Source organism: Rattus norvegicus, chromosome 6, assembly GCF_036323735.1.
Source record: "Rattus norvegicus strain BN/NHsdMcwi chromosome 6, GRCr8, whole genome shotgun sequence".
Lineage (NCBI taxonomy): Eukaryota > Metazoa > Chordata > Mammalia > Rodentia > Muridae > Rattus > Rattus norvegicus.
The window spans coordinates 23324354-23396442 of NC_086024.1; the positions used below are offsets into that span (position 1 = coordinate 23324354).

At 37.9% G+C, this 72089-nt stretch overlaps 1 long non-coding RNA gene across 1 annotated transcript; it reads right to left on the reverse strand.

Moving 5' to 3' along the window:
* Positions 1 to 19365: 19365 nt before the first annotated feature.
* Positions 19366 to 24246, reverse strand: LOC102553200 (uncharacterized). The gene is made up of 4 exons (XR_354485.5): positions 23809 to 24246; positions 23472 to 23525; positions 21417 to 21483; positions 19366 to 20022 (listed from the first exon to the last, which is right to left on the reverse strand). It is a non-coding gene; the product is annotated as an uncharacterized LOC102553200 (long non-coding RNA).
* Between the last annotated feature and the right edge of the window lie 47843 nt (positions 24247 to 72089).

Below are 72089 nucleotides of genomic sequence, written 5' to 3' on the forward strand. Positions count from 1 at the left end.
TAATGAGCAGGAGCAGTAACAATACGTACCTTTGAAGGCAAGGAAAGGAAAGATAATCCTCTCATCATTTGATGCTTCAAAATGTATTGTGACAATGACAAAATAGAGCAAATAAAAGTACAAAGACAACACAGATTAATTGGTGTTAAATTACAGTCGAGTGAATATTGATATCTTTTAATTTATTAAAAAAGTAATCGTGAAGAAAAAAAATAGGAAAACAAAAGTAAATTAAAAAACCCAGAAAACTACTAAGTGGGAGCCTCAATGGCAGAGAATAATAAAGAAAAATTACAAAATTAATGAAATATATAGAATGAATAAAGTGTACAGTTGATTAAAATCATCATGAAATATGAGAAGCTATAACTTTCAATTTGCTCAAAGATAAAAATGGTGTTGTTTGTATTAATAATGGAAGATGAATTGTTCTCTGACTATCATGAGAGTATGGCATGAACAACTTTATTCTAAGGTCTTAATTATACAAAAATATGAATTTTCTTATATTGTAAATATTCCAAAAGCAGGAGTAAAGCTGAGAAGACGGGCTCATTCATAAAACACTTGGCCCGTAAGGACAACGGAAGAAGAGTTTGCATGTCTAGCAGCCATGTGCAAGCTGTAAGCCTGTTATTGCTGGTCTAGTTGTGGGAGACTGAGGCAGGAGGATCCAACCAGTCAGTGAGCACTAGGTTCCCTGAGAGACTTTGTCTATAGAATGATAAAGAGTGATTGACGAACATACGTGACAGTAATCTCTGACCTCAACGTGCATGCTTATACCTCTGTAGGTACAACCTCCACACACGCATTCACATACAGAAACACGCAAGGAGCGATAGTAGAAATAAAATCTGAAGGGAACTGCAACTACCGTAATTGACGTGAATTTACACTTCCTCTAAAATGCAAGTTTAAAAAGCATAAAGAACCAGCTGATTTCAACCTTAAACATGTCTTTTGGTAAACAGAACCGAAGAAATCCCTCTGACCTATTGTAATAGACATAATGTGGTTTTTAGGCAAAAATCCTTAAAGTTACAAGGAGGCTGCCACTGTAATAGTGTTAGGGAAGAGGTTCAGTTCCCTAGGCTTGACCAAGGGCTTGAAAGAAAGAAGAAAGAAAAGAAAAAGAAATAGAAAGTTGCATTAATAATAATAATAATGAGCCAATGTCACAGATATGGTTGGTAAGTCCGAAAACTGGACAAGCAATGTTGACGCCATTTCTGTTATAATGCGCATCATGATTAAGTTGCTTTCATTTTAGAAATGACACGATATTTTACCATTAGAAACTATTTCTGGGCATTTCCCTATAATGGGAACTTATGAAAAAATTATATGACTGTAGCAATGGTAAAGAAAAAGATCCTCTAATTATCAAGAAAGTGCAGTAAGAATGTCACAGCAAATGTAGTCTGAATTTATTCTTATATGTTATTAACACAGAGAGAACATTTAGTATTTAAAAAGTGTCTTTGTCGTATTAGTGACATATCAAGCAACATGTCATGCTTTGTAGAGAAAAGTGCTTTTTAAAAATCCATTTTAGCAGCCCTAAACACATGTAGAGTTTTATTAGAATGGTTAACAATTTATACTGTTATATGGTTAGACATTGTTCAAAGGCTCCATAATTCCGTTAAACTCATATATCTTTGACATGAATATAATCCTGATTTCATAGTAAGAAAACAGAAAACAAAAACTAAGAATTTAAATGGCTTCCCTTTTTGCCATGGTTGTTGATAGGAGTTCAAGGATGAAAGTGTGTATAATTTAAGATCCTCAGGGCACACAGGCTGTAACCTCGGCTTCTCCCTGGAAGAGTAGAATGAGGAAGGGGAAAGGGTATGATGTTGGAGATACTGGCATCAAGGTCTATCACATAACCTTAGGCAGCAACAGGTGGGAAGGGTTGGGGAAATCTTCAAAAAGCCTAAAGAAGCACAATGTGGTTGGGGATTTAGCTCAGTGGTAGAGCACTTGCCTAGCAAGCGCAAGGCCCTGGGTTCGGTCCTCAGCTCCAGAAAAAAAAAAAAAAAGAAGCACAATGTACCATTAGAAAAGTGCAGTTAGACCAGGCTGTCATCTGCAGGAGAAAAGTTGCACCTCTGTATTAGAAACGTGGGCAGACTCAAGAAACTTCATAGCAATAACATGTTTGCTTGTTGGGAATGTGCCACGTATATGACTTCTGGGAATTAAAAGTATAGTATATCATTAAAGAGGTCATTATTCCACCTATCTCTGTAGTATGTTCTAATTTGAGCCTGCCTTCCTAGGGGTGAATCCTCCTCTTTATGTGGCAACCTCTTGGCCAAATGATTGACACATGCAACAGGAATTGTAGGTCTCCATCTAGGCCAGATATTCTATTTTATTGACCAGGTCTTTGTCTTTTATTGCTACTCTTACAATACTTAATGTACAGATGTGACTGGCAGGTCAGTAAAGAGAGTAGATCATATTTGTAAAGTTGTGAAATAAACACCACCTTTCCATATAAACACCCAATGACCAACATGATTCTTACTACTTTTTATACATTGGATTCATATAAGCCATAAAGAGGTAAGGAAAGACCAGCTTTCAACATGTTGATAATTTAAACTGGAAGACAAATTGTAAATTAATATTTATCTTAGTACATATTAAAAATGAAAGAAAGAAATGCATGACCCTGGAAATAGTGTGCCAAGTAAAAATAAAAAGTTTTGTGTCACTCCATTATCATATGTTGGAAATATAAATTCAAAATTTATCAAAATAAGTGTATAATCAGCAGAATTATGTAAATTCTAAAACACATGAAATTTGTAGAAAGAAAGATGTTTTAAAAGTAGGAAGCATGGATTTCCTTGCAAAAATTATTGAAGCTCTAAGGTCATTTCTGAAGTATGCCTTGGCAGCTAAGGTGTGTATCTTAAAATTAGAGGTCTCATGAACTTATATTATTCTCATTGATTATATAAAGTCAAACGAGTCCTATAATAATTATTTTCGTTTAAGCATATTTATGTTACTCTTTATTATCTCATTAGTTAAAATGAGGAGGAATGCTCATTGGATAAAGGCACTGACATTCCAGTCAGATGAGCTGATTTGTTTCCCTGGAACCCACACAGGGGAAGGAGAAAGCTGAATTCCATAGATGGTCCTCTGGCATCCTTAGGAGCACTATGGCTTTGGTGCTCATACATATTCATACACACACACACACACACACACACACACACACACACACACACACATACACACACACACAAACACAGACACACACACACAGACACACACACACACAGACACACACACAGACACACACACACACACACACACACACACACACACACACACATTCGTAAGTATTGAAGCTCTGAAGGAAAAGCTATCCTAGCCATTAGGAGCCAAGAAACATTACAAAGTTAAACTGCACAACAAAACTCACTCACAGATGTAATGGGAGGGAAAAACCCAGAAGGTTGGCCATCTCTGCTCTGGTGAGAAGTGGCAGAGAAATGAGCAGAAAATTGAGATTACATAGGATTTATGGGGGAGCAGAGATTTCCAGGGTGGAATTTTCCAGAGTGAGGACTGGTAGGATTTCAAGTCCTGAGCTTGCGTATTTCAGAGATGGTGGGTTTTCATTTTCAGTGATTTGTGGCATTTCTTTTTCTGGTAGGGAGAGAGCTGGACACTCTCCCTCCTCAGGGCTGGCAATGACTATCACAGACATTAATGATTGACCATTAAGGCCCTAAGGGAAGTCTGAGAGGTGGGGCCTGGTTGCTGGAGCTCCTCAGGCAGGTGCATGGCCACTTTGCTGCACACGCGCGCACGCGCACGCACACATGCACGTGCACGTGTACACACACACACACACACACACACACACACACGTACTTAAGAAATTAGTAATTTAAATAGCATTTTAATTCTTCTAATTGTCAATAAATATTTCACTTATTAACAAATTGAAACCTGCGTTTTTCAAATATTTTATTTAAGATTTCTGTATGATTTATATCTAAAGAACCCCTTGACTGTCTGGTTCAGAAGCTTCCAGATTTCACCCCTTGCTACTTTTGCTTTCTTAGTGCAAATACCAACACACCAAGAACGTGTTATGATTTTTTTGTTTCCCTGGAAATTTTGACTCCATAAATTCAGCAGAACACATACCGACACTTTAAATCTAGTGTTACTCAGACAGCCACATCACTTAGAAGGCAGGAACTTCATCGCTTCAATTTTTGCAATATTGAGAAAGGGAAAGTTTTGTGGCTGGGGTGATGCCTGATACCCACTGATGAGATCCTTACCCAATTACAGAAGATGTCTAGTTGGGATGCTGTACCCCCTATTACTGGGAAGTTACCCCCTTCACTAGGATGACTCTGATAGATTCCAGGGAATTCCCATTTCACTGGGCTTCTACATTGCCCTGCTAAGCCTCCCTATTCCAAACATCTCTCTTAGCACTCTCTCCTTCCCTCACTCCCACCACACCAGACCTCTCCTCATCCCACCCTTTCCCCAGTGCACCTGCAAAATCTATTCTATTGCCCCTTCCCAATGAGATCTATACATCCTTCCTTGAGACCTCCTTGTTACTTTGCCTCTCTGAGTCTTGTAGAATGATTATCCTTTACTTAGCAGCTAATTCCTACTTATAAATGACTACATACCATGTTTGTTTTTCTGGGTTTCAGTTCTCTCACTCAAAATGTATGTTACTATTTTTTACCAGCTGAGTAATACTCCATTGTATGAATGTAGCACATTTTCTTTATCCAGTCTTTGGTTGAGATTTTGAGCTTCTGACTCTTATGAATAAAGTTACTATTCCCATAGTTGAGCAAATAGTATAATTTCCTTTAGAAATATGTCCAAGAGTGGTAAAGCTCATTTTGAGGTAGATTGAATCTCAGTTTTCTGAGGAATCAGCATATCGATTTCCATAGTGGTGTACAAGTTTGCATTCCCACCAACAGTGAAGGACTGTTCCACACCTGCCAGCACGAGCTGTCATTTGTGTTAATTATCTTGGTCATTCTGACAGGTGTATGGATTCTTCAAGTAGTTTTAATTTGCATTTCCCTGATGTGTACGGGCACTGAACATTTCTTTAAATATTTCTTAGGCATTTGAGATTCTTCTGTTGAGAATTCTCTGTTTAGATCGGAACTCTATTTTTAGATTAGATTATTTGGTTAGCCAATATCTAGTTTTTTGAGCTTTTATATATTGATATTAAATATCAATAATATGTGTGGAGCTAATAAAAATCTTTTCCCGTTCTGTAAGCTTCATTTGTTATTTTGACAGTATCCTCTGTCTAACAGAAGCTTTTCAGTATTATGAAGTCACATTTATTAATTGTTGATCTTAGTGCCAGTGTGACTGACGTTCTGTTCAGAAAATTGTCTCCTGTTCCAATGCATTCAAGGCTATTCTCCACTTTCTCTTCTATTAGGTTTAGTGTATCTTGTTTATTGTTGGGGTCTTAGATCCAGACCTTGAGTTTTGTACAGGGTGACAGATATGGATATATTTGCATTCTTTTACAAACCAAAGTCAATTTAGACCAACGCCTTTTATTGAATATACTTTCTTTGATTCATTGTATATTCTTGATTATTTTTTATTAAAAATAGGGTATATGGATTTGCATGTGGGTCTTCAGTTTAATCTAATTAATCAAGATGTTTGGTTTTTTTTTCTTTTTTCTTTTTTTCAGAGCTGGGAACCGAACCCAGGGCCTTGCGCTTGCTAGGCAAGCGCTCTACCACTGAGCTAAATCCCCAACCCCAAGATGTTTGTTTTTATTATAATATTGTAAAGTTTTTATTATGATAGCTATGTAGTATGGTTAAAATCAGTGACAGCAATAGGTTTGAATGTTCTTTCATTGTAGGGGATTGTTTTAGATAGTTTGGTTTGGGGGATTTTCTGTATGAATTTGAGTATTAGTCTTTCAATGTCTGTAAATATTTGTGTTAGAATTTTGATGGGGATTATGTTGATTCTGTAGATTACTTTTGGTTAGATGACTATTTTTACCATGTTACATGGATTGATCCATGAGCATTTCCATTTTTCTGATATCTTCTTCAACTTCTTTCTTCAGAGACTTGAAGTTTTATTATACAAGCCTTTCACATGCTTGGTTAGAGTTACCCAAAGACATTTTACATTATATATAACTATTGTGAATGGTGTTGGTTCCATGACTTCTTTCTCAGTCTATTTGTCATTTGTATATGGGAAAGTTACTGATTTTTTTAGTTAATTCTGTAAACTGCTTCAGCAAAGGGGTTTATCAGCTGTAGGAATTCCCTGGTTAAATTTTTAGAGTATACTATCATACATATACTATCATATCATCTGTAAATAATGGTACTTTGATTTATTCTTTTCTAATTTTTATCATCTTGATCTCCTTCCACGCCTAACACTACTTGAATGACCAGGAAACCGAGGCAGGACAGTCCAGAGTCTCAGGATAGAATCAAAAAGAATTCCTCCACACTACCAAAGCCAAAGCCGCAGCCGAAACCGAAGCCGAAGCCGAAGCCGAAGCCGAAGCCGAAGCCGAAGCCGAAGCCGAAGCCGAAGCCGAAGCCGAAGCCGAAGCCGAAGCCAAAGCCAAAGCCAAAACCAACCAACCAAACAAAAAAAACCCTTAATAAGGCCAAGATATTGATTCCTAATGGTATTTTGCTGTGCTCATAGGATGGGGTCTAGCCCAAAGTCATCAAAGAAGTGTTATGTAACAAGTGATGGGAAAAGATGTAGAGACCCATACCCAAACACAAGACAGAGCTAGGAGAACTCTGTAGAAGAGGGAAAGGAAAGATTGCAGAAGTCAGAATTCTGTGGACAATGGTCAAGGACAATGTGAATACATTGTACAGAATCAACTAAGCAGGGCTCATAGAAATTCACAGAGAGAGAAGCACAAACATGTATGAGTCTCTTTTAGGTCCTCTGCATAGACGCTATGGTTATATAACTTGGTGTTTCTGAGGGACTCCCAACAGTGAGAGTTGGTGGTGTCTGACTCTTTTGTATGTTCTGGGGACCCTTTTCCTCTTATAGGGTTGCCTTATACAGTTTTGATATGAGGGTTTGTGCCTAATCTTATTGTAACTTTTATTATATTATATTGATATCCCTGAGAGGCTTGCTCTGTTTTTTAAGGGAAATAGAGAAAGAGTGGATCTTGGAATGAGTGACTACGGGGAGGTGGGGGAGGAAAACCTGTGGCCAGGATGCAATGTATGACAGAAAAATAAATTGTAAAAGAGAAAATTGTTACAGATATAAAAAAGGATTAGATAAGAAAATTTTATGACAAAGGACACATAAACTATTGAGTTAGATTATACAAACCAGGTACTCTACATTGTAGTATGTTGTAATTAAAAACAGCTACTGCGGTTTTATTTAAGTTACATTGCATTCAAAACTGCGTGCTTGACTTAGAATAAAGAAGCTTGCTGGTTGAAATATTTGAATTTTCTCTACATTTTATGCCTTAACCATTATTCTTACCAGACAAGTTGTCAATGTTTTATATTAGATACTTTTAACTGTGCATTTGACTTGTCTTGTCTTTGTGTCTTGCTGCACAGAAGGTATAATCTGTATTCTTAATGCCAAGCCACAGATAAACTTAGACCTTGTCTATTGATCTGAAGCTAGATTTTGACCTATTTGAATCAATTCTTATCTGTTGGAAGAAAGGAACATTTGAGATAAATAGGACAAGTGGCTTAAAGGTTTTTAACATATCAGCTAGTCATTGCAATGTAAAAACCGTTAGAAAAAAATGAAGTCTAGAATTTTTCACTGATAACCCAAAACTTATTATAGGCAATTCATTAATGGATATAGGTGAATACACATATATATCTGTTACCAATCATTTCCAATAATGAAATCTTAATTTTTTCTGAGGCCAATCCAAGAATTAGGTATAGGATGGAAAATTATAATAACGATGTTTGTTGAAATACAATATTCTATATACAATATTAACAGACAGTATGAGTATGGCCAGTTGTTATGTGAATACTGTTTCACTGTAAGATGTGTAAGTTCAGCCTCTCAGAAAGCTGTTTGACATTCTCATATGTTATTGTTTGAATGGCGCGACACTGGATGCTTTAACTAAATGCACAATGACAAAAGCTGTGGATTGTTTTAATAGATGTGATTCCCTTCTCAAATATACTCCTAAATGCTCAAGGTTTCCTATAATCAGATCTTAGATAATTTAAAACTTTTAATATTTAACTTTGCCAAAGAAGATAAATAATTTGAGGACAAGTTTTTCTTTTAAGAATGTATAAAGGTTATCAATTAAATAGTGAGTCAAAAGGCACATGCAGAAACAAGAAACCTGTGTGTTTTCTGGCCTAAGTATAAATAAGGAAACAATTTAGAAAGCAATTTCAAAAACATAGAACATGTATTATTAAATTTTTCACAGTTAAATTTAGAGACATTTATCCTCCAGGCATACTCGTACAGGCATTAATAAATATAGACATCAAAATAGACAGAATAGAATATAATTGGTAACTTGTAGCAAAAAAGTAGAATTAATTTACTTGTACAATAGTAGTTGATAATCATGAACCATATACTGAAAATGCCTCTCTGTGTATAATCATTCACACATACAATTTACTTCATATTTTATTGGATAGTTTATGTATTTACATTTAAAATGCTATCCCCTTTCCTGGTTAGCCCCTCTCCCATAGCCCCTGCTCCTGCTTCTATGGAATGCTCCCTTTCTGACCCACACACTCCCATATCACCCTGGCATTCCCCTACATTGGTGAAATGATCCTTCACAGGACCAAGGGCTTCTCCTCCTATTGGTGCCAGACAGTGCCATTCTCTGCTACATATGGAGCTGAAGCCATGGGTTCCTCCATGTGTACTCTTTGGTTGGTGGTTTAGTATCCAGGATCTCTGGGGGGGGGGGTCTGGTTGGTTGATATTGTTCTTTTTCCAATGGGGTTGCAAACTGCTTCAGTTCCTCCAGTCCTTTCTCTAACTCCTCCATAGGAGTCCCTGTGCTCACTCTGCTGGTTAGCTACAAGCATCCTCATCTGTATAAATAAGGCTCTGGCAGAGCCTCTCAGGAGACATCCATAACAGGCTTTTGTCAGCAAGACTTCTTGGCATCAGCAATAGTGACTGGCTTTGGTGGCTGCATATGGGAGGATCCCAAGGTGGGGCAGTCTCTGGATGGCCTTTCCTTCAGTCTCTGCTTCACTGTTTGTCCCTGTATTTTCTCCCATGAGTATTTTGTTCAACCTTCTAAGAAGGACTGATGCATCCACATTTTGCTCTTCTTTCTTCCTGAGCTTCATATGCTCTGTGACTTGTATCTTACATTTTTCAAGTTTTTTGGGCTAATATTGACTTATCAGTGAGTGCATACCATGTGTGCTCTTTTGTGACTGGGTTACCTCACTTGGGATGACATTTTCCATTTCCATCCACTTGCCTAAGAGTTTCATGATGTCATTGATTTTAATAGCTGAGTAGTACTCTAGGTTCTTTCTAACTTCTAGTTATTACAAATAAGGCTGCTATGAACATAGTGGAGCATGCATTCTTGTTATGTGTTGGAGCATGTTTTGGGTATATGCTCAGAAGTGTTATAGCTGGGTCCTCAGGTAGCACTATGTCCAAATTTTTGAAGAACCGCCAGACTGCTTTCCAGATTGGTTGCACCAACTTGCAATCCCATCAATAATGGAGGAGTGTTCCTCTTTCTACAATCCTTGCCAGCATCTGCTGTCATCTGAGTTTTTGATCTTAGCCATTCAGACTGGTATGAAGTGGATTCTTAGGGTTGTTTTGATTTGCATCTCCCAATGACTAAGCATATTGATTTGGAGATTTTTAATGACTGCTTCTAATTCTTTAGGGATTATGGGACTGTTTAGATTATTTATCTGATCCTGATTCAACATTGGTACCTGGTATCTGTCTAGGAAATTGTCTATTTCCTTCAGATATTCCAGCTTTGTTGAGTATAGGTTTTTGTAGTAAGATTTGATAATTTTTTGAATTTCCTCAGTTTCTCTTATTAGGTCTCCCTTTTCATTTCTAATTGTGTTAATTTGTGTCCTCTATCTAGTCTGGCTAAGGGTTAATTTATCTTGCTGATTTTCTCAAAGAACCAGCCCCAGTTTTGTTGATTCTTTGTATAGTTCCTTTTGTTTCTACTTCGTTGCTCTCAGCCCTGAATTTGATTATTTCCTGCTGTCTACTCCTCTTCCTCTTCCCTGTAGTTCCTTCTTTTAGTTCTAGAGCTTTTAGGAATGCTGTCAAGCTGCTAGTGTATGCTGTCTATAATTTCTTTTTGGAGGTACCCAGAGCTATGAGTTTTCCTCTTAGCACTACTTTCATTGTGTCCCATAAGTTTGGGTACGTTGTTAATTTTAATTAAATTCTAAAACCTCTTTAATTTCTTTCTTTATTTCTTCCTTGACCAAGTTATCATTGAATAGAGTGTTGTTTAGTTTCCATATATGTGTGTGCTTTTTGTTGTTTTTGTTGTTATTGAAGACCAGCCTTAGTCCAAGGTGATCTGATAGGATGCATGGGTTTATTTCATTCTTCTTTCATCTCTTGAGGCCTGTTTTGTGACCAAGTATTTGATAAATTTTGGAGAAGGTACCATGAGGTGCTGAGAAAAAGTTATATTGTTTTGTTTTAGGATGAAATGTTCTATAGATATCTGTTAAATCCATTTGGTTCATAACTTCTGACAGTTTCTCTGTGTCTCTGTTTAATTTCTGTTTCTATGATCTGTCCATTGATCAGAGTGGGGTATTGTAGTCTCCCACTATGCTTCTACTTGTTTAACTGTGTTCTCCTGTATTTCTTTAAGGGTGTTATTTATGTCCTTCTTAAAGTCCTCTATTTTCATCATGAGATGTGATTTTAAATCCAAATCTTGCTTTTGTGGTGTGTTCTAGTATCCAGGACTTGCTTTGGTGAGAGAACTGGGGTCTGATGATGCCAACAACCTTAGTTTCTGTTGGTTAGGTTCTTGTTCTTGTCTCTTGCCATCTTGATATCTCTGGTGTTAGTTGGTCTTGCTGTCCCAGACTGGAGCTTATCCCTCCTGTAGACCTGTGAGCCTGTGTTTTAGGGATGAGAGCACTCTGGGAAACCACCTCTTTCCAGGCAGGATTTGTGTATGGAGGGCAGTAGGACAGCCTCATTATGGGTGCCAATGGAGAACAGAAAGATCCTGTCCCAAGCTGCTCTGTGGTTCTTGTGCCCTGTATGCTACTGGTGTTTCCCTCTTGGACAGTCACTGAAGCAAAAGTAGGGTCCCACCTGTGGGCCTTTGGTTTCAGGAGTGAGAGCTCTTCTGGGAAACCAGCTTTCTCTGGGAAGAATATGGACATGGAGGGCTGTGGGACAGCCCCAGCTCTGGGTGCAGATGAAGACTGGATCACTTTACGTTATTTTTACCTTTATCTCATAGAGAGACTCTTACGCTAAAGAGAAACTGAAAGCCATGCCCTGATAATGTACATGTATTTACTGAACATACATAAACATGTAAAAATGACAACATCAAAATACACAATGGGTTTTAGTAATCTACTGCCAAACTCCAAAATTCTCCAAAAAGCTACCTAGGTATGAAGATGGAGGCAGTAGATAAATCAGGTCATACATTCATGAAGAACCACAGAGAAGGTAGAATCAGACTAGTGGTTGTGAAGAGGCCCAGAAGAGGTAGAATCAGAGTCCTTTAAAATGCTGATGCAGTGGTTAGAGCTTGCTGAATATAAATAAATTCAAAGACTTGTTAAGAACTTAGAAGTAGTGATATTGGTTAGTGGAGAAGAATATGAAAAAATTCTGCATTCTTTATCATAGAACATAATATGTGGAAAATATGCACATTGAAAATATTTATTCATCAATAATTTAATGTAAACCATAGCATTAAAGTGGTAAGTTTCACTAACACATTTTCTTACATTTTAATGTGTATATAAAAGTAAATCATGTTAAAAGTCCTGTATTATGTTGGTTGGTTTTATGTCCACTAACACAAGCTGGAGTCCTCTGAGAGGAGTAAACCACAATTGAGAAAATGCATCCATAATGCTTCAGGTTTAGGCAACTTGTCCGACATTTCTGTGATCACATTTAGTGATTGATGGGAGAAGGTCCTACTCATTTTAGGTGGTATCACCTGAAGTTGATGATCCAGGGCTCTGTAAGAAAGCATGCTGAGCAGGCCATGAGAAATAAGTCGGGTACCCCTCTATGGACTTTGCATCAGTTCCTGCCTTCAGGTTCCTGTCCTGCATGAATCTGTGCTCTGACTGTCTTTGATGTTGAATTGGAGTAGCAAAGAGTAAGGGAAATAAACTCCTTTCTCCTCAAGTTGCCTTTGATTATGACATTTCTTCCAATAAAATTAATTTAATATAAGTATAAACTCATATTTCCACATGATAAAAGCTATACATTACACACATATGTACATATATATTAAAACATATACATACATCAGTTAGTGCCTTATAGTGCTTTACATTTGGTGAATCAAAAATAATGTCTCTTACCATAATAATGAGATATTTGATATGATACATAAAATATATAGTCATTTATATAGAATATAAAATATAAAAAGGCAGAACTCAGAACTAGAGAGAAAGCTCAATAGTTCAGAATGTTATCTGTATTTCTGAAAGATCCAAGTTTTTTTGAATGAAAATGAATTCTTTTCTCATACAATATATCCTGTTTATAGTTTCCCCTTCCTCCATGCCTTCCAGTTCCTCCATACCTCCTCTCCCCTCAGAATCCACTCTCATTCTGTCTCTCATTAGAAAAGAACAGGTTTCTAACATATAACAGCTAAACTTAACAAAATAATATATAAGATGAAGCAAAAGTTTTCATATAAATTTGGACAGGGAGGTTGGACATATGGCTACTCCTTCAGTGGTCCTGAGTTCAATTCCTAGCACCCACATGACCATCTATGAAAGGATCTGATACTCTCCTCTGGCATGCACATATACATACAGCAGCACAGCCATATACATAAAAAAAGTGGGACGTGGTAACCAATCACAAGGGATAGAATCTCAAAGAGCAGTCAAAGAGTCAGAGATTCACTTGCTTTCGCTCTCTGGAGCCCCATAAATTGCTAAGCTAAAAGCATTAATATGTACGCCAAGGACCCGTGCAGACCTTTAAAGGTCCAGTGCTTATTGCTTCAGTTTGTGTGAGCTCATGTGTGTCTTGCTTAGTTGATTTAAAGGACTGCGTTTTCCTGGTGTCCTCCATGACCTCTGCCTCTTACTTTCTTTCTTTATGCTCTTCTACTGGGTTCCCTGAAATCTGAGGGAAGGATTCAATAGAGACCTCTCTCCTTTTCATGGAATATTTGTGAATCTCTGCATCTGTCCCACTGGCTGCCATAAGAAGAAGGTTCTCTGATGCCGACTGAATAAAGCACTAATTTGTGAATATATCAGAATAACAAGAAGAGTCGTTTTATTGATACTTTTGCTTTAACCAGTCATGTTTGGTTTTACTGTGGGTCTCTGAGCTATCTAGTCTCTAGTTCTTGCTGATCGAAGCACTGTCAGGTGGAGTGGACTCTAAGTCAGATCAGATTGACTACTCCTACAAGTTCTGTGCCACCATTGCTCATATTTTGTATGCAGGGCAGACTGTAGGTCAGAGGTTTTATGGCTGGTTTGGTGTCCATGTTTTGGTAGACCAAAGAGTACCTATCCACAGTACAGCTCCATGTGGGTATCATCTTAATCTCTTCATGTCCAGTGAGTCCAGTGGGTGCTGTCCTCTGTACTGTAACCCTGTTGTCAGTTTGCAGAAAACAACCATTTGTCTTAGTAGCAACCTAGGTTGTTTTTGTATTTCCATGGAAGTCCCTTGGCCCCTCAGTTCTAGCTTTCTCCCCCCGCATTCTTTTTTCTGTATACCCACCTGACCCTCTTATTCCTACCCCTTTTCCAGTTGTCTGTAATTAAAATTACATTTCCTTCTTACAGGGAGATTCATAAGTACCCCTGGACCCTTCATTTTCTCCAATTCTCTTGAGTTTATGAACTGTAGGCTTAGGTATCATTTACTTAAAGGCAAGTTCTCTCTTATAAGTGAATGCATAACGTATTTACTATTCTGTCCCTGGGTTAGCTCCCTCACAGTGATGCTCTTTAGTTCCATCCATTGGCTTGCATATTTCAGGTCATTTTTTAAAGCATCCAAGTAATAATCTATTTTGTAGTTTTTCTTTAACTAGTCTTCTGTTGAGGGCCACCTAGATTGTTTCTAGTTTCTGGGTATTGTGAATAAAGCTTCAATAAACATCGCTGAGCAAGTGTTCTTTTGACATCATGGAGTATCCTTTGAGGATATTTCCAAAAAATACCAGCAATGGAGGAGTCTTCCCCTTTTTCCACATTCTTGTCAGAATAAGTTGGTACTTGTATTATTGATCTTACCATTCGAACAGGAATTAGAATCTCAAGTAGTTTTGACTTGCACTTCCCTGATGGCTAAGAATAATGAAGATTTCTTTAAGTATTTATCAGCTACCTATAACTCCAGGATTTGAGAATATGATATCCCTTTGTGTCCTCTGAAGGGGATTCATCATAGGTATATATACGTAAACACACACACACACACACACACACACACAGAGAGAGAGAGAGAGAGAAAATGATACATGCATGTAGTAACACAACATTTTTTAAAGAAAAGGTGCCCTTTGCCTGGGAATATAGCTTAGAATTTCATAAGCCTGGTGCGATAGTGTACAATCATAACTCCAGAACTCAGGAGGTGAAGGCAGAACAAAGTTTGAAGGTGTTTTTGTTTATGTAGTGAGTTCAAAAGCAGGCTATATGTTACCATGTTTAACAAAACAAGCAAACCTCAAATACATTAATCTCTTGAGATTATTTCTGTAACATATCATATTTCATGCCTATTCTTTCATTTGACCTTCAATCCTATGAAGAATATACTTCTGTAATATAACAGTAGTTGTTTTCTCAAAACAGAGCCACATTGTTAAATAGTTTTCTATGGCTAAGGTGCCAGGGAGCCTTGGATTGGGATTTACTGCCTTTTGCCTCTGTACTATTAGATAGGGGGATGGAATGAGTTTGGGAAGTCTTTGGGGAGAGAGAAGACTCTATTCAAAATATATTATTTACAAAAAATTTAAAATAAAATCTAAAACTAAAAATAACTTTTATTACTTCTTAAAATTACTTAAAACAAAACTAAATAGTTCACTTTAATTCTATAATTTTCAAAATTCTACATACATACCTGTGTACATATACATAATACAAATACATAATGTTATAAAAAATATTACACTCAGGGCTGGAGAGATGGCTCAGTGTTGAAGAGCATTTGCTGTTCTTCCAGAGGATCTGGGTTTGATTCACAGCACCCACTTACATGGCAAGTAACAACCATCTGTAACTCTAGTTTTAAAGGATCTTCTCTTCAGGCCTCCATAGGCGCTAGGCATGCATATCGTACATAGATATATGGAAGATAATCACTCATTTACATAAAATAAAAACAAAACTATGGACTACTGTTTATAGTGCCAGAAGTAACTCTGCACACTACCAAAGAGAAAAATAAACATCAACACAGCTACAAACTCTTTGCCTCAGAAGAGCGACCTGCCTGCCAAGCTATGCAATATTGGCATAAACCTGGTAATAGTAACCAATCAATATCCGGTTTAAGATAAGGCCCACTTCATGGGATGGAACTCTCGCCCAACCTTGCGTGGGTGACCAAGAACATGAGACTAGATAGGTAAGGGATCTACAAGGCAAGCAAATCTTACTGTTCTGCTAAAGGGATACGGCAATAAAATAACTCCCAACAACATCCTGCCATACTCAGGCCAGTGCCTTTCTCCGCCATCATCAGAGAAGCTTCCTTTGGCAGCAAGTGGGAGCAATCACAGAGACCCATAGTCAAAAACTGTGCAGCAGGAGAGAGCCCTTGGAGCAGTCAGCCGTGAGAAGGATATCTACATCAAATCCCTTTCCTCAGGGCCCAGGGAACCCTGCTAAAGAGGAGGCTCGAAAAATATAAGAAGCAGAGGGGATGGAGGACATTAAGGAAATGAGGTTTTCTAAACATGGAAGGGCTCGCGCAGTATGATTCAGTCTGCGGCAGTATGCACAGAGCCTGCATGGTGGACACCAGACAGTGTCCTAGAGCTGAGGGGAAAATTGAGTACAGGCACCCATCCTTAACCCAGGAACTATTTCTAATTTTTAGCCTTTAGCAAATGGAATTTTTCTTTAAGGGAGTTTCGTTGGGGAAATAAACTACTCTTTTTTTCATTTTTCCGGGTTCCCGTCCACAACCCCCCTAACCCATTACCCCTCCCCTAGCTTCTGTGAGAGTGTTCCCTCCCCCAACCACCCATTCCTTCTTCCCTTCCCGCCCTGACATTCTCCTACACTGGGCATCGAGCCTTGGCAGGATCAAGGGCTTCTCCTTCCATTGGTACCTTTGGCTATCCTCTGCTACATATGCAGCTGGAGCTTTGCATCTGTCCATGCGTACTCTTTGGATGGTGGTTTAGTCCCTGGGAGCTCTGGTTGGTTGGTATTGTTGTTCTTATGGGGTTGCAAACCCCTTCAGCTCCTTCAATCCTTTTTCTAACTTCTCCATTGAGGACCCAGTTCTCAGTTCAATGGTTGGCTGCTAGCATTCGCCTATGTATTTGTCACGCTCTGGCAGAGCCTCTCAGGAGACAGTTATATCAGGCTCCTTTCAGCACACACTTCTTGGCATCAGCAATATTGTCTGAGTTTGGTGGCTGTATGTATATGGATTGAATCCCCAGGTGGGGCAGTCTTTGGATGGCCTTTTCTTCGGTCTTTGCCCTAAACTTTGTCTCCATATTTCCTGCTATGAATATTTTTGTTCCCCCTTCTAAGAAGGACTGAAGCATCCACACTTTGGCCATTCATCTTACTGAGCTTCATGAGGTCTGTGGATTGTATCTTGAGTAATTTGAGCTTTTGGGCTAATATCCACCTATTAGTGAGTGCATACAATGTATGTTTTTTTTGTGATTGGGTTTCCTAGTAGTGAACAAAAAATTAACTCATCGGCATCTTTGGAAGTTCTTTGGCTCATAATATTAATACACTATTTTTTGAGAGAGGATTAACATTACAGGTTTACATATGTATTCTGGCTTCTAGTTTTGGGTTATCATGAGATTCCTATGTGTGCAAACATTTGTCTCTGTATCAATATACATTTTTAAGCTTCTTCTTAGACTCTCTTGTTTGTTTGCCTTGACACATTCCTATTTGTTTACTTTTACTTACATATTATATTGTATTGATATGTTTTAAATGCCTGTCTGTTTTTTACCAAGAAACAGGAAGGAAACAGATTCACTCGGTAGGGAGGAACAAGAAGGTTAAGAGGGTGAAAAAATGTATTGAGATTATAGTACAGGCAAAAGGCTATTTTCAAAAAAAAAGGAAGAAGAAAAAAATGGTGACACTAGATTGATTTTATTTTATCTATATGAATATATGTGTATGTATGTATGTTTGTGTGTGTACGTGCACATGAGCACACACCTGTATATGTGTGTATGTGCATGCCAGTGCAGGTTCCTTCAAACATCAGAAGAGTTGGATTATCTGGAGATGACCTTACAGCAGGTTGAGGCATACTCATTATAGACCCAATCCTTTGCAAAGTCAGTATGCTAACCACCGAATTATTTCTTAAATTACATTTATTTATCTATGTGTATGGGTATGTTCATGTAATAGAGTATGCATGTGGAAGTCAAAGGAAAGTTGTAGAGTCAGTTCTCTCCCTCAACCTTGTGGGTCCTCAGGAATTTAAACTCAATCACCAGGCTTGATGGTAGGCACCTTACCTGGCTAAACCATCCCACTGGCTCTCCATTCCTTATTAATCAATGAATATAAAAGATTTCAAAAGAACAATTATGGGTCATTACCTTATTTATCTTCTTTGCCCAGCTGTTGGAGTGATTTGATATAATTACTAAACATTCCGATTCTGCTTTTTATGATGCAATAACTCTGAAGTCCCTGACAATAGCTTTTTTCCCACCGGTACATGACAATATTCCATTAGGAGGTGAAATCTAATTTATTCTTTTCAAGCTGGTCTTTGAAGTACTTTTTTTCCTGGAAATTTCTGCATTTGTTCTCTTCAGAGCAGGCTCTATCCAGATATCAGATTTTATAAAAGATGAATCTATTGGGATAGGAAGCTTTTATATAAATCATAAACTCCTCGCCAAAGGGTGACAGCAAGGCCCTGCTAGACAACAGCAGGATGCTGTCTTGGGCATAACCATCATGAGGGAAGCCTCAATGAATGCCATCACCTGAATGACTGCATGCAAATCATTGATCAATAAACATGAGATATTTTAAAGCCTTCAGTTTCATAATTGTAGTTTTTCAGTTTTGCAATAGATTCGAGGACCAGATTAAAGATTCCTATACAACAAGTGTAACTGTTTCAGAATACTTTCAAATGCATATGTGCACAAACCCCTTCCTTTTACTCTGATGGGAAGTTGTGTTCTCCTAGAACTACAATTTTGCACCTCCTTTCAAGAAGGTGCACATTTAGTAAACATGCATAGAACAAATATGTGATGAAAAAATAAACTAGATGATGCTGGGTAGCTGGACAACTGTGAAAATATCATTTGATGTAATTTTGCTATTGATTTCTTAAGGCAACAGAACTTACCTTTTATAATTGTAGCAGAGATAATTGTTATTTGACCTTCATGTATCTCTTTTTAACTCATTGCTCCAGTCATAGTGTAGTTAAGTGAATAACAATAGGCCCTTTTTTATCCAGCTGAATAGAAGTAGATTCTAAGGGCAATTTACTGAATTATTTCATGTTCGTAGTTTCAATGTTATTTTCTGCATTGTTGGAAATGGATTGTATTATAGTTTTGATCTTATTTATTACTCAAGATTTATTTTCCTGGATTAGTATTGTTGAGTACATTTTATTTATGTTTTCTAAGTCTCTATTATGGACATGTCAGGTATAGAATAATTTAAATTTGGGAGATAATTAAGACTTGTATATGTGTGAGATAATTCAACTTGGTACATGGAAAGAATTTATTTTCATTTGTGAGTTTCGAAGAACTACTGATTATCATACACTCTTAGAATAATATATTTTATTAAGTATTTGAGTATTCCATATAAAATATTTTAATCATATTTAGCCATAGTCTTTTTTATTCTGAATTTATCTCTAAGTTAATTCAAATGGAATTGTCAGAAACAATTCAGCAACTATTACTTTACATTTGTTATGCTATCCTTTTACTGATAGTTAAACATAGTTAAATATGATAGTCTCTCTCTTTCTCTAACTCTATTTAGTTTTCAATGTCTCCCCTTTATATATCTCTGTCTCTCATTTTCCCTCTCCTTTTCTGTGTCCAGACAGGGAGAGAGTAGCTAAGGACTTACAGGAAAACAAACCAGCTCTTTCTCACTTGCTCTTTCTTTTCTCCATCACCTTCTCCTCTTCTTTCTCCCTCAGCCCCCTTCTCTCCCTCATTTTTCCTTCCTCTTTTCTTTCTGCCTTTTCCTGTCCCTCCTAATCTCCACCCCTTTAACTCCCCTCTATTCCTCCCTCCCCTTCCCTTCCTTTCCTTTTCCTTTTTCTTTCCTTTCCCTTCTCTTCCCTTCATTGTTCTCGTCATAGTTGTCGACTTCGTTGTTGTCATCATCTCCTCTTCTTTCTACTACTTCTTTTATTGCATTGATAAACTCTTGAGAATAGTATAAAGTGATTTCATAGTCCAGGAGGTCACTAATCTGTTATCCTTCTTCCTTGCTTCTCAAGGTGTGCCTTATAGTCGCTTTGTACAAACGAGACCTATGATAAGTAGTTTTAAAACACAGAAGTTAAATTAGGGTATGATAGAGAACAAATCTAAAAGACACATCTCCATATCTAAGAGCACAGTCACCATTGATATGCTTCTGGGAGGAAAGTGGGTAGTTTCTCCTTATGTACAGCAATTTTGTTATAAAGAAACACAAGTAATCTAGCTATCACTATACAAGTTAACAAACAAGGAAGACCATTACTAGGATTTTAGAAACTTGAAAATTAATAATTGAGAAAATATCTTTGGTACAATTTTAAAATATTTTCTCACTTGTTTTATGTACAGGAAGTAATTTAGAACAGTGAGTATTTTTAGTTTTGATATAATTAGCTTAACTATTTATTAGTGACCAAATGTATAGATATTCTCCATTGTCAACAACAAAATGCGATTACTCCAAGTGACAGCAATTTTGGTATTGTTTCATTCTTTCTTCCTACCTTTTTTATTTCCTTCTTTCTTCTTTAAACAAATTTTAAATTTAAATTTATTCTATCATCCTCTTTCCCTCCCCAAAGTCCTTTCAGATTCTCTCTCCCCTCCTCCACACATACAACTTTATGTTCTTGCTCCAAAAACAAAAACAAAAAACAAAACAAAACAAACAAACAAACAAAAAAAAATTACTTCCCTCCCCCAACAGCTATAACAACAAATCAAAATCAGTTTTCAATTCTGGGTATATTTCAGGAAGACATCCTGATCCAATAGAACAAAATGTCTATGAATCTGTGTTAAGACAGCTTTTTTCTTGTACATATAAATTTCTGTGCCATAGAGTATACCTATTATATCAGCCCTCCCTGCTTTCATAGTTCTCTTTGCCTTCTGTTTGTTTCTAATAGTGAATCTAGCAAAGAAAAACATCAGCATCCCAGAAAACCATGTGTTTATTGTACAGATTCACCAACACCTCAGTGTCTTTCATGTGACCAAGACAACTTAAACCTATCCTGTGCACCTAGCTTGCCCCTCTCCTGTGCAGTCCTGGTGTCTCGCTTTCCTCAGTGCGGTATGGAATGCATTGATCTGTTTTGCTCAGTCTGTTATTTGATAAGATCCATTTTGTCCAAGTGTAATCTCTTTTTCACACTCTTGATAAACAAGACTATATTGCAATAATGGATTTTATGTTCATCCTTGTTAATTAATTGGACATTTAAAGAGGCTTTCTGATGTTAGGAGAAAAAAGTATTTTAGCTTTCTTTCAAATTCTAAAAAGAAAAATTAGAAAATTTACTGTTTACCTGTATTACATGTCTACAGGTCATTTTGATAGTGTCTTATTTTTATTTATATTTCTACAGGATCATCTTAGTAATAAAAAATTAAAACAGGCAAAAGAGGCAGCAAGAGCTGGGCAATGAACAATACTTACCATCTCTGCAGTGGAATGGAGTTTAGATCTCAGCTCTGACATAATTCAGCTCTAGTTATTCTGGCATCTGGAGACAGCACCCCACACACACACACATGCACACATACACAATAGAAACAAACACATATAAAAACAAAATAAATCTTAAAATATTAAAAATAACGAATATTAGGCATATAGGATACTAATCAATATTCTTGGGATGATACAAATGGATGTAATGAAGAAAGGTATAGAGTCTCTGAGATTCAAGAATTCTGTATCTTCCTAATCTGGACTGTTATAATATGGATTCGGGGTTTAGATTGTAAATATCCCTGAAAGGCTCAGATTCAAAAGGCTTTATCACCAGCTTGTGACAATATTAGAATATTGTATCTTCTAGTGAAAGAAAGACTGAGCTTTGTTTACATATCCTTCATGAAAAAAGTGTTGGTTTCATAGATTCAGGGACTTAACTACCCAAAGCAATAGAGTCACCTGCCTATGGATTGATTGAAAGCTCTGAAATTGTGACCCAAGTCACCACACAAAATCCAAAACAAAACCTTTTCTCATTTTAGAATAAATCAATATCTCAAATATTTGGAGAGATGAATAGCACAATGAATATTTTCAGGTTGTCGTACATGCATAATATACCTCTGTAGACTTTCATACTTTCGAGTACTTGAAGTTTTGATATTTGTACATCAAACAAGTAGAGAACAGTTAAGACTTCATTATACTGTAAACAATGTGTTCTAAAGGGTCTAGTGTTTTAATTTCAGACAAATTTAGTGGATACTTCAGTGTTACTCAAATTCTTCTTAGAAGACAAGCTCAAGCTCTCTTCTGAAATACCATTAATTTTTCTATTCTATAATTGTCTATTCTATTTTATAATTGTCTATAATTTTATCATTGAAACAATGGCACCAAAACACTTCAGATTTTACCATGCACGTATGCATGTGTGTTTGTATATGTATGTATTATATCATGTATGCATGTATGAATGTATGTATGCTTATCTGCATGCATATATGCATGTAGATTATGGAAAAATAATTGTATACTTACAAGGCCTGTATGGATTACTGTATGATTAGTTTCATTGAGACAATTTCATGAGAAAATAACTGCAATGAGTAGATTTTTTTAAACATTTGTCATTGCTTTTTAAAAGTTTCATATAGTCTTTTTCTCTACAAATGCTTCTATTTACTCCTTACTTCCTCTCAAATTTATGACCTTTCTTTATTTCTTATTGGAAAACACACACACACACACACACACACACACAGACACACACACACACACACACCCCACACATACACACACCACACACATACATATGAACACATACATTCACAGATACAACCTTATGTGTTTAGGGCCGACCTCTTGGGATTGCCCAACCTACCATCAGTCTGGTCTCTGGAGAATAATGATTTTCTATTAAAAGTCATTCACTGTTTGTATTACTCTCATCTAGGGGTAGAGTCTTATGCCACTTATCCCATCTACATTAGCATGTCTGTAGATATTGTCCTTGTTAGGTCTCCTTTACTAACTCTTGTTTCTTAGACTTCATGAGGACACATAGAAGAGTAATTGTTCCTTATGTAGCTCTCAGAAGTAACTAATGTTTCTTCTATGTAAGTGGATAATTACACTGCTTTGATTTACCCACTATTTGTAAACTAAACACTCAATATGTATATATATGTATATATATATATATATATATGGATTTCTTACAATAACACTTTAGAGAATGAGGTTGTACGTTGGACATATTTACATGCATGTCACTGACCAGTGTTGAAACCTAATGTTGATAAGCTATTTCCCTCTTCAGTCTGATAACATGCCCATATGCTAGCCCTTCTTGCTAATAAACTACTTTTCAGTATCTTTTGATAACCCACAAAGTAGTTTCAATAACAAATTTTTGTGCATTACAATAAACGTCTGTGTGAATTATAATCTGGCCTTTTATATTACATTGGCACTAAAGCACGCACTTTTATCTCTACATTTTAATATTTCTGAAATCAACATGCATCTTACAGTCACTGATGTTTTTAATTGTTGTCAAATAGGACAATTTTCCAGTCAGAATATCTGAAAATCAAACACAAACAAGCTTCAAATCAGTTTGTATTGCATGTAACATAGCAGTTATTTTCAAGTTTTTGTCAGATTAATAGTTATTCATGGTTTATATATGAAATAGATAACCATGTCACCATGTCACACACTAGAATTGGTTTTGTATTTGTATTGTCAGGAAAGATATATATATATATATATATATATATATATATATATATATATATATATATATATATATTTATATATCCCTCCTGCCATGAATGAGAATTGGTTGTTCATAACTCATCCTTACCCCAACTTAGTTGCTCCCATCACTGACTCCGAGGTTTTCATCTTTTGTATTTTAGCTTCTGCACTGTTAAGGTTGAATGTGTCTACATCCTGTGCCAAAACCATCATGAAGTCATTAAATCCTCTATTTCCCTTAAATCCTTTGCCATCCCCTAAGACCAACAGGAGACATTATTCACAATGATGACAGTGGTGTAAATATTCCTTGAAGGTTATAGTGGAATGATAATACTATTATATTTGTGGTGCCGGTAATATTTTATGCTTTTCAATGGAAAATAGTAAAAATCAATGAATGTTTCTTAAATGGTATCATATTTAGTCCAAATAATGCCAAACAAAACTTTGTGTTTGAGGTGTTGAAGTTATTTCATTTTAAGTAAAAGTATTGCTAATTCTGTTTGCCGTTCTTCATTCTCCTTTGGAGAAATCTGCCTTATTGCCAGCATCACTGGTATTATGACGCTTCACCTACGTTCTTACCTGTTCATTCTGCAAGGCCATCTGGCTTTTCCTCAGGTAATGTTCCAACGGGGGATCATTTTCTCTCTTTGACGTGGTCTCTGAAAGCACTCTGTTTTCTCTTAAGAATTGTGGTCATCGGTCTCATTCAAGATTGCTTTAAGGAACACCCATTCAGAGCCTGCCCCACATGTGGCCCATACATATACAGCCATCCAATTAGACAAGATGGATGAAGCAAAGAAGTGCAGACCGACAGGAGCCGGATGTAGATCGCTCCTGAGAGACACAGCCAGAATACAGCAAATTCAGAGGCGAATGCCAGCAGCAAACCACTGAACTGAGACCGGGACCCCCGTTGAAGGAATCAGAGAAAGAACTGGAAGAGCTTGAAGGGGCTCGAGACCCCATATGTACAACAATGCCAAGCAACCAGAGCTTCCAGGGACTAAGCCACTACCTAAAGACTATACATGGACTGACCCTGGACTCTGACCTCATAGGTAGCAATGACTAGCCTAGTAAGAGCACCAGTGGAAGGGGGAAGCCCTGGGTCCTGCTAAGACTGAACCCCCAGTGAACTAGATTGTTGGGGGGAGGGCGACAAGGGGGGGAGGATGGGGAGGGGAACACCCATAAAGAAGGGGAGGGGAAGGGGTTAGGTGGATGTTTGCCCGGAAACCGGGAAAGGGAATAACATTCGAAATGTATATAAGAAATACTCAAGTTAATAAAAAATAAATAAATAAATAAATAAATAAATAAATAAATAAAAAACAAAAAAGATTGCTTTAAATTTGCATCTTATGCTTGTAATTAGTTTTATTCATCATTAGTCACTCAGATTTTTTAAAGGAAGCTTATCTATTCAATCATTTCCCCCTCTTACTTTTTCTAGTTTCTAGTTTTCAAGTTTTTCTCTTTTTTTATTGAATTCAATATTCACTTAGTCTCCTGCAATATTTCGGCTTCTTCTTCTTATGTCCTGTATTATATTACTTAGTTATGATCATTTTTATATTATTATCATAGATCTTCAGGTAATTTCCCAAGGGAAGTCTTGTTGAAAGTTTCATTTTCTGATGTCTTCATGTTTGGCCAAATTGCATTCACTGTTAATCGATGGTGAGTTTACCCAACTCAAAGAATGTTCCCAGAAATCTTTCCAGGTGCTTTTCATTGCGTCCCGGAAAATGGTACTGCTTCTGAGAAGTGTGGTGCCAGTATCGTACAATTTTCTAGGCAACTTTTTCTTTTTGGGGATTTAAAGCATTAAATTTATTCTCAGGTTTAGAAATGTTCACCTTGACATTTTTATGGGAATCAATTTTCATTTTACTTACCAGTTACTACTGAGTATTTTAAGTGAGAAAACCTTCCTTCAGCTGCATATTATTCTCTCTACTGTATTTAAAATCTTAGTATGGCCTTTTCCTGTGTTCTTTCTGGAACCTGGAATACCTATTCCCAGGCTCAATAATTTTCATTCATTCTGTTTAAGTTTATTCCATGTATTTCAGATTTGCATTATGGGAGACTTTTCTTCTTCTTGATAATTGAACATTTCCTGTGAACATTATTTTGTGAAAGAAATTGAGTTATTTTGTTTAGTGTATATTAACTGCTCATTCTTTTAAAGAATTTTGTATTTTAAGTTAATTATTCAAATCAATATTTATGTGTTTCTACTGAGGTCTGTCATAATTCTCTTGTTTGAAAATATATTTTATTATGAACACAGTCATTAAATCATGCTGTTATGAGGTAGATTGAGACAGTAGAGTAGCAAGCATATTGGCATATCCATCATTTCATTGAGTTGTCCTTTTGTTCTCATTAATAGTTTTTTTTATTGTACAGGTCATAAGTAGCTAAATATAACTTACTTAGCAGAAGTCCCTTAGTAGAATATCCTTAACTATAGCTCCCATATTATGTCCTGGAAGTCTTTAGATACTTATTAAAATTTCATGTTATTTTGGCCCAATATTCCTGTTCTTTGTCCTCCATCACCCAACATCCTAGGTAAATAGCACTTCATTCTCTATTCTGTGCATTTTCTTTTTATTTAGAACCTACCTATCAGTCATTCCTCCATCTTTTCTGTGTCCAGCTTATTTGAGTTGTCACAATGTCTGCAAGCTTATCCATGATAAAAACAAATGTCTTGATCTCATTTTAAGGGCTTAGTAATATTTTACTAAGTCCACATGATACATTTTTCTTATAAATTGTACTCTAGGTAGAAATTTATGCTATTTCCATAATAAGACAGTTATGCACACCGCTGAAATGAACACAGAGGCACAGACTCCTTCCCAGGTGGTGACTTAATGTTCCTTATATAAACCCAGGAGATGGATTTCTGAGTCTTATGGTACAACTATTTTTGATTTCTTTCAAAACATCATTCCATTTTTCATAATAGGTATAGCAGTTTATATTTCCACCAACAATGTATAAATATAGGTTTTCATTGCCCTCAAATTAACATCTGACATCCCTTTTCTCTTTGATAGAACTGTTCTAGGAGGAGTGCTGCTATGGCTCACTTGTTTTGTTTTATGCTTACTTAATTGTTAGTGATTTAGAGTCTTTTCAGATACTTGCTAAGCATTATATGCCCTCTTTTGAGAAATATTAAAGATCCTTGCCAATTTCTTCCATTCTTTTTTTAAACTTAATCATTGCATTTATTCACATTTCAAATGTTATTGCCCTTCCACGAACTGCCTTCCCTTTGCCTTTGCCTCTAAGAGGGTGTTTACCCTCCTCTTTGCCTCTAAGAGGGTGCTCACTCACTGACTTCTGCCTTCCTCCTCTAGCACTCCCCTTCTCTGGGGCATCATGACTCTATAGGATCAAGTGCTTCTCCTCCCACTGATGTCAGATAAGGCAGTTCTCTGCTACATATGCTGCTGGAGGCATGGATCCCCCCATGTATACTCTTTGGTTCATGGTTTAGTCCCTAGGAGCTCTGAGGGGTCTGGCTAATTAATATTGTTGTTCTTCCTATGGAGTTGCAATTGAATTCAGCTCCTCCATCTCTTCCCCTAACTTTTCTATTGGGCTTAGTCCAATAGTTAGCCGTGAGTATCTGCAGCTTTCTTAGTCAGATGCTGGCAGAGCCTTTCAGAGGACAGCCCTACCAGGAAAGAGCCTCTTAGAATCATCAATAGTGTCGTCATTTGGTGTCTGGGGATGGAATAAATCAAATGGTGGGACGGCCTTTGGATGGCCTTTCCTTCAGTCTCTGCTTCATTTTTGTCCCTGTATTTCTTTTAGGTAGGGACAATTCTGGGTTAAAAAATTTTAGATGTGTGGGTAGTCCCATCAGTCCACTAGGGGCCATGTCTATCTACTGGAGGTGGTCTTTTCAGGTTCTATCTCATTGCTGTTGGATATTTTGGCTAATGTTATCCCCATTAGGTCCTGGGAGCCTCTCACATCCCCTGGCATCTGGGACTTTCTAGCGATTCATCAAATTTGTTTTTCTGTTAGTGAGTGGTAGTCTTTTTTATTGGATATTTTCTTTATTTACATTTCAAATGTTATCCCATTTCTGTTTTCCTCCCTGGAAACCCCCTATCCCACTCTTCTCCCTGCTTATTATGGTGCTCCCCCTCCCTCCTCCCTGCTCTGGTATCCTTCCCCTACACTGTGGCATAAAGCTTTCACAGGACCAAGGGCCTTTCCTTCCATTGATTCCAGACAAAGGCCATCCTCTGCTACATATGCGGCTGGAGCCATATGGGGTTGCTCCACGTGTACTCTTTGGTTGGCGGTTTAGTCCCTAGGAGCTCTGCAGAATCTGGTTGGTTAGTATTGTTGTTCTTCCTATGGGGTTGCAAAACCCTTCATCTACTTCAGTCCTTTCTCTAATTCCTTCATTGGGGACCCTATTCTCAGTCTAATGGTTGGCTGTGAGCATCAACCTCTGTATTTGTCTGGTTCTGCCGTAGCCTCTCAGCAGACAGCTATATCATACTCCTGTCAGCAAGCACTTCTTGGAATCTGCATTAGTGTCTGGGTTTGGTGACTGTATGTGGGATGGATTTCCAGGTCTGGCAGTCTCTGGATGGCCTTTAGTTCAGTGTCTGCTCCATAATCTGTCTCCATATTTCCTCCTGTGAGTATTTTTTTCCTCCTTCTAAGAAGGACTGAAGCATCCACACTTTGATCTTCCCTCTTCTTGAGCTTCACGTGGTCTGTGAATTGTATCTTGGGTATTCTTTGCTTTTCAGCTAATATCCCCTTATCAGTGAGCGCATACCATTTTTGTTCTTTTGTGATTGGGTTACCTCACTCAGGATGATATTCTCTAGTTCAATCCATTTCTCTAAGCATTTCATGAAGTCATTGTTTTTAATAGCTGAGTAGTACTCCACTGTATAAATGTACAGCATTTTATGTATCCATTCCTCTGTTGAAGGACATTTGGGTTGTTTCCAGTTTCTAGCTATTGTAAATAATGCTGGTATGAACACAGTGGAGCATGTGTCCTTGTTATATGTTGGATCATCTTTTGGGCATGTGCCCAGGAGTGGTATAGCTGGGTCCTTAGGGAGTACTATGTCCAATTTTCTGAGGCACCTCCAGACTGATTTCTAGAGTTCTTCTGTGAGGGATTGGGACAAACACCCATCTTAAAGTTCTTAACCCAGAAATGTTCCTGTCCAAATAAAGAACAGTGCCAAAAAAATGGAACAGAGACTAAAGGACAGGCCAACTAGGGATTGTCCCACCTGGGGATCCATCCTGTCTGCAGACACCAAACCTAACACTGTTGTGTTGGTCAAAAGGCACTTGCTAACTGGAAGAAAGTATGGTGGTTCCTGAGGAGGTCCTGCCATCAAGTGACCAATGCAGATGTGAATGCTTGGAGCCAACTATCAGACTGAGCCCAGTGAACTTGGTGGTGAGGCTGGCTGAAGGACTGGAGGAGTGGAGGGGTATTGTAACTCCTTTGGAAGAACATCATAGCCTGGTCTAACCACCCAGTTCTCCCAGAGTCTAGACCAACAACCAAGGAGTGTACCTGGAGTGGGTCATGGCTCCAGATACATATGTAGCAGAGGAAGGTCTTGTATGATAGCAATGGGAGCAAAGGCCCTTAGTCCCAGGGAGGTTTGATGCCCAGCATAGTGGGATGTTCAAGCATGGGGCAGGAGAGTGTGGATGGATGGGGGAGCACTCTTGTACAGACCAAGGGGAGGGAGTAGGGCATTTGTGAGATGGGGGTTTGGTGATGGGGTAACCAGGAAATGGAATGTTGTTTGACATGTAAATGAATGGAATGATTAAAAAAGAAAAAGATATATTTAAATTAATTTTACCTGACTGATATTCCGTGAACAGATTAGAATAAACAGAAGATTGAAAAATCAGTGAATTAAAGATGGCATTGTGAAACACTGTAGTTTAAAGTTGAGTCTGAAAAGATTAGAAGAAAATTGTTAATTCTACTGCATGGGAGGACAGATGAACAGTACAATCAATGCCAATGTTAAGGTCCTATGGGATGGAGTGGTAAATACAAGTTACAATATGAAACAAAGATTTCGAAATAGTAAGGCCAAAACTCATATTACGTCAATGCATGAAGATCTTTAATTTGGAACAGAGATATACAGGTGCTAGTCAAATGGATTTTGCAGATGAAGATAAGAAAATGTAAAGTAAAACTTCTTTCTTCCATACTATAAATATAAGGAATCATTGTACTAAGTATAGAAAGGTAAGTGAAGGATGATTTTCAAGATTTCATCTATTTGAACTTAGATTAGTTATAAATGCAGAATAAGCCTTTTTGGTATTTTGGACAAATATATAAAATCCAACATATGGATCTGTAGAGATCTCAGTATTGTAATATGCATTATGTCACATCATTACATCCTATTGAATAAATATTCCCTTTCTTTGCACAAGAAAGATAGCATTATCACTTAGTTTTTAAGAACAATGTGGTAATATTGTCACAGGTATGAAATTTCCTCCAATTATGAATTATTCTTGGGGCCATATTTCGAATACTGTGACTACTAACTCAAATGAATGGGTCAATACCATGTTCCTCTATAGGTTTTAAAATGTTGTATTGACAAATTTGAATCGATTAAAGATTGCCACAAGCTATGTGTTACTATCTTACTCTCACTAAAACCTCATTGGCATTTGGTAGTATCATGATTTGGTTAGCTACTAGAATATGTGCTTTTTTATTGACTTTACATCAGTTCACTGACCCCTCTGGGGTTACCTCTCCCATAATCCTTCCCCCAGTTCCCTCTTCCCTTCTCCTCTGAGTGGCTGCCCCTCCCCCTGAGTATTGTCCTATGCTGGCACATCAAGTCTCTGTGGATCTAGGTACATCTTTTCCCACTGATGCCAGATAAGGCAGCCCAGTTAGAAGAACATATACCAAAGACAATCAACAACCTTTGGACCGCCCCTACTCAAATTGTTTGGGACCCACATGAATACCAAGTTGTACAGCTGCTACATATGTGTGGGGAGGCCTCGGTCCAGCCTATGTATGCTTTTTGGTTGGTGCTTCTGTCCCTGAGAGGACAAGGGTTCAGGTTACTTGACTCTCTTGGTCTTTCTGTGGAGTTTGTATCCACTTTAGGTTCTGTAATCCTTCCCCCTAATCTTCTATAAGAGTCCACAAGCTGTACCCCACTGTTTATCTGTGGGTATCTGAATCTCTCTGAGCCAGCTGCTGAGTGGAGCCTCTCAGAGGATGGCCATTCTAGACTCCTGTCTGCAAACAGCAGAGTATCATTAGTAGTGTCAGGGATTGGTGCTTGTCCATGGGGTAGGTCTCAAGTTGGGCTGGTTATTGGTTGGCCAATCTTTCAGTCTCTGCTCCATATCTTTTCCCTACATTTCTTGTGGACAGGATAAATTTGGGGTCAAAATTTTTGTGGGTGAGTTGATGTCCATATCGCTACACTGGTGTTCCAGCCTGGCTACAGGAGGTTGCCTCTCAGGTTCCTTATTCCCAGTGGTGTGAGTTACAGCTAAGGTGATCCCCATTGGTTCTTTGGCACCTCCCTCATCCAAGGTCTCTGTCATCCCCTGGAGATGCCCACAACCTCCCCAACTCATCAGTTTCCAGTCCCTCTCCCACCGAATTCCCCCCACCAAATGCCTCTTATGACTATTTTATTCTCCATTCTAAGTGAGATTCAAATGCTCTATCTTGTGCCTTCTTTCTTGTTTGGCTTCTTTGGGTCTGTGGAGTGTAGCATAGGTGTCCTGTATTTTATGGCTAATATCCACTTATCAGTAAGTACATACCAGGCATGTCATTTTGGGACTGGGTTACCTAACTCAGAATGATATTTTTAAGATCCATCCATTTGCTTTCAAAATTCAAGATGCTTTTGTTTTTAATAGCTGAGTTCCATTATGTAGGTGTACATTTTCTTTATTTGTTCTTCAGTTCAGGGACATCTAGGTTGTTTCCAGTTTCTGGATATTATGAATAAAGCTACACTGAACATATTTTAGCCAGTGTCCTTTTAGGATGATAGAATGTTCGTTGGGTATATGCTCAGGAGTAGTATAGCTGGGTCTTGATGTAGAAACATTACCATTTTTTTCTGCCAAATTGATTTTCAAAGTGGTTGTACAAGTTTGCACTCTTACCGTGAATGGCAATACATTCCTCTTGCTCCACATCCTCGCCTGCATGTACTCTCACTTGAGTTTTTGATTTTCACCATTCTGATGGGTGTCAAATGCCATCTCAGAGTTGTTTTGATTTGCATTTTGATGGTGACTAAGGACTCTAAGCATTTGTTTAAGTGCTTCTCAACCATTCAAGATTCCTCTATTGAGAATTCTCTGTTTTGCTCTGTGCCCCATTTTCTTCTTCTTTTTTTTTTAGGGTTTCCTCTTTACTTTTTTTTATTATTATTAACTTGAGTATTTCTTATATACATTTCGAGTGTTAATCCCTTTCCCGGTATCCGGGCAAACATCCCCCTCTCCCTCCCCTTCCTTATGGGTGTTCCCCTCCCAACCCTCCCCCCATTGCCGCCCTCCCCCCACCAGTCTAGTTCACTGGGGGTTCAGTCTTAGCAGGACCCAGGGCTTCCCCTTCCACTGGTGCTCTTACTAGGATATTCATTGCTACCTATGAGGTCTGAGTCCAGGGTCAGTCCATGTATAGTCTTTAGGTAGTGGCTTAGTCCCTGGAAGCTCTGGTTGCTTAGCATTGTTGTACATATGGGGTCTCGAGCCCCTTCAAGCTCTTCCAGTTCTTTCTCTGATTCCTTCAGCGGGGTCCTATTCTCAGTTCAGTGGTTTGCTGCTGGCATTCGCCTCTGTATTTGCTGTATTCTGGCTGTGTCTCTCAGGAGAGATCTACATCCAGCTCCTGTCGGTCTGCACTTCTTTGCTTCATCCATCTTGTCTAATTGGGTGGCTGTATATGTATGGGCCACATGTGGGGCAGGCTCTGAATGGGTGTTCCTTCAGTTTCTGTTTTAATCTTTGCCTCTCTCTTCCCTGCCAAGGGTATTCTTGTTCCCCTTTTAAAGAAGGAGTGAAGCATTCACATTTTGATCATCCGTCTTGAGTTTCATTTTTTCTAGGCATCTAGGGTAATTCAAGCATTTGGGCTAATAGTCACTTATCAATGAGTGCATACCATGTATGTCTTTCTGTGATTGGGTTAGCTCACTCAGGATGATGTTTTCCAGTTCCAACCATTTGCCTACGAATTTCATAAAGTCGTTGTTTTTGATAGCTGAGTAATATTCCATTGTGTAGATGTTAGATTGTTGGCATCCACCTTCTTGTGTTCTTTATAAATTTTAGATGTTAGCCGGCTGTCAGGTGTAGGTCTGGTGAATATTCTTTCCTAATCTATAGGCTTCGACTTTGCCTTACTGACAGTGTTTGTTGCATTTTCGAAGCTTTTCTGTTTCATGAGGTCCCGTTTATCAATTGTTAAATCTTAGAGCCTGAGCCATCTGTGTTCTGTTCATGAAACTGCCTTCTGCACTAATGCATTCAAGGCTATTTCCCACTTCCTCTTCTATTAGATTTCGTGCATCAAGTTTTATGTTGAGATCCTTGGTCCACTTGGACTTGAGTTTTGTGCAGAATGATATATATGAATCTATTTCCATTTTTCTACATGTAGGCATCCAGTTAGATCAGCATCATTTGTTGAGGATGCTTTCTTTTTTCCATTGTGTGGTTTTGGCTTGTTTATCAAATGTAAATATCCATAGGTGTGTGGGTTTATTTCTGGGTCTTTGATTCATTTCTATTGATCGACATGCCTGTCTCTATACCAATAAAACACAGTTTTTAATATTATTTCTCTGTAGTACAGCTTGAAATCAGAGATAGCGATTCCTCCTGAAGTTTTTTTTTTTTTTTTTTTAATTCAGAACTGTTTTGGCTATCCAGGGTTTTTATGTTTTCCATGTGATGTTGAGAATTTCTCTTTCAAGGTCTATAAAAATTGAGTTGGAATTTTGACAGGAATTGCGTTGAATCTGTGAATTGCTTTTGGTAAGATGACCATTTTCATTATGTTAATCCTACCTATCCATGGGCATAGGTGATATTTCTACCTTCTGATATTTTCTTTGATTTCTTTCTTCAGGGACTTGAATTTCTTGTCATACAGGGATTTCATTTGCTTGATTAGTGATATTAAGATATTTTATGTTATTTTTAGATATTTTAAAGGGTGTTGCTTCCTCCATTTCTTTCTTGGCCTTTTTATCATTTCTATAAAGGAGGGCCTATTGGTTTCCTTGAGGTAATTTTGTATCTAGCAACTTTGCTGAAGGTGTTTATTAGTTCTAGGCATTCTCTGGTAGAATTTTTGGAGTAGTTTATGCATATTATTGTTTCAACTGCAAATAGTGATACTTAACTTCTTTCTTTCCAATGTGTATCCCCTTGATCTGCTTTAGTTATCTTATTGCTCTGGATAGAACTTTACATACTATATTGAATAAATAACAAATAACCAATGGGAAGAAGAAGGAGCATAATCACCATGATGGGGAGTTTAGACTTAAGAGCTGCAGAAGAGAAAATATCCAGCCATGTAAGAGTCAGGGAATGGCTCCCAACTAGTCCTGGGATTGCAGAGATAAAATATAGATTTAGCAATTATTAACTCAGTTATATCAGAGGGGAGTGTATTACTATTCTTTAAGGCTTTAATCATTTCCTCTTTAAATACTTCCATCATCTTTATAAGATTGAATTTAAGGTCATTTGTCTCGCCCCTGATTTTAGTGGAATTTTGTTAAGTTTCTCTCCATTTAGTTTGATGATGACTATTGGCTTGCTGTATATTGCTTCGTTTATGTTTAGGTATGTACCTTGTATCCATGACTTTTTCTTTTAGCTTTTTAATGTTGATTTACATTGATAGATTTTCATATACTGAACCATCCCTGCATCTCTGGGATGAAGTCTACTTGGTCATGGTAGATGATGTTTTTGATATGTTCTTAGACTGACTTGTGAGGATTTCATTGAGTGTTTTTGTGGTTGTTCATAAAAGAAATTGGTCTGACGTTCTCTCTTTTTTTTTTTGTTAAGTCTTTGTGTGGTTTAGGTATCAGGGTGATTGTAGCCTCATAGAATGAGTTTTGCAATGTTTCTTGGAATAGTTTGAGGGGTATTGGTATTAGCTCTTCTTTGAAAGTTATTTTCAGTGTCTGTTGCTTTGTTTTCTTTTTTTCATTTCTGATTTAGTTTATTTGGATAATGTTTCTGTCTCTTGGTTATTTTGACTAGGTGTTTGTCTATTTTGTTGATTTTCTCAAAATACAATCTCTTGGTTTTGTTGATTCTTTGTATTGTTTTCTTTATTTCTAAATGGATGATTTCACTCCTGATCGTGATTATTTCCTGCCTTCAATCCTCTTTTGTATGCTTGGGTTTTTTTTTTTTTTGGTTTATTTTTTGTTTGGTTTTTTTTTGTATTGTTTTTCATGTTTTGTTTTATTTTTTCCTTTTCTTTTTCCAGAGCTTTCGGGTATACTTTTAAGTTGCCAGTATGAGAACTTTCTAAAGAGTGCTTTCATTTTGTCCCATAAACTAGGGGACGTTGTGCCTTCATTTTCCTTGAATTCTAGAAAGTCTTTTTTTCTTCATTTCTTCCCTGATCTAGATCATTGAGTAGAGAGTTGTTTAATTTCCATGAGTATGTAAACTTTTCAGTGTTTCTGTTGTTGAAGTACAGCTATAATTCAAAGTATTATATTGAATTTCTTGTATAGGTTGAGGCTTTCTTTGTGACTGACAACATAGTAAATTTTTGAGAAAGATCCATGACGTTCTAAGGATTTTATTTATTTATTTAATTGCTCATTTATTTATTATTTTTGTTTGGGTGAAATATTTTGTAGATGTCTGTCAGGTCAATTTGATAATGCTTGTTAGTTTCCTTATTTTGCTGTTTGGTTTTTGTCTAGATGACCTGCCAAATGGTGAGAATGGGGTGTTGAAGTTTCCCACTATTAATGTGTCTGGCTCGATGTATAATTCAAGCTTTAGCAATGTTGGTGACATTCTGTTTGCGGAATAGATGTTCAGAATTGAGATATCATGTTGGTAGTTTTTTTTTTTTTGATGAATATAAAGTGTACTTCCCTGTGTCCTTTGATGAATTTTTGTTGAGAGTCTATTTTATTAGATATTAGAATGGCTATTCTAGCTTGATTCTTGGGTCCCTTTTTTCCCCATGCCTTTACTCTGAGGTAATGTCTACCTTCAGTGCTGACTTGTGTTTCTTGTATGCACCAGAATGATGGATCCTGTTTTTGCATCCATTCTGTTAGTCTGTATTTTTTTTTAATTAGGAAATTGAGTCAATTGATACTGAAAGATATTAAAGACCAGTGATTCTCAATTCCTTTCATTTTGATGTTGGTGTTATTTGTGGGCCTGCTTGTGTGTGCTTCCCTTGTTTTGGCTGGAATGGAATTACTTATTCCCTTGTGTTCTTGGATATAGTTAGCCCCCTTGGGTTGGAGTTTTCCTTCAAGTATATTATATAGGGCTGGATTTGTAGACAGATATTGTTGGAATTAAGATTTGTCTTGAAATATCTCATTTGGCCCATCTATAGTGATTGAGAGTTTTGCTGGATATGGTAACCTAGGTTGGTATTTGATGGGTTATTTTAGAGGTTGAAAGATATCTGAGACAGACAGATAGACCAATGGAATAGAATTGAAGACCCAGAAATGAACCCACACACCTATGGTCACTTGATTTTTGACAAAGGAGCCAAAACCATCAAATGGAAAAAAGATAGCATTTTCAGCAAATGGTGCTGGTTCAACTGGAGGTCAACATGTAGAAGAATGCAGATCGATCCATGCTTATCACCCTGTACAAAGCTTAAGTCCAAGTGGATCAAGGACCTCCACATCAAACCAGACACACTCAAACTAATAGAAGAAAAACTAGGGAAGCATCTGGAACACATGGGCACTGGAAAAAATTTCCTATACAAAACACCAATGGCTTACGCTCTAAGATCAAGAATTGACAAATGGGATCTCATAAAACTGCAAAGCTTCTGTAAGGCAAAGGACACTGTGGTTAGGACAAAACGGCAACCAACAGATTGGGAAAAGATCTTTACCAATCCTACAACAGATAGAGGCCTTATATCCAAAATATACAAAGAACTCAAGAAGTTAGACCGCAGGGAAACAAATAACCTTATTAAAAAATGGGGTTCAGAGCTAAACAAAGAATTCACAGCTGAGGAATGCCGAATGGCTGAGAAACACCTAAAGAAATGTTCAACATCTTTAGTCATAAGGGAAATGCAAATCAAAACAACCCTGAGATTTCACCTCACACCAGTGAGAATGGCTAAGACCAAAAACTCAGGGGACAACAGATGCTGGCGAGGATGTGGAGGAAGAGGAACACTCCTCCATTGTTGGTGGGATTGCAAACTGGTACAACCATTCTGGAAATCAGTCTGGAGAATCCTCAGAAAATTGGACATTGAACTGCCTGAGGATCCAGCTATAACTCTCTTGGGCATATACCCAAAAGATGCCCCAACATATAAAAAAGACACGTGCTCCACTATGTTCATAGCAGCCTTATTTATAATAGCCAGAAGCTGGAAAGAACCCAGATGCCCTTCAACAGAGGAATGGATACAGAAAATGTGGTACATCTACACAATGGAATATTACTCAGCTATCAAAAACAACGACTTTATGAAATTCGTAGGCAAATGGTTGGAACTGGAAAACATCATCCTGAGTGAGCTAACCCAATCACAGAAAGACATACATGGTATGCACTCATTGATAAGTGGCTATTAGCCCAAATGATTGAATTACCCTAGATGCCTAGAGCAAATGAAACTCAAGACGGATGATCAAAATGTGAATGCTTCACTCCTTCTTTAAACGGGGAACAAGAATACCCTTGGCAGGGAAGAGAGAGGCAAAGATTAAAACAGAGACTGAAGGAACACCCATTCAGAGCCTGCCCCACATGTGGCCCATACATATATAGCCACCCAATTAGACAAGATGGATGAAGCAAAGAAGTGCAGACCGACAGGAGCCGGATGTAGATCGCTCCTAAGAGACACAGCCAGAATACAGCAAATACAGAGGCGAATGCCAGCAGCAAACCACTGAACTGAGAATAGGACCCCCGTTGAAGGAATCAGAGAAAGAACTGGAAGAGCTTGAAGGGGCTCGAGACTCCATATGTACAACAATGCCAAGCAACCAGAGCTTCCAGGGACTAAGCCCCTACCCAAAGACTATACATGGACTGACCCTGGACTCTGACCTCATAGGTAGCAATGCATATCCTAGTAAGAGCACCAGTGGAAGGGGAAGCCCTGGGTCCTGCTAAGACTGAACCCCCAGTGAACTAGACTGGTGGGGGAGGGCGGCAATGGGGGGAGGGTTGGGAGGGGAACACCCATAAGGAAGGGGAGGGGGGAGTGGGATGTTTGCCCGGATACCGGGAAAGGGAATAACACTTGAAATGTATATAAGAAATACTCAAGTTAATAAAAAAATATAGAAATAAACAAAAAAAAGATATCTGTCCAGGATCTTCTGATTTTTAGTGTTTCTCTTGATAAGTTGGGTGGAATTCTGATAGGTGTGCCTTTGTATGTTACCTGGCCTTTTTTAGTTACTGTGAATATTGTTTCTTTGTTCTGTCGAATTTGTATATTTTTGTGTCAGATTTTCTTTTCTATTCCAGTCTAATTGAGTGCTCTATATGCTTATTGTATATTTATAGGCATCTCTTTATTTAGGATAGGAAAGTTTTGTTCTACGATTTTATTGAGCATATTTTTCTGGCACTAGGAGGTCGGATTCTCTACTTCCTCTTATTATTATTATTCTTAGGTTAGATCTTTTCAGTTCTTCAGATTTCCTGGATGATTTATGTCAGGAATATTTTATTTTTAACATTTTCAATGTATCAGTTTCTTCTATTGTATCTTTTTTTTTTTGCAATGTCATATTTGGTTTTCAGTTTTTTTTATCTTTATTAAATTGGGTATTTCTTATTTACATTTTGACTGCTATTCCCTTTCCTGGTTTCCAATCCAATATCCTACTAACCCCTCCTCTTCCCCTTCTCTATGGGTGTTCCCCTCCCCATCCTCCCCCTCATTACCGCCCTCCCCCCAACAATCACTTTCACTGGGGGTTCAGTCTTGGCAGGACCAAGGGCTTCCCCTTCCACTGGTGCTCTTACTAGGATATTCATTGCTACCTCTGAGGTTGGAGCCCAGGGTCAGTCCATGTATAGTCTTTAGGTAGTGGCTTAGTCCCTGGAAGCTCTGGTTGGTTGGCATTGTTGTTCATATGGGGTCTCAAGCCCCTTTAAGCTCTTCCAGTCCTTTCTCTGATTCCTTCAATGGGGGTCCCGTTCTAAGCTCAGTGGTTTGCTGCTGACATTCGCCTCTGTATTTGCTGTATTCTGGCTGTGTCTCTCAGGAGAGAGCTACATCCGGTTCCTGTTAGCCTGCACTTCTTTGCTTCATCTATCTTATCTAGTTTGGTGGCTGTGTATGTGGGGCACATACACACATGTGGGGCAATCTCTGAATGGGTGTTCCTTCTGCCTCTGTTCTAAATTTTGCCTCCCTATTCCCTCCAAGGGTATTCTTGTTCCCCTTTTAAAGGAGTGAAGCATTCACATTTTGGGCATCCTTCTTGAGTTTCATGTGTTCTGTACATCTAGGGTAAATCAAGCATTTGGGCCAATATCCACTTCTCAATGTGTGCATACCATGTGTGTTTTTCTGGGATTGGGTTACCTTACTCAGGATGATATTCTCCAGTTCCATTCATTTGCCTATGAATTTCATAAAGTCATTGTTTTTGATAGCTGAATAATATTCCATTTTGTAGATGTACCACATTTTCTGTATCCATTTCTCTGTTGAAGGGCATTTGGGTTCATTCCAGCTTCTGGCTATTATAAATAAGGCTGCTATGAACATAGTGGAGCATGTGGCTTTGTTATATGTTAAGGCATCTTTTGGGTATATGCTCAAGAGAGGTGTAGCTGGATACTGAAGTAGTTCAATGTTCAATTTTCTGAGGAAACTCCAGACTGATTTCCAGAATGGTTATACCAGTCTGCAATCCCACCAACAATGGAGGAGTGTTCCTCTTTCTCCACATCCTTGCCAGCATTTGTTCTCACCTGAGTTTTTGACCTTAGCCATTCTCACTGGTGAGAGGTGAAATCTCAGGGTTGTTTTGATTTGCATTTCCCTTATGACTAAAGATGTTGAACATTTCTTTAGGTGTTTCTCAGCCATTCGGCATTCCTCAGCTGTGAATTCTTTGTTTAGCTCTGAACCTCTTTAATAGGGTTATTTGTCTCCCTGCGGTCTAACTTCTTGAGTTTTTGTATATTTTGGAGATAAGCCCTCTATCTAGAGTTGGTAAAGATCTTTTCCCAATCTGTTGGTTGCCATTTTGTCCTAACAACAGTGTCCTTTACCTTACAGAAGCTTTGCAATTTTATGAGATCCCATTTGTCAATTCTTGATCTTAGAGCATAAGCCATTGGTGTTTTGCTTAGGAAATTTTCTCCAGTGCCCATGTGTTCGAGATTTTTCCCCACATTTCTTCTATTAATTTGAGTGTATCTGGTTTGATGTGGAGGTCCTTGATCCACTTGGACTTAAGCTTTGTACAGGGTGATAAGTATGGATTGGTCTGCATTCTTCTATATGCTGACCTCCAGTTGAACCAGCACCATTTGCTTAAAATGTTATCTTTGTTCCATTGGATGGTTTTAGCTCCTTTGTCAAAAATCAAGTGACCATAGGTGTGTGGGTTCATTTCTGGGTCTTCAATTCTATTCCATTGGTCTATCTGTCTGTCTCTGTACCAATACCATGCAGTTTTATCACTATTGCTCTGTAATACTGTTTGAGTTCAGGGATAGGGATTCCACCCGGAAGTCCTTTTATTGTTGAGGATAGTTTTAGCTTTCCGGGGTTTTTTTGTTATTCCAGGTGAATTTGCAAATTGTTCTGTCTAACTCTCTGAAGAATCGGACTGTTATTTGGATGGGGATTGCATTGAATCTGTAGATTGCTTTAGGTAAAATGGCCATTTTTACTATATTAATCCTGCCAATCCATGAGCATGGGAGATTTTTCCATCTTCTGAGATCTTCAATTTCTTTCTTCAGAGTCTTGAAGTTCTTGTCATACAGATCTTTCACTTGCTTGGTTAACATCACACCGAGGTATATTTTATTATTTGGGACTATTATGAAGGGTGTCGTTTCCCTAATTTCTTTCTCGGCTTGTTTCTCTTTTGTGTAGAGGAAGGCTACTGATTTCTTTGAGTTAATTTTATACCCAGCCACTTCGCTGAAGGTTTTTTATCAGGTTTAGTAGTTCTCTGGTGGAACTTTTGGGATCACTTAAATAAACTATCATATCATCTGCAAATAGTGATATTTTGACTTCTTCTTTTTCAATCTGTATCCCCTTGATCTCCTTTTGTTGTCTGATTGCTCTGGCTAAAACCTCAAGAAGTATATTGAATAAGTAGGGAGAGAGTGAGCAGACTTGTCTAGTCCCTGATTTTAGTGGGATTGCTTCAAGTTTCTCTCCATTTAGTTTAATGTTAGCTACTGATTTGCTGTATATGGCTTTTACTATGTTCAGGTATGGGCCTTGAATTTCTATTCTTTCCAGGACTTTTATCATGAAGGGGTGTTGAATTTTGTCAATTGCTTTCTCAGCATCTAATGAAATGATCATGTGGTTTTGTTCTATCAGTTTGTTGATAAAATTGTTCACATGGGCACTGGGGAAGATTTCCTGAAGAAAATTCCAATGTCTTATTCTGTAAGATCAATAATCAACAAATTGGACCTCATAAAACTGCAAAACTTTTGTAAAGCAAAAGACCCTGTCATTAGGGCAAAACAGCAACCAACAGATTAGGAAAAGATCTTTACCAATCCTTTATCTGATAGAGGGCAAATATCCAAACTATACAAAGAACTCAAGAAGTTAGACTCCAGAGAGCCAAATCACCCTGTTAAAAATGGGGTACAGAGCTAAACAAAATATTCTCAGCTGAGGATTATCAAATGGCCAAAAAGCACCTAAAGAAATGTTCAACATCCTTAATCATCAGGGAAGTCAAATCAAAACAACCCTGAGATTCCACCTCACACCAGTCAGAATGGCTTAGATAAAAAGCTCAGGTGACAGCAGATGCTGGCGAGGATGTGGAGAAAGAGGAACACTCCTCCATTGTTGGTGGCATTGCAAATTGGTACAACCACTCTGGAAATCAGTCCAGAGTTTCTTCAGAAAATTGGACATTCCACTACCTGAGGACCCAGCTACACCTCTCTTGGGCATATACCCAAAAGATGCTCCAACATTCAGCAAAGACACATGCTCCACTATGTTCATAGGAGCCTGATAGCCAGAAGCTGGAAAGAACCCAGATGCCCTCCAAGAGAGAATTGGATTCAAAAATTATGGTACATCTACACAGTGGAATACTACTCAGCTATCAAAAACAATGACTTCATGAAATTCATAGGCAAATGGAATGCACTAGAAAATATCATCTTGAGTGCGGTTACTCAATCACAGAAAAACACACTTGTTATATATTCATTGATAAGTGGATTAGGCAAAAATCTCAAATTACCCAAGATGTAATCTACAAATGACAGGAAGCTCAAGAAGAAGGATGACCAAAATGCAATGCTTCCACTCCTTCTTAAAAGGGGGAAAATATTCATAGGTGGTGATGTGGAAGCAAAGTTTAGAGCAGCGACTCAAGGAATGGCTATTCAGAGCCTGAAACGCATGTGATCCATATGTATACAGCCACCAAAACCAGATAAGATGAAAAAAATGCATGCGGAAAAGGACTGGATATAGGTCTCTCTTGAGAGACACATCCAGAGCATGTACAATACAGAGGTCAATGCTAGCAGCAAACCACAGAACTGAGAATAGCACCCCCTTGGGGGGAATTAGAGGAAGTATTGAAAGAGGTGAAGGAGTTTGCAACCCCATAAAAACAACAATGCCAACTGACCAGATCTTCCAGGGACTAAACCACACATGGACTGACCCTGGACTCCAACTGCATATGTAGCAGAGAATAGCCCTGTTGCGGCACCAGTGGAAGGGAAAGCCCTTGGTCTTGCCAAGGTTGGACCCCAGTGCTGGGGAATATTGGGGAGAGCAAAAAGTGGGATGTACAGGGGGAAAACCCATATGGGGGTGGGAGAGGGGAGGTAATGGGGGCTTATGGCAGGAAACCGGGAAGGGGAATAACCTTTGAAATGCAAGTAAAGAAATATTTAATAAAAAAAAATTTAAAAATGTCCTATATCTTTTTTATTGTATTTTCTTCTATTCTTTAAGGGTTTTTATTCATTTCCTCTTTAAAGACCTCTATCATCTTTATAAGAGTGGATTTAAGGTCATTTTATTATGCTTTGGTTGTATTAGGATATCCAGGGCTTGCTATTGTAGGGTAGCTATGCTCTGAAAGTGTCATATTGTCCTGACTTTTATTTATTGTATTCTTTTGAGAGCCTTTAGCCATCTAGGTGGCTTTGGTCCATGGATGTTTCTGTTGTAGTGGGTAATGGAATAGGGGTTAATCTCTATGGTCCTGTGTAGCAGGCCTCTAATGGGTATCCTTTGGCTGAATGGTTCCAGATAAGCAGGTCTGTATGGTTTAGGATATGTAAGTCTGTATGGTAAGGCTCCGCTGATCCAACGGAGGTTGGTGGAAAGGTGGGAGAATGGAAATCTGCTGTAGATAGAAGACTGCTCAGAGCAGATTGGGATGTTCCAGAGGACTCAGAGTGTAGGGGAGTTGTTTGAGGGAAGGGAAGCTAACTGGTATGGTTCTGGAGATCTGATGAGGATGGGTGGAGAGATGTAAGGAGAATGGAGATCTCTCTGGGTGGCAGTCTCCTCAGGGCAGCGTAGGGTGCCTGAGATGACTCAGCAAACATGAAAAATGATGGGGGAAGGGTAGTTAACCTGTATGACTCAAGATTTTCAGGTTTGATTAAGATGGGTGGAGTGGTGGTGGGATGATGAATGCTCCCCTGGGATGGCAGACTGGCCAGGACAGCTGGGCCTAGAACATGTGCCTTAATACCCATTGTTTTTGCTTGCACTTACTTTATTGTTTTCATATGTTTATTTTAAATTGATTAGCTTAAGATGATTTTAATACTATATTTAAGTTAACTAGAAAAAATTTAATTATATTTTAGTCAAATATTTTGGTGTTTGTCTTCTATAATTGGATTAGCTAAAAAAATCTGTTGAGGATTGGTTCTAATTCTATTTGTATTAATACAAAATTAATTACATGGAAACCAGAATGTCTGCTGGTAAGATACTGAAGATCCCTGACCCCAGTTGGCTTTGATTCATGAAAAAAAGTTGCTGGTAGCCAATGGTTAGGCAGAGAAACAAAGTTTGGGACTTTTAGATTTTCCAGGTAAGGGCCAATGGGGAGAAGAGGATGCAGAATCACCATGATGGGGAAGCAGAGAGTTCAGACTTAAGAGCTGCAGGAGAGAAAACATCCAGCCATGTAAGAGTCAGAGAGTGGCCCCAGGGGCCATTTTCCTGTCTAGTTCTGGGGTAGCAGAGTTGAAATATAGATTCAGCAAGTATTAACTCAGGAATATCGGAGGGGAGTGTATTAGCCACACCTTTAAAGAATTTTTTTTGTTTCCCTTCTTCAGCATGAAAAAATTATAGGAGTCGTTATCTCAATTCCTTGGGTTTAGGTGTCTGGTTATGCTTATTTTATATCCAATAAAAAAGATTATAGATACATTATCATTTTAAGGGAAAATTGGAAATGGTTATAATTTTAAATAGAGAGGATATATATGGGAAAGTCTACTAAATTTATTCTTAAACAAAACATTGTATGGTCATAAACATATTGATAGAAACCTTATAATTGATATAAAGTTGATGTTACAATTTCTTACATTGATACATAATTTACATATTGATACAGATTTAAGGTTTTTGTTGATACAAACTATTCATATTTCTATAATTTTGAAATCAATATTGTTAGTCTTAGAAAGGCTCATTTAAACCAGGCTTTGAGCCAGTCCTTTGATAGCTGCTATTACAAACTATCTAGGCTGATTAAGTAGCACAAGTTAAGGTCCAGTAGTAAACTCATGGGTACATTAGATTCTGGTTTATTTATGATAAAATACTTTCAATATTATCCAAATAGAAATAATTAAGTATAGTCAAGTTTTAGCAGTTCACATTTACTTTAGTCTTCAAAATATCTGACATCCACAAAATATGGCATTTAATATTAATTCATTACTAAAGATCATTTGTCTAGAAACATGTTTGCTTGTGACAGTACCCCCTTCATGGCTAAAGAATATATTGAGCATCATAACCTCCATATGGAGTTACTCTAATTATTACATGATAGCCACTGGACAAAAATTTTCTAATTCAACCACAGATAAAAAATACTGTACAAGAAAGGACATAAGATACAGGATAGTTGACAGCTTAGCTCTGACAAGACAGAATGAGCTATTCTCTTACAGTTTCTACTTCATTTAAGGTCTGTCAAATGATCCTGGGCCATAGGGCTGAAGACAGATGTTCCAACACCTTCACAATTTGGTTAAGTTTGGAAGCTACATTTTTGTGCTTTCTACATATCTATGTAATATTTAATTTGTTCTTGGACTTCTGATGGGGTTAAAACTATGTATAGTCTTATAATAACCAAACTTAACTTATTTAACATTGAGGAAGATGACGTTTATTTAAAAGCTAGTTTTCAGATCATAATACAAGTTAAAATCAAAACATAATTCGGGTATAGAATTGTAAGGTCTTTAAGTTAGGATAGATGTATAAAAACTGACAAAAATGATTGAATAGATGCTTTGTATATCATACCTCATAATTAATATGACTGTTACAATTGTGTTCAATATATATTGGACACAATTTAGTGGACAAAAAGGGGGGAAATGTGGCAGCTTATGTTCTCATGATAATTATGGTATCCAAAAATCTGTTTACAATGTCCCCTATGTAGGCTAAAGGAAGCCTGTCCCCAGTTGACTTTGACTGGGAAATAAATTTGCCAATGGCCAATGGCTGGGAAGGGAGACAGAGGTGAGACATTTAGGATTCCCGGTCAAGAAATGCAGAAGAGGGAGGAAAAAGAAGGTGGTGGTGAGGAGGTGTATGTTGGACCATGCCATGAAGCAGCAGAAAGATGAGACAGCTAACATTTCAGTACACAGGGAAAAGTGGTCCCATACGAGGGCTGCCCAGAAGAAAGCAGGACAGCAAAAATAAAATATAGATATAGAAAGTGTTAATTCAGGAGTATGTGCTTGCTGTGGGGAGGTTTGGAAGTGCCCAGACATTGAGCTAGTAAACGCATGTTAGGCATATTAAAAATAATCTGTGGTGTGTGTGTGTGTGTGTGTGTGTGTGTGTGTGTGTGTGTGCGTGTGTGTGTGTGCGTGTGTGTGTCTTTAATTTGTGAATCCAGAGCTCTTGGGTGGGTTTCAAAAAGCATGTGTATATCTGCCAGGAGCATAAAGCAAACTTTTAAAAATTTAACACTACAAAAATCAGTAGGAGGTGTATTGACTAAATATCACTTAATAAGTGTACATTAAAAACTAAAATCATGCCATATGGTACTTTTATTTTATTTTTTTTTTATTAACTTGAGTATTTCTTATATACATTTCGAGTGTTATTCCCTTTCCCGGTTTCCGGGCAAACATCCCCCTCCCCCCTCCCCTTCCTTATGGGTGTTCCCCTCCCAACCCTCCCCCCATTGCCGCCCTCCCCCCATAGACTAGTTCACTGTGGGTTCAGTCTTAGCAGGACCCAGGGCTTCCCCTTCCACTGGTGCTCTTACTAGGATATTCATTGCTACCTATGGGGTCAGAGTCCAGGGTCAGTCCATGTATAGTCTTTAGGTAGTGGCTTAGTCCCTGGAAGCTCTGGTTGCTTGGCATTGTTGTACTTTTGGGGTCTCGAGCCCCTTCAAGCTCTTCCAGTTCTTTCTCTGATTCCTTCAATAGGGGACCTATTCTCAGTTCAGTGGTTTGCTGCTGGCATTCGCCTCTATATTTGCTGTATTCTGGCTGTGTCTCTCAGGAGCGATCTACATCCGGCTCCTGTCGGTCTGCACTTCTTTGCTTCATCCATCTTGTCTAATTGGGTGGCTGTATATGTATGGGCCACATGTGGGGCAGGCTCTGAATGGGTGTTCCTTCAGTCTCTGTTTTAATCTTTGCCTCTCCCTTCCCTGCCAAGGGTATTCTTTTTCCTCATTTAAAGAAGGAGTGAAGCATTCACATTTTGATCATCCGTCTTGAGTTTCGTTTGTTCTAGGGATCTAGGGTAATTCAAGCATTTGGGCTAATAGCCACTTATCAATGAGTGCATACCATGTATGTCTTTCTGTGATTGGGTTAGCTCACTCAGGATGATATTTTCCAGTTCCAACCATTTGCCTACGAATTTCATAAACTCGTTGTTTTTGATAGCTGAGTAATATTCCATTGTGTAGATGTACCACATTTTCTGTATCCATTCCTCTGTTGAAGGGCATCTGGGTTCTTTCCAGCTTCTGGCTATTATAAATAAGGCTGCGATGAACATAGTGGAGCACGTGTCTCTTTTATATGTTGAGGCATCTTTTGGGTATATGCCCAAGAGAGGTATAGCTGGATCATCAGGCAGTTCAATGTCCAATTTTCTGAGGAACCTCCAGACTGATTTCCAGAATGGTTTTACCAGTCTGCAATCCCACCAACAATGGAGGAGTGTTCCTCTTTCTCCACATCCTCGCCAGCATCTGCTGTCACCTGAGTTTTTGATCTTAGCCAATCGCACTGGTGTGAGGTGAAATCTCAGGGTTGTTTTGATTTGCATTTCCCTTATGACTAAAGATGTTGAACATTTCTTTAGGTGTTTCTCAGCCATTCGGCATTCCTCAGCTGTGAATTCTTTGTTTAGCTCTGAACCCCATTTTTTAATAGGGTTATTTGTTTCCCTGCGGTCTAACTTCTTGAGTTCTTTGTATATTTTGGAAATAAGGCCTCTATCTGTTGTAGGATTGGTAAAGATCTTTTCCCAATCTGTTGGTTGCCGTTTTGTCCTAACCACAGTGTCCTTTGCCTTACAGAAGCTTTGCAGTTTTATGAGATCCCATTTGTCGATTCTTGATCTTAGAGCATAAGCCATTGGTGTTTTGTTCAGGAAATTTTTTCCAGTGCCCATGTGTTCCAGATGCTTCCCTAGTTTTTCTTCTATTAGTTTGAGTGTGTCTGGTTTGATGTGGAGGTCCTTGATCCACTTGGACTTAAGCTTTGTACAGGGTGATAAGGATGGATCGATCTGCATTCTTCTACATGTTGCCCTCCAGTTGAACCAGCACCATTTGCTGAAAATACTATCTTTTTTCCATTGGATGGTTTTGGCTCCTTTGTCAAAAATCAAGTGACCATAGGTGTGTGGGTTCATTTCTGGGTCTTCAATTCTATTCCATTGGTCTATCTGTCTGTCTCTGTACCAATACCATGCAGTTTTTATCACTATTGCTCTGTAATACTGCTTGAGTTCAGGGATAGTGATTCCCCCTGAAGTCCTTTTATTGTTGAGGATAGCTTTAGCTATCCTGGGTTTTTTGTTATTCCAGATGAATTTGCAAATTGTTCTGTCTAACTCTTTGAAGAATTGGATTGGTATTTTGATGGGGATTGCATTGAATCTGTAGATTGCTTTTGGTAAAATGGCCATTTTTACCATATTAATCCTGCCAATCCATGAGCATGGGAGATCTTTCCATCTTCTGAGGTCTTCTTCAATTTCTTTCCTCAGTGTCTTGAAGTTCTTATTGTACAGATCTTTTACTTGCTTGGTTAAAGTCACTCCGAGGTACTTTATATTATTTGGGTCTATTATGAAGGGTGTCGTTTCCCTAATTTCTTTCTCGGCTTGTTTCTCTTTTGTATAGAGGAAGGCAACTGATTTATTTGAGTTAATTTTATACCCAGCCACTTTGCTGAAGTTGTTTATCAGCTTTAGTAGTTCTCTGGTGGAACTTTTGGGATCACTTAAATATACTATCATGTCATCTGCAAATAGTGATATTTTGACCTCTTCTTTTCCGATCTGTATCCCTTTGATCTCCTTTTGTTGTCTGATTGCTCTGGCTAGAACTTCAAGAACTATATTGAATAAGTAGGGAGAGAGTGGGCAGCCTTGTCTAGTCCCTGATTTTAGTGGGATTGCTTCAAGTTTCTCTCCATTTAGTTTAATGTTAGCAACTGGTTTGCTGTATATGGCTTTTACTATGTTTAGGTATGGGCCTTGAATTCCTATTCTTTCCAGGACTTTTATCATGAAGGGGTGTTGAATTTTGTCAAATGCTTTCTCAGCATCTAATGAAATGATCATGTGGTTCTGTTCTTTCAGTTTGTTTATATAATGGATCACGTTGATGGTTTTCCGTATATTAAACCATCCCTGCATGCCTGGGATGAAGCCTACTTGATCATGGTGGATGATTGTTTTGATGTGCTCTTGAATTCGGTTTGCCAGAATTTTATTGAGTATTTTTGCGTCGATATTCATAAGGGAAATTGGTCTGAAGTTCTCTTTCTTTGTTGTGTCTTTGTGTGGTTTAGGTATAAGAGTAATTGTGGCTTCGTAGAAGGAATTCGGTAGGGCTCCATCTGTTTCAATTTTGTGGAATAGTTTGGATAATATTGGTATGAGGTCTTCTATGAAGGTTTGATAGAATTCTGCACTAAACCCGTCTGGACCTGGGCTCTTTTTGGTTGGGAGACCTTTAATGACTGCTTCTATTTCCTTAGGAGTTATGGGGTTGTTTAACTGGTTTATCTGTTCCTGATTTAACTTCGATACCTGGTATCTAGGAAATTGTCCATTTCCTGAAGATTTTCAAATTTTGTTGAATATAGGTTTTTATAGTAAGATCTGATGATTTTTTGAATTTCCTCCGAATCTGTAGTCATGTCTCCCTTTTCATTTCTGATTTTGTTAATTTGGACACACTCTCTGTGTCCTCTCGTTAGTCTGGCTAAGGGTTTATCTATCTTGTTGATTTTCTCAAAGAACCAACTTTTGGTTCTGTTGATTCTTTCTATGGTCCTTTTTGTTTCTACTTGGTTGATTTCAGCTCTGAGTTTGATTATTTCCTGCCTTCTACTCCTCCTGGGTGTATTTGCTTATTTTTGTTCTAGAGCTTTTAGGTGTGCTGTCAAGCTGCTGACATATGCTCTTTCCTGTATCTTTCTGCAGGCACTCAGCGCTATGAGTTTTCCTCTTAGCACAGCTTTCATTGTGTCCCATAAGTTTGAGTATGTTGTATCTTCATTTTCATTAAATTCTAAAAAGTTTTTAATTTCTTTCTTTATTTCTGCCTTGACCAGGTTATCATTGAGTAGAGCATTGTTCAATTTCCACGTATATGTGGGCATTCTTCCCTTATTGTTATTGAAGACCAGTTTTAGGCCGTGGTGGTCCGATAGCACGCATGGGATTATTTCTATCTTTCTGTACCTGTTGAGGCCCGTTTTTTGACCAATTATATGGTCAATTTTGGAGAAAGTACCATGAGGAGCTGAGAAGAAGGTATATCCTTTTGCTTTAGGATAGAATGTTCTATAAATATCCGTTAAGTCCATTTGGCTCATGACTTCTCTTAGTCTGTCTACATCACTGTTTAATTTTTGTTTCCATGATCTGCCCATTGATGAGAGTGGGGTGTTGAAATCTCCCACTATTATTGTGTGAGGTGCAATGTGTGTTTTGAGCTTTAGTAAGGTTTCTTTTACATATGTAGGTGCCCTTGTATTTGGGGCATAGATATTTAGGATTGAGAGTTCATCCTGGTTGATTTTTCCTTTGATGAATATGAAGTGTCCTTCCTTATCTTTTTTGATGACTTTTAGTTGGAAATTGATTTTATTTGATATTAGAATGGCTACTCCAGCTTGCTTCTTCTGACCATTTGCTTGGAAAGTTGTTTTCCAGCCTTTCACTCTGAGGTAGTGTCTGTCTTTGTCTCTGAGGTGTGTTTCCTGTAGGCAGCAGAATGCAGGGTCCTCGTTGCGTATCCAGTTTGTTAATCTATGTCTTTTTATTGGGGAGTTTAGGCCATTGATATTGAGAGATATTAAGGAATAGTGATTATTGCTTCCCGTTATATTCATATTTGATGTGAGGTTATGTTTGTGTGCTTTCATTCTCTTTGTTTTGTTGCCAAGACGATTAGTTTCTTGCTTCTTCTAGGGTATAGCTTGCCTCCTTATGTTGGGCTTTACCATTTATTATCCTTTGTAGTGCTGGATTTGTAGAAAGATATTGTGTAAATTTGGTTTTGTCATGGAATATCTTGGTTTCTCCATCAATGTTAATTGAGAGTTTTGCTGGATACAGTAATCTGGGCTGGCATTTGTGTTCTCTTAGGGTCTGTATAACATCAGTCCAGGATCTTCTGGCCTTCATAGTTTCTGGCGAGAAGTCTGGTGTGATTCTGATAGGTCTCCCTTTATATGTTACTTGACCTTTTTCCCTTACTGCTTTTAATATTCTTTCTTTATTTTGTGCGTTTGGTGTTTTGACAATTATGTGACGGGAGGTGTTTCTTTTCTGGTCCAATCTATTTGGAGTTCTGTAGGCTTCCTGTATGTCTATGGGTATCTCTTTTTTTAGGTTAGGGAAGTTTTCTTCTATGATTTTGTTGAAGATATTTACTGGTCCTTTGAGCTGGGAGTCTTCACTCTCTTCTATACCTATTATCCTTAGGTTTGATCTTCTCATTGAGTCCTGGATTTCCTGTATGTTTTGGACCAGTAGCTTTTTCCGCTTTACATTATCTTTGACAGTTGAGTCAATGATTTCTATGGAATCTTCTGCTCCTGAGATTCTCTCTTCCATCTCTTGTATTCTGTTGGTGAAGCTTGTATCTACAGCTCCTTGTCTCTTCTTTTGGTTTTCTATATCCAGGGTTGTTTCCATGTGTTCTTTCTTGATTGCTTCTATTTCCATTTTTAATTCCTTCAACTGTTTGATTGTGTTTTCCTGGAATTCTTTCAGGGATTTTTGCGATTCCTCTCTGTAGGCTTTTACTTGTTTATTAATGTTTTCCTGTGCTTCCCTAAGTGTGTTCAGGTCTTTCCTGAAGTCCTCCAGCATCATGATCAAATATGATTTTGAAACTAGATCTTGCTTTTCTGGTGTGTTTGGATATTCCATGTTTGTTTTGGTGGGAGAATTGGGCTCCGATGATGGCATGTAGTCTTGGTTTCTGTTGCTTGGGTTCCTGCGCTTGCCTCTCGCCATCAGATTATCTCTAGTGTTACTTTGTTCTGCTATTTCTGACAGTGGCTAGACTGTCCTATAAGCCTGTGTGTCAGGAGTGCTGTAGACCTGTTTTCCTCTCTTTCAGTCAGTTATGGGGACAGAGTGTTCTGCTTTCGGGCGTGTAGTTTTTCCTCTCTACAGGTCTTCAGCTGTTCCTGTGGGCCTGTGTCTTGAGTTCACCAGGCAGCTTTCTTGCAGCAGAAAATTTGGTCTTACCTGTGGTCCCGAGGCTCAGGTTTGCTCGTGGGGTGCTATCCAGGGGCTCTCTGCAGCGGCAGCAACCAGGAAGACCTGTGCCGCCCCTTCAGGGAGCTTCAGTGCACCAGGGTTCCAGATGGTCTTTGGCTTTTTCCTCTGGCGTCCGAGATGTGTGTGCAGGGAGCAGTCTCTTCTGGTTTCCCAGGCCTGTCTGCCTCTCTGAAGGTTTAGCTCTCCCTCCCACGGGATTTGGGTGCAGAGAACTGTTTATCCGGTCTGTTTCCTTCAGGGTCCGGCGGTGTCTGTGGCAGGGGTCCTGCCGCTCCTGGGCCCTCCCCCACGGGAGCCCAGAGGCCTTATACAGTTTCCTCTTGGGCCAGGGATGTGGGCAGGGGTGAGCAGTGTTGGTGGTCTCTTCCGCTCTGCAGCCTCAGGAGTGCCCACCTGACCAGGCGGTTGGGTCTCTCTCTCACCGGGTCTGGGAGCAGAGAGCTGCTGCGGGCCGGGATCGCGGGTGTGGGACTTCCGGTAAACACAGAACGTGCCCGGTTCTAGAGAAATTCTGCTTCCGTGTGTCCCAAGCTCACCAGGCAGCTTTCTTGCAGCAGAAAATTTGGTCTTACCTGTGGTCCCGAGGCTCAAGTTCGCTCGTGGGGTGCTGCCCAGGGGCTCTCTGCAGCGGCAGCCGGTACTTTTATTTTTAATTTCTTGAGCAACCTCCAAAATAATATCCATAATGGCTACATTAATATATATTTCCACGAATTTGAATAATTGTTCTCTTTTCACAGCCTCCAACATTTGTGGTCAGGTATCTTAATGAATTCTATTCTGTTTTGAGTGAGGTTATATTTCAACAGAGATTTAATTTGCCTTTCCCTGATGGCTAGAAATGGTAAACACTTTTTAAAATACCAATTGGCCACTTCTCTTTCTCCTTTCAAGATTTTTGCCATTTCCTTAGTCTATTTGTTGACTGACAGTTTTATTTCCTTGGTCTTAAATAGCTATAGTTATTCTAGATGGTTTGTTTCTGTTTATACTTATGAATGTGAATAACTTATGCTCATTTTGTAAACATATATATGTTTATAGGTAACGAGTTATATGTATGAATACAGTATAATATTTACAACATAGACTGAAAAATCATAATTTTAGGTGATGCTGAAGGTTGTATTTCCTGTCCCAAACCCACATGATATATGAAAGAATGCATACTATAATTTTAAAGTTTTAATCTTGCCATAGTTTTTCCTTTTTAATAGGTAAGTCTACTGCTTTTTTTAAAAGAGATAAAGCCATAAAAGTGATATTGATAATTAGATCATTAGCCCTGTCAAACTTCATGGTTTCAGAATGACCATTCCCACTGTAAAGATGTCCACTGAGTCATGCAGTGTAGAGTTTGGCTACCATTTTGAATTGCTTGTTAAATCTGTGACGTTTTTGTTTGTGAGTTCACTACAATATAATTATATTTTTTAAACCTAAAACTAAATAGAACAGATAAAAGCCTTGCTAGATGGTAAGATAGGAAATCATTTGGGTTGAGGGGAACTGCACTGTATCTACTGGATTTTGCCATTGTTGTTGCAAAGTCCAAGCAGGGGAAACATAAAAGGCAAAGGCTGTAATGCAAAGAGGCTTTAACTTGAGGGTAAAGCAATGTTCTGACCACTGATCATTTCATGACATATTGAAAGACTTAGGGTTGACCATGGATGCAGTTAATTATTAGACAACTGCTATGCATGTGCAAGGCTCTGAGTTCAATTCCAACTGTGTAAAGATAGAATCCACACTTGAAAGACTAGAGGAATTGCAAGAGTTCCAAATTAGAATAAATAAAAAAAATAACCTCAATGTAAAGAGGTAATATCTTCCCAGTATATCCTTTGTTCTTTAAATTTCACTTTTTAAAATCTTTTCCATATAGCTAAATAGCATTCCATTGTGTACTGTCCAACGTTTTCATTAGGCATTCATCTGGTGACACACATCTAAGCTGATCCCAAATTGATTGCTATTGTAAGTAGGGTAGCAATAAATATGATGTAAAGGTATCTTTTCTTGCAGAATATAGAGTCCTTTGGGTATACATCCAGGAGCATTATAGATTTGTCATGTGGTAGCTCTAGTTCTAATTTTTTCTTCCCATGAAGATTTAAAAATGACATCCTTGGCAATCTATTTCTTTTTTAATTAATTAAATAATTAATTCCATCCCAAATGTTGCTCCCCACCTGGTCCTGCCTCACAGCCACAGACAAACATTGGAGGGATGTTGGTGAGCACTGAAGAAGAGTTATGGGAAGTATTGAATGCTCTCAAGAAGGTGGCAACCCTGCAGGAAGACCAGCAGTCTCAACTAAACTGGACCTTTGGGAACTCACAGAGACTGAGCGACCAAACAAAGAGTATACATGGACTGGTCTTAGACTCCTGTAACACACATAGGAGAGGGTTGCTTGGTTTAATGTCAGTGGGATAGGATGTGCCTAACCCTGCAGAGACTTGATTACCAGGGTGGGGGAATACGGGATGGGGAACTTCCTCTCAGAGGCAAAGGGAGGGAGGAGGTAGAAAAGAACTATTTCTAATTTTTTTTGATAATTCTTCATACAGATTTCCATAATGGCTGTATTAGTTTGCACTTCCATTAACAGTGTATCAGGGTTGTTCTTTCCCCATATCCTCTTCTTTTTTGATCTTAGATTTCTTTTTTTCCATTTTTTCTCCATCTTTATTAAATTGGATATTTCTTATTGACATTTCAATTGTCATTAACTTTCCCAGTTTCCAGGCAATCATCTCCCTAACCCATCCCCTCCCCTTCTCAATCGGTGTTCTCCTCCCCATCCTCCTCCCTTTACCGCTCTTCCCCCAACAATCCCTTTCACTGGGCTTCCCCTCCCACTGGTGCTCTTACTAGGCTATTCATTGCTACCTATGCAGTTGGAGCCCAGGATCAGTTCATGTATAGTCTTTGGGTGGTGGCTTAGTCCCTGGAAGCTCTGGTTGGTTGGCATTGTTGTTCATAATGGGGTCTCAAGCCCTTTCAAGTTCTTTCAGTCCTTTCTCTGATTCCTTCAACAGGGGTCCTGTTCTCAGGTCCATGGTTTGCTGCTCGTACTCGCCTCTGTATTTGCTGTATTCTGGCTGTGTCTCTCAGGAGAGATCTCTGTCCGGTTCCTGTCAGCCTGTACTTCTTTGCTTCATCCATCTTATCTTGGTGGCTGTATATGTATGTGCCACATGTGGGGCAGGCTCTGAATGGGTGTTCCTTGAGCCTCTGTCCTAAACCTTGCCTCCCTATTTCCTCCCAAGGGTATTCTTGTTCCCCTTTTAAAGAATGAGTGAAGCATTCGCATTCTCTTCATCCTTTTTTAGTTTCACGTGTTCTGTGCATCTTGGGTAATTCAAGCATTTGGGCTAATATCCACTTATCAATGACTGCATACCATGTATGTTTTTCTGGAATTGGGTTACCTCACTCAGGATAATATTTTCCAGTTCCATCCATTTGCCTATGAATTTCATAAATTCATTGTTTTTGATATTGGAGTAGTATTCCATTTTGTAGAAGTACCACATTTTCTGTATCCATTCCTCTGTTGAAGGGCATCTGGGTTCTTTCCAGCTTCTGACTATTATAAATAAGGCTGTAAGAACATAGTGGAGCACGTGTCTTTGCTAAATGTTGGAGCATCTTTTGGGTATATGCCCAAGAGAGGTATAGCTGGGTCCTCAAGTAGTACAATGTTCAATTTTCTGAGGAACCCCCAGACTGATTTCCAGAATGGTTGTACCAGTCTGCAATCCCACCAACAATGGAGGAGTGTTCCTCTTTCTCCACATCCCCGCCAGCATCTGCTGTCATTGGAGTTTTTGATTTTAGCCATTCTGACTGGTGTGAGTTGGAATCTCAGGGTTGTTTTGATTTGCATTTCCCTTATGACTAAAGATGTTGAACACTTCTTTAGGTGTTTCTCAGCCATTCGGCATTCCTCAGCTGTGAATTCTTTGTTTATCTCTGAACTCCATTTTTAATAGGGTTATTTGTCTCCATGCTGTCTAATTTCATGAATTCTTTGTATATTTTGGATATTAACCCCCTGTCAGATGTAGGATTGGTAAAGATCTTTTTCTGATCTGTTGGTTGTCGTTTTGTCCTAACAACCATGTCCTTTGAGTTACAGAAGCTTTGCAGTTTTATGAGATCTTATTTGCCGATTCTTGATCTTAGAGCACAAGCCATTGGTGTTTTGTTCAGGAAATTTTTCCCAGTGCCCATGTGTTTGAGAAGCTTCCCCACTTTTTCTTCTATTAGTTTGAGTGTATCTGGTTTGATGTAAAGGTCCTTGATCCACTTGGACTTAAGCTTTATACAGGGTGATAAGAATGGATCAATCTGCATTCTTCTACATGCTGACCTCCAGTTGAACCAACACCATTTGCTGAAAATGCTATCTTTTTTCCATTGAATGGTTTTGGCTCCTTTGTCAAAAATCAAGTGACCATAGCTGTGTGGGTTCATTTCTAGGTCTTCAATTCTATTTCACTGGTCTATCTGCCTGTCCCTGTACCAATACCATACAGTTTTTATGACTATTGCTCTGTAATACTGCTTGAGTTCAGGGATAGTGATTCCCCCTGAAGTCCTTTTATTGTTGAGGATAGTTTTAGCTATCCTGGGTTTTTTTGTTATTTCAGATGAATTTGCAAATTGTTCTGTGTAACTCTCAAGAACTGGATTTGTACTTTCATGGGGATTGCACTGAATCTGTAGATTGCTTTTGGTAAAGTGGCCATTTTTACTATATTAATCCTGCCAATCGATGAGCATGGGAGATCTTACCATCTTCTGAGATCTTCTTCAATTTCTTTCTTCAGAGGCTTGAAGTTCTTATCATACAGATCTTTTACTTGCTTGGTTAACATCACACCAAAGTATATTTTATTATTTGGGACTATTGTGAAGGGTGTCATTTCCCTAATTTCTTTCTTGGCTTGTTTCTCTTTTGTGTATGTAGAGGAAGACTACTGATTTATTTGAGTTAATCTTATACCCAGCCACTTTGCTGAAGGTATTTATCAGGTTTAGTAGTTCTCTGGTGGAACTTTTGGGATCACTTAAATATACTATCATCTGCAAATAGTGATATTTTGACTTCTTCCTGTCCAATCTTTATCCCTTTGATCTCCTTTTGTTGTCTGATTGCTCTGGCTAGAACTTCAAGAAATATATTGAATAAGTAGGGAGAGAGTGGGCAGCCTTGTCTAGTCCCTGATTTTAGTGGGATTGCTTCAAGTTTCTCTCCATTTAGTTTAATGTTAGCGACTGGTTTGCTCTATATGGCTTTTACTATGTTTAGGTATGGGCCTTGAATTCCTATTCTTTCCAGGACTTTTATCATGAAGGGATGTTGAATTTTGTCAAATGCTTTCTCAGCCGTTATGTTTCAGTTTGTTTATGTAGTGGATTACGTTGATGGTTTTCCGTATATTAAATCATCCCTGCATCTCTGGGTTGAGGCCTACTTGATCATGATAGATGATTGTTTTGATGTGCTCTTGGATTTGGTTTGCAAGAATTTTACTGAGTATTTTTGCGTCAATATTCATAAGGGAAATTGGTCTGAAGTTCTCTTTCTTTGTTGGGTCTTTGTGTGGTTTAGGTATAAGAGTAATTGTGTCTTCATAGAAGGAATTCGGTAGCACTCCATCTGTTTCAATTTTGTGGAATAGTTTGGATTGTAATGGTATGAGGTCTTCTATGAAGGTCTGATAGAATTCTGCACTGAACCCATCTGGACCTGGGCACTTTTTGTTTGGGTGACTTTTAATGACTGCTTCTATTTCTATAGGAGTTATGGGGTTGTTTAAATGGTTTATCTTTTCCTGATTTAACTTTGGTACCTGGTGTCTGTCTAGGAAATTGTCCATTTCCTGCAGGTTTTCAAATTTTGTTGAATATAGGCTTTTGTAGTAGGAGCTGATGATTTTTTGAATTTCCTCTGATTCTGTAGTTATGTCTCCCTTTCATTTCTGATTTTGTTAATTTGTATACACTCTCTGTGCCCTCTCGTTAGTCTGACTAAGGGTTTATCCATCTTGTTGATTTTTCTCAAAGAACCAACTTTTGGTTCTGTTGATTCTTTGCATAGTCCTTTTTGTTTCTACTTGGTTGATTTCAGCTTTGAGTTTGATTATTTCCTGCCTTCTACTCCTGATCTTAGATTTCTTGATGTTAACCAGTTATTGCCACCCATTTGGGTAAGGAGGCATCTTGAAATAATTTTAACTTGCCTATACCTCATGACTCAAGGGATATTGAACCTGCGTTAACTTGCAATTGTCCATTTGAGATTCTCTGCCCAACTCATCAGCCTATTTGCTGAGTAGCAATTTTCTTTTTGTCACCTTTAATTTTTTTGCAGTTCTTTGTTAATTTTTTGTTTTCAGTACCATGTCAGAAGTATATTTGACCAAGATTTTATCTTTTCCTGTGGACTGTTTTGCTATTATGATAGCTTCTTTTGCTCTATGGGAACATTTTTATTTTTCTGTTTATTTGTTTACCCATTTCAACTAGATGTTTTTCTACTGTTGAGTTTTGGGTGCTCACTTTGTATATTACAGAATATAAAAAACGTATGCTTTTTAAAACATCTAAATATTTAACCATTTAAAACTACAAAGAAAGCACAGACATTGTACTTCCTCCCGTTTAAATTGAAAATTAAAAGAGTGTACCCAGATTCGAATTTAAGCTGCTGAGAATGCTGAATCTTTGACTTTACATTCATCACCAAATAAGCTTATGTAGTCCATAGTGTATTCAAAAGTTTCTTGAACAATTACTACTAAAATATCCAAGTGCAGGGTAATGTCTATGAATTGTTCTTATCTAATATGGTATCACTTCACTGATAAGATTTAAACAATAAGCAAAAGTATGCATTTTCACAGTTGCTATATAATTTGTATTTGTGGTCTAGACACTAAATAAGGAAAGAAAAAGTAAATTGGTATAATTATCACACAGATAAAGATAGAGAGGAGAAACTATTTATAGATGCTTGGGTTTATTGAGTAGGTCTTTATGAATGTCAAACAACCATGAAGCAGAGTTTAATGAGGCTGTGATGTGGTAGAAGGTAAGTAAGTTTGTTAGAGGTAATTAGGCTTTTTAATATAATAGCTGTTTGCTTAACCAGTGTCACAAAGCTTTTATCAATTCTCTCTAGAATTTCTTTTCATGCTAGACATGGTCATACTTCTTAGCTATTTTTTAATGAGTGGGTATTATAAACAGCCCTGAGAGTTAGTTGTAAGTGTCACCTGTGTTGTGCACACCAGTCCTACACAAAGTTGAAGCTTGGTGAGGTAAACTAAATTCCTTACACATAGTTACTAGGAAACTGGGATTTGAAATATTAATTTTCTAAATGAAATTCTGTTTGTCAGATTGACACATTGTCTTATTTCATGATATAGACACGGGGGGCAAATATTTTATGACTGCATTCTTTTGAAACTCGAGCAGCTATTTCTGACAGAATTCACATGATAACACAGTTCTGAGTTTCAACAGTATCTAATGGCTCTTATATAGCATCTGTTCATCAGAAGTCTGATGATAGTTGTGGTGGAACAGATTACTTGGAGAAGTTGGTGCAATCCTCAACCATCTTCCCCTAGACTGTGGCATCTTCCTTTCTGATGCTCCTGTTCTCAGAGTCCATTCCTTTTCATTCCATTTCCTACCTAATGGATACTATAGTACATGACTACTCAGTACACATCCTCAGGAATGGAATACTGTTGATCTATGTTTGCTCTTTCAAATAGCATCAGTGAGTCTATAAGATGACAACTCAATGGTTTGACAAAACATCAGACTCTGACCTTAGCTATGCTAGGTTACATGAGTATGCCCATGGGTCCCAACTTGGTGTCTAATATACATATGCACGTCGAGAATTTTTATCATTTTAAAACAATTTATAGCACTAGGTCACTGATAGTCCTGATTCACTTAAGAAGAGGCTTCAAACATCAAGACAAAAATTATAATCAGAATTCTTTGTTCTAAACCTAAAATCAAAAGAAAGATAAGAACTCAAAGGGCCAAATCAACTGTCCATCCAGATAAGAGATAGAAGAGAATATTCACATATATAGAAGAATGAAGATGGGATTAAATATTTTTCACATCACATTAGCTCAACTCATTGAATCACCCCCAATGTAAAAAAGAACAGGAAAGAAAAGAAGAAACAAGCTCTAAACACACACACACATACACACACACACAAACACACATGCATCATGCACACATGCATATGCATGCACACACAAAGTTAAATGTAGTCAATTTATAGTTAATTTCTCAATACTGGGATATTTATAGCACTGGAAATAGCTAACAGAGGTTTAAATTGCAGAACTTGGAGTCATAGGATGTCTAATTTCAAGAGGAAAGCAAAATCAATGGGACAGAGCTTTCCCTAATGCTCTATATTGTATGGAGAATGCAGGAAAAGACTAGAACCTGTTTGAATAGATCAGGATATCTCAGAGGTTGAGAAAATCTTCCACTTCAATGCTTCAGCAAATGTGTGGAAAAATAGCCCTGTTCTGCAAAGCATGTGACCCCTTTCAGGTTATTTGCTTGACTCTTTTCTCCATTCAGAGAGTGTTCTGTCTCTCTCAGCTCTCAAATAACATCGATACTTCATTTAAATCCACAAATAGAATGGAGACAAGCTCAGGAGCCACTCAGGCTGCCTAACCTGTGGGAATCAGCAGTGACGTTTAGGACATCATCACAGGGATTATATCAGGGCTAATCAAGAGTAAAGTAGCAAATGTTCTTAATTATCTGCAAGAGAGGAAAAGAATTATACAATGCTGCTCCCAAATTATATGAGCTTAAATCACATACTAGGCAGACAGAAAAGATAGTAGACATAGAAAAATGGAGGAGAAATTTAATACTAAGAAAATGACACAAAACCTTGTCCAGTCAGTTCCACTGCAACATTTCTCTGTTTTGGGAAGTGAGGCAAAAATAGAATTTTTAATTAAACATGATACAATAAAACAAATTTAGACAATATATCAGAAACTTTCTGATCTTTATAACTGAAACTTGGAGATATATTCCTGAGAATGCTGAAACAGTTTTTGTACACTTAAGATAAATAGACATTTTAGCATAAAATTTGGGATATTTATATTCAAAAATCACTTTGGAGAGAGTTTGGATAAAATATTTGGACTCTTTAATTATTATGTGAAAGTTAACTACACTTCAAATATAAGGTAATATATTTGAATTTCTTAAACATTTTATTTGATTGTTTTGTAAACCATGAGAATGAATTCAAAGAACTAAAGAAAAACATACTTCATATGTTTTTGCAACAAGTTTAGAATAGAAATTCTTGCACTATGAAGTAAAGCCATTGAGTTTGTACTTCTCTAGTTAGGGTGAGATTTAAAAGACAACTATGCTTTAAAATTTATCAACTTGAATGTAAACATATGCTCCTAATTCATTCAGTAAATATTTAATAAGCTACTACTCTTTGCAAGGGACTCTTTTAAGAAGCATCAAGGAGACTCTGAGAAGTGTGCACATCCATGCATTATTTAGTTCAAATTTTCTACTACCAGTGTCTCATAAGCCATTGAACAATTTTGCAGGTGCACATTTGCTCAAAAATGTATGCTTCAGATGTTTTATTATTTTGCCAAGCAACTACCATAACCTAATAAAACAGATTCATGATTCTCTTAAATTAGTTTTGGGTTGTATGCCTTTGTGTTTTTAAGCATCTTTCACTGTTTTTTTTCCAAGACAGTTTTGAATTATGATACATAAGTTTATGTTATTCATAAAATAAATGATTTTCCCTGGCAAACAGTTGCTCAGGAAATCCAGTGCCTTTCCTAAGAATACCAGAGTAGAGTTGACTCACTTGTTCAAGAATTAAACGAAGTTCCCAGGTTTATCAATGAAGGGGAATTTTATATGTGGGAAAGAGTAGCTTGTCCATACTATCATTTCTTGAGAACTGTTTATTTAGAAGAAAATCATTCATTTCCACTGTTGTTATTAAATACAGGAAAACCTTTCGGTGTCTTATGACATAAAACAAATTTATCCAAAATTAGAAGGTGGTAATTTCCTTATTTTACCAATGTTTGAAGATTAGATATCGATTTTATTTATCATCTTCTGCATTTTCCCCATTCCATTGATTTAATTGGGAGCTAAGTTCTGAGGTCCAGCTAATAGCAGTACAGTGGGATTGACTTTTGAGACTGAATATAGAATCATATAAGCATCTCTGTAGCTTTTCATTATAAGCCTTCTGAATCGCTTTCTTTCTTTCTTTTTTTCCCCCTCCATCTTTATTAACTTGGGTATTTCTTATTTACATTTCAATTGTTATTCGCTTTCCCGGTTTCCAGGCAAACATCCCCCTAGTCCCTCCCCCTCCTCTTCTATATGGGTGTCCCCTCCCCATCCTCCTCCCATTACCTCCCTCCCCCCAACACTCCCCTTCACTGGGGGTTCAGTCTTGGCAGGACCAAGGGCTTCCCCTTCCACTGGTGCTCTTACTAGGCTATTCATTGCTACCTATGCAGTTGGAGCCCAGGGTCAGTCCATGTATAGTCTTTGGGTAGTGGCTTAATCCCTGGAAGCTCTGGTTGGTTGGCAATGTTGTTCATATGGGGTCTCAAGCCCCTTCAAGCTCTTTCAGTCCTTTCTAAGATTCCTTCAACGGGGGTCCCGTTCTCAGTTCAGTGGTTTGCTGCTGGCATTCGCCTCTGTATTTTCTGTATTCTGGCTGTGTCTCTGAGGAGAGATCTACATCCGGTTCCTGTCAGCCTGCACTTCTTTGCTTCATCCATCTTATCTAGTTTGTGGCTGTATATGTATGGGCCACATGTGGGGCAGGCTCTGAATGGGTGTTCCTTCTGTGTCTGTTTTAATCTTTGCCTCTCTCTTCCCTCCCAAGGGTATTCTTTCTAACGAGTGCTCAGAGATATATGTCAGTGTTTTTATTTTAAAATTTATTTCTATTTACATGTATGTGTGTGGTTCTGTGTGTTTATATGCAGTGTGTGTGTGTGTGTGTGTGTGTGTGTGTGTGTGTGTGTGCAGGTACTAAATAGGGTAAAGATGCTTTGGAGGTAGGTTATAGAGGGTTGTGAAGTGACTCTCCTGGGTACTTGGAATGGATTTAGTGTCTTCTTAAAGAGCGTCAAGCACTGTTAAGTGTTGAACCATTTTTCCACTCCCTCTTTCCTGTGATTCTAAGTTGAACATTCTTGATGAACAGCATATGTTTCCTGCTATTGGTTCTTTATGAAGTATCTGCTTGATTCTTCTGTCAGTTGGTGATCAGGAGTCATGTATTTCGGATTATATTTTTATGTGTTATGCATGTTCTTTGTTTGATTGTACATTGAAACTACATTGTCCAAATCTGTAATTTTTCTTGTACCTTTAGAATAGTGTCTTGAGCAGTTTCTGCCAAATCGTGCCACCAGATCCACTCCAGGAGATGGAATCCACACCAGACATTGCTTAGGTTTTAAACCAAGAACCTATGACTAGGTAATTAAGGAACCTAGGTAAAAACCATGTACTACTGTTCTTTTAAAAAAACAAGTAAACAAATATAGCAATAAAATAAAATGATCTTTGACTACATTCTCCTATACTTATAGGTCAGTGCCTTGGTCCATCATCATCAGAGGATCTTCCTCCTGCATCAGGTGGGAACAAATACAGAGATTCACAGCCAATCTTTATGTAGAGAATGAGAGACTCTAAAGTTCAGAGCTTAACAGGACGTCTCCATCAAATCCCTTCCCTCATGGTTAAGAGGACCTTGCAGAAGAGGAGGTTGAAAGGGTGTAATAGCCAAAAGGGATGGAGGGCACCAAGGAAATTAGACCTTGAAAACATATCATGACCAATATACATGTGAACTCACAGACACTGAAGTAGCCTGCAAAGGGCCTCCACAGGTTCAAACCAGATGGGTTCTAGAGCTGAAAGACAAAGTGGACAAATGCCCTCTTCCTACTCCAGAAGTCATCTCTAATAGATAACCACTTGCAAATGAGAAATTAGTTCTCTTCTAGGGCCTCTCATTGGGAAAAGACAGTACTGTTAAGACACACACACACACACACACACACACACACACACACACACAGACAGACAGACATACTTCCTGAGTGTATGGACATGGTGAGACTCTCTGTCTATATCTGTTCTATGTACCTTTGGGGGGAATCTTTTTCTTGTGTTTCTTTATTTTGTCATATTTCAATATTTGTTCCTGTTTTATCTTATTTAATTATTATCCATTAGAAGCCCATTTGTTTTCTAATCAAACACAGAAAGTGGGTAGAATACGGTTAGGAGGGGAGGTGGGAGGAATGAAGAGGAGTGAAGGGATGTCAGGATAATGAGGGTGAAAGAAGTTATTTTCAATAAAAGAGAAAACATAAAAATAGTGTTGTAAAGTAGGAGTTTTCATATTGTGGGAAGCACCTCGCACTAATTATTAATGTGTATTGTTTCTAATGCTTTAAATAATGTATATTTACCTAGGACACTATCACACACATTTTCTTCTGTGACTTTGAGAACTTTAGTGTTTTTTTTTTACTGTAGAATACAGCTTATTCAGGGGATTGGGGGGGAGTTGGGGGTAAGGGGTGAGGGGACAGAGCAGGAGCAGGAAGGGAAGAGCAAGAGCGAGCAAGAGACAAGAACTTTAGTTTTAACATTTGGAGTTGTGAATCCATGGCAGTAACTTTGAAAATTAAGAAAATCTTTCTACTACCAGAAAGCTATGTCAAGCCTTACAAGCCATTACTATCTATGTTGTGATTATAATTTTAAGCATGTTAGAAAATATTTTTTAAAACAATAAGTTAGGTATCTGACGTTTCAAATATGACACCTGGTGCATTTTTGCAAGTTTCCTGTATTTTTAGAGATAGTGTTTCTTTTCTTAGTGGTACAATTGTGATAGTTTTATTTTTATGGAAATGATGGAGAAAAGATTTTTAGTTTTCTTTGGACAAACAGCACCATTTGTTATTCATTTTTCCATTGATATTCGTATTCAAATACAGCTCACCAAATAAGTAGAGAGAATGTGGCATAGTTAAGCAGGATGAGGAGAAAACAGAAGTTAAGCACCAATAAACAGCCCTGTTTGTGTTCTCATCACTAAGTGATTTGTGGCATTCTTACCTTCCATCTTCATCAAACTCTATTAACAGGTAATGAGACTTTATAGATTCTTGAGAAAATGATAAGCATGTCTTCAAAGATGTGTTTATTTCGAATGTAGTTTTAAGAATTAGTCTAGCTTGGCCAATATAGTTCTTTAAAAAGCAATAGATGGATTCCCTGTTAGAGTCGATCTTAACAGTGATCGAACAAAGTGCACATTTTTCGGATGAACATCAAAAAACACATACCGTGATTAAATAAAACCATCAAGTAATCCTATTAGTTTTTCTTTTAATCTTCTTCTTCTTCTTCTTCTTCTTCTTCTTCTTCTTCTTCTTCTTCTTCTTCTTCTTCTTCTTCTTCTTCTTCTTCTTCTTCTTCTTCCTCTTCTTCTTCTTCCTCTTCTTCTCCTCCTCCTCCTCCTCCTCCTCCTTCTCCTCCTTACTTTATTTTTTACAGTCCAGCCATTGCCCCCTCCTGGTTTCCCCTCCCACAATTTCTCCTCCTCCTCCTCTTCCTCCTCCTCTTCCTCCTCCTCCTCCTCCTCCTCCTCCTCCTCCTCCTCCTCCTCCTCCTTACTTTATTTTTTACAGTCCAGCCATTGCCCCCTCCTGGTTTCCCCTCCCACAATTTCTCATCCTACTCCTCTTCCCCCTTCTCCAAGAGGATGTTCTCTCCCCCACCTTATTTTTAATTATGTGCATTTGTGCCTGTGTGGCTATGTACCATTGTGTGCAGTGCCTTTATATACCAGAAGAGGGCATCAGATCTCCAAGAGCTGAAGTTACAGGGAGTTGTGACCCCCCTCACTCAAGGTGGGTGAATTCTGGTCCTTTGAAAGAACAGTAGACACTCAACTGCTGAGTCATCTCTCCAGTCACCCAAACTTTATTGAATTAAGCATAAGTGTGTGGGTACATGCATGTCAAATGTGTATATGAAATAGAGGACATCTTGTAGTTGTTTCCCTTTTCCATAATTTAGGTCCTGAGGAGCAAACTCAGGACCTATGGTCTGGTGCCAAGTATTTTAATTAGCTGAAGAATCTTATCATCACATAAAATTTCTTAGAAGCTCTGTGAATCACTTTCTAAACTGGCATTGATACACATATTCCAGCTGTTCATGCCTATTACTTCTCATTGTTCTTTTTGTTTTAAAATAAAGATTGAGAGTGAGGAATTAGGTATAATTTATTGAAAATTTGTAAAAATAAATATTTTAGATTTTATTTGCATATTAAAATTAAAATTAAATATGAGTTTCAGAGAAGGTGGCAGACATAATAAAGGTTTTAATCTCCCTGGTTTTCCCTGACTTACAAAAAATTACATTTCTGTTCAAAAATAGTAAAAGTAAAGTTAAAAGTGTTCTGCTAAGAAATTCCAAAAATAGCATTCACAGTAAGTCTAACTCATAAATAGTCCCCAAAGAAACACAGATTAGGAGCAAACTAAAGTAAGATGAAATTACTGTATAAGCAATATGAAATGAAATCAACCCACTAGTAACCCCCATAACCACAACATGGCCTACATGAAAACCTCTGCAAATTTGTAAGTAGCATTTACACGTTAGTGGCAAACAGTACTCTAATTATAGTTAAGATCCAATCAATGGGAGAGAAATCATACCTGGTACTGGAAAACTTACCTATCTTCTGCGGTTAGTGAGGCCATAGATCTTAGAAGATAATCTAACACAGCCAATCTGATAAACCAGCACAATGCTAAGTACATTATAAAATTTATCTTTGTACCCTGAAGTGGAAGTTTCTGAATTCTTTGAAAACTCAGTTTGTGTCACATGATTTTTTTCTGGAATTTGTAAGAGAATGTTTTGCTGAAGCAGACATATGAGAGGGCATATGATGTTTTACTGGAGTGGACCCTTGAGAAGGCACATGATGTTTAGAAAGAATATAAATATAACCCCATAGACAGTGAAAGGACACTCTTGAATGACTAGCATGCAATGTTTCCAAGTTTTCACTGGTGTTTACTTCATAGAGAAAAACACACCAAAAAACTTCTCATAATCAGACTGATTCTTGCTACTTCTGCTGACTTGTGCCAACTCAGTGGAGCCTTGTGGTTTCTGCTGGATTGAGCCACTGTTACTGATTCATATTTGGTGTTTGCTATTAAACTGGATTGCTGATATCCTGACAACAAAGATTGGAATCACCCCAAAGAACTAATTCCAAAGAGGCACACATCCCCCTTTTCCTGTTAACCTTCTCTCTCTCTGCTATCTCTGGTCAGTGGGCTAGTGCCTAAGAACTCTAATTAAAGTAGTTTAAAAAAAATCTAAGACTACAGTACCCAGAGTTTACCATCCCTCATAATAAAAGCTTCTCTCTACAGCAAATGGAGACCATCAGAGAAAAAAATCACAACTGAACACAAAACAGAGATTATGGGGCTCTCAGACCAGTGGATAGATCTACATCACAGTTCTGAGAAACAGAGTAGAAGAGGTCGGAAAATACGTTAGTGTCATAATACCAGGCAATGGCTGTGAGTCATTCTCTCTTAGAAATTGCTGCAAAAACCACAGTGAAATACTAGCAACATCAACAGGCATACTAATATAGAAGGAAAAAAATCTTACTGGGTTCCAAGCTGAAGATAAAGAAGGCAATTAATGACTGCTGAGAAAATGAATTTACCCCTCCCACGGATAAGACCTGGATTTGCTTACCAAATGCAAAAGGGTTAGCCTTGAAGTCATACATACACAAATGATATAAACAGATTTACCAAGTTGTACTTATATATTTTTGCTTACTTCTGCATTTTGTATGATTTAATGTCCATATATATATATATATTTATGCAATATATATGTATATATATATATGTATGTAACAATAATTGGAAAAAGAGGCTATCAATTGGAAAATTAGGTGACCTGGATAGGGTTGGAAGGAAGAAAGGGAAAAGCGGAAGTGATACAATTCTATTTCAATTAAATGTATTAAAACTGATAAATAAATGGAATTTTGCAGTGCTCAGGATGGCTACATGTAAGTCATAAACAAGTATTGTTTTCAGTTGTGTGTGATTCTCCTAAATTGGAAATCAGTGATGGACCAATAGGAGAATAGAATCTCTCAGATTTATAATTTTTAAATAAATGCATTTTAAAATTTTTGTGATGAAAAAGTAGTGTTTAATATTCATTGACAACTGACATTGTACTAGAAATGGAAGCCAATGGCCAGTGGTAAGCTGTACATTCAGGAGGTTGAGATACCAGTGACACTCCAATGGAAAGAAACTAATCTTCCCTTGCAAAGCAGACAATTGTAAATGTCTTCTTAGCTAGGAGTGAGGATTTTGAGACCTCCTCCACTTCTTAATGCTGGAGATTTGTCTGGTTTGAATTGTATACATACTGAATACTCTCCCAGTCTCTGCGAGTTCATATCTACATCAGCCTTATTATATCTGAGTTTCCCTGGAGTTATCTAGAGAAGGGAGAAATTAGAAGAAGACATCCCATCTATGACTGAGTGCTCCTGTATACAAACTAGTTCTGAGTCTCTGTGTTAATAAGCATCTGTTATAAGCAGAAGCTTCTCCAGTGTGGTCTGAACAATGCAGTAATCTTTGAGTTGCAACATATATCATAACGGGTCATTTCATTGCTGTCTTCATTTAGCATAGCAACAGTAGTATGTTTTTCCTTGGATTCTTCCTACTTCTAGGGCTTCATAACTGATTTTCTAAGAGGAATAGAGAATGTGTCTAATCTATCCCAATTTCAGCTTGTGTTCTTTTAGATATTCTATTGTGGTTAAATACAGTGACACCCCCCCAAAAAAAACCCTTGAAATAAAAAGGCTTATTTAGCTTACAGATTATTGAGCAGCATCCAAGGAAGTCAGAGCAGGAACTCAAGACAGGGGCCTGGTGGCAGCAGCTGATGCAGAGGCAACAGAAGAGTCCTGCTTATTGGCCTGCTTCCCATAGCTTGCTCACCCTGCTCTCTTACGGCACTCGGGATAACCTGCTCAGGACTGGCACTGCCCATAGTGAGTCTGGCCCTCCGAAATCAAGAATTAATGAAGAAATGCCTCTCATAACCTAACCTTAAGGATACATTTTTTAGTTGATATTCCTTCTTACTGAGTGACTCTAACATATCAGGTTGACCTAAAACAACACATCTCCAATGTTCAATTCTTTCTTTAATTCAGCTTTTAAACTATGAGTTATCCTCATTAATTCATTCATTTGTATATTCTTGGATATTAGTCAAGCATTTATTGTTATCCTCTTGGAATCTAATGAAGTGCTTATGTTGTTTAAATTCATTGAGTTCTTTGATAGAGTTTATGGTTGTTCTTTACAGTTTAATGTCCCAGAGTTCCTAGGTAACTCTTTTCTTTTTTTTCAAGAGCTGAGGACTGAATCCAGGGACTTGGGCTTGCTAGGCAAGCACTCTGCCACTGAGGTAAATCCCCAACCCCTAGGAAGTTCTTATTAAAGAACATGCCAGAATGATATAACATGCCGTCTTGACCATTTATGTTTTTTTGTTGTTGTTTTGTGTTTTTTGTTTGTTTGTTTGTTTGTTTGTTTTTTGTTTTTGCTTTGTGACATATGAACCTTGCCTTCCTTAAATTGGATCAGTAGAGGAAATACATGACTAAAAATAATTTGTTTTCCATAGGCTTATTTAAAGCACTTGAGCTCATGATATCTTTAATCTAAGTTCAGGAGAGTAATCAATAACATTAGATATAGCCTGCAATGTTTGAAATCTAGGGGAAAATGGTAGTCAACAACTTCAAAAGAAGCAGCCCATTACTCTCACTGAATGTACCATTTCTTAATCTTTGAAATCTAAGCAATATTTCATGTATAACTATTGTCCAGTTATAGTATAACTATACTTAAACTCTCTACTGTCTCCCTCCTTCCCTCTATTTCTACCTTTCTGTCTCTGTGTCTCTGTTTCTCTCTCTCTTTCTTTGTACACACGCATGAGTGTGTGTGTGTGTGTGTGTGTGTGTGTGTGTGTATGTGTGTGTGTGTAGCTTCCACAGGATTAGGTTTCCGTTGGAATATCATTGCACATCTAAGCTTTTATTTTTGATCACCATATTTTAACTAGTACATAAAGAAAATGAGAAGTTCAAAATAAAAATTCAAATGTTTTTTATCTATGAGTATACTGGTATAATATTTATTATCATTGTGAGACTACTATACTACATTTATAATATGCCAGGAGGTAGAAATAAACTAGAATGTTATAGTTTAGAAGTGGGGCATCTGACTTGAGCAAAAACAGAAATATACACAAGATTAAAGATTAAATCATAGATGTTCTAAGTTCAATATTAGTGTGAATTTCATTTATGAAGGTGTAGTTTGTCTCTTTCAGTGAAAAGATCTACAGACAATGTCAAACCATAGTTCTCAGACTACAGTCTATACAAATCATCTCATGAAAATAACCTACCTCTTTTTTTTCTGGAGAAAAAGAGAAGCCTAGATGTAGAAAGATCTAAAATTCTCCTGGAAATTAATTATCAGGAAATATACAAAGTCTTAACAAATTTTCCATCAAGATCAGAGGACTAAGGATACAACTTATTTAAGCTCCACCTACCAAAATTGGGCTAATTTGATCATGAAAATAATATATACTGATTAAAATACTTTTAAATATATTTTAAACAATGGTTTCATACAGGTAGCTTAAAAAGTGTAAAAGGTTATTAAACACTTGTGACAGATGCTAGGAACCAATTACCTTTGGAAACCTAATTAAATGATAAGAACGGATAACAAATTTGGCTGACCTTTACTTAACAAACTAGATCAGCATAATCATAATGGCAGGTAGATGGAGGGTTGTCTCTCTATAATAGTTCAAGTCCATTGGACGTTCAGAAAAACAGGTTCAGCAATACCAACATGATAAAGTGTGAAAATCTCAGACTGTATAATCTGAAGTACAAATGAGCCCTTTTCTTTAAAGAGTAAATTGTCAGAGGAAAGTGAACGAAGGGTTGAAATTGTCATAGTGGTACGCGGATACTTTCCAAATTTACTGGTGCCGAAATACGTATTGCCAAAGGGTGAATATGAATTTCATGCCAATTTTTTTTGTTTTGAAGTAAGTGTTGAATTTACTCAGAACTATAGAACTTATTGGGATATGTCATCTCTTGTGGGTACCCCAATGTAACAGGAATATAAACAAAATCATGACATCTGATGATTGATAATTTGGGAGCTCTGGCTACTTTTAGATGGACAGCCTCTCAAGAATTAAATGTGTGGCATAGGTCTTCCAAAACAAAAAGATTCTAGTTAAAAGTTCTAATCATAGAATATAGATTTTATCTTGTGAAAGTTTA